Source organism: Canis lupus, chromosome 22 (genome assembly GCF_011100685.1).
Source record: "Canis lupus familiaris isolate Mischka breed German Shepherd chromosome 22, alternate assembly UU_Cfam_GSD_1.0, whole genome shotgun sequence".
Lineage (NCBI taxonomy): Eukaryota > Metazoa > Chordata > Mammalia > Carnivora > Canidae > Canis > Canis lupus.
In genome coordinates, this window is record NC_049243.1 from 53,209,440 (window position 1) to 53,281,528 (window position 72,089).

Below are 72,089 nucleotides of genomic sequence, written 5' to 3' on the forward strand. Positions count from 1 at the left end.
TTGAACCTGAGGGCGCCACACACAGCCTCTTTTCTCTAGCACATCTTGTCCAATTAAAATGAATTTCTGGGTGCTTCTCTCTTCATTTCAACTTTACTCCAAATCTCTTTGTGCATTTATTCCTTGCAGCTCTGAAGATCGTTTCAGTGGTTGCAACCTGGCAATGAAAAGATGAATTAGTCAGGGTTCTGGGTTGCCAGGAACCAAAATTGAATCTGGCCAATTAAGCAGAAATGGTGTTTATCACAAGAATACTGGGTGGCTCACAATTTGTTTGGCATGAAAGGACCAAGCTTCAGGCTAAGCCTCCAGGAATAACACCCAAATGCTTCGTGCAGAGTTTAACTGGTGCTGCATTACTAATGCTGTTGCTACCCCATGGGATGGTGTGGAAGGTGCCATGACCGCCACTCCCTGCCCAAGGATGGGCTTGCACCACAAGGTTTTCATTGCTGATGCTTCATCACCAGATGCCTCTGCCACTGCTATCCTCAAGAACAAAGTAAATTTTTAATGGATCCACATTCAAAAACTACAAACTTGAGTTGTTCCCTTTTGAGTTCAAGTTCTTGAGAAGTTTTCTGGTTTCTGTCCTGCGAAAGCCAACTCATAAATTTGGAAATTAATCCAACATAACAAAGATGTTCGAAAAGTACTAAAGAAGGAAAATACATGATACCCAAAGTCTCGTCTTGTTTTCAGCTATCATACTGAAGGTTTGGTGGATCTCTCCTAATACTGAAAAATTTTCCAAAATCCAGCATGCAGGTTCTGGAATTTCACAAGAAGTCCATTTCTGACTAGCTAACATGCCCCAAATCTTCAAATTAGAGTTATTCCTAATGGGCATCTTACCGAAGTGATGTAGCACATTACTAATAATGACATTTGGATGCAGAAAACTATTTTCATATGCACTTTTTCATTTTATCTTTACTACCACTCTGATATTAGTATTATCACTACTTTTACTTAACAGAACAGAAAATAAATGTAGATAGGCTTTGTAATTTGGCTCAGAGTTCATTTCTACTACACTAAAGCTGAGAACTGAGTACAAACTTTGGATTCTAAAACTTGCGTTCAATTGACTGAATTGCAATTATTCATTGATACTAGAAAAATGAGCTCCGAGGAAATGAGACAGAAGGAGGCAAAGCTTTAGTATGTGCTTTGGTGGATGGGAGGGAGGGTCAAAGTAAATAAAAGTGATGAGGGAACAGAAGGTTAGCTGAGGACAATACACAACCTGACACCCCACAAAGGACTCTTCTCCCAGGTGGGGTATGTGTGACATTCCTTAGGTACTCCTAGGTGCCTAAAGCTAAGGAAAGGAAAAACAAATAGTTAACTTCTAGAAATCACAATCCTGCAAGATATGAGTCTCCTTCAGTTTACAAATATTTTAGTAATTTAAAAGAACAAAGCATTTTTATCAATAACCTAGCTTCCAGGAAGAAATATAGATATAATTAAATGTCCCTTTAACCTGCAGCCCATTGCCAGATACTAGAAACTGGCCCAGTGTACTGTTCTTCCAGGAAGCTTCCAACTACCTTAATGTTAATGCCTTGCTAGAAAGAAAAACAACCTTAACTTGACAATGGCAAGGCCCCCAGTGTCTTGTAGGTCTTGTTTGCGTATGAAAGTTCTTTTGAAAACCTCCCTTTTCCTTATCTCTTCCAACTCCCAAGTCACTCCTCACAATCCTGGGGCAGCAGCTCTTCTGGCCCACAGGTCCTGTGTTCCCTTGCTTTAACAAAACCACCATTTTGCACCGAAGACATCTCAAGAAGTCTTTCTTGGTCATTGGCTCCGAACATCACCTATATTCCAAAACTACATCAGAAGGATATCAGATGTGGATAATCTGGGTCAGTATGAGGTACTGAGAAATCCAATTTATCTATAAATAGTGCAAGTCTACAGAAGGGAAAACATGGAGGTAGAAAGGGAAATAAAATAAATTATCATTATATACCTCATAATTAGCTGAAGCCTTCTGATTACTCTTTTCCAGAGTTTCATGTGTTCCTAGAATTAGATGCCACACAATCTCATTCCTTAAAGATACACTGGCTATTTTCTTCAAATAGAGTTGGTCTTCCCCTACAATGTCAATGAGTTGCCTAAATATTAGTATTGTCTAAGGGTAGCATTTGTTGGCAGTTTCAAGATTCATTTGTACTATTATACAGTTGAAACCACAGTTTTAAAACCCATTTTACTTCATTGTTGACACCTTTTGACCAGCAGCACTCTTATGTTCTAGTTTTGTGGCTCTGTTCAGTAGCTTATAGCATTGTGACATTCCTCAGACAAGTACTTGGCTTTTATAAAAGGTGCATAATGTTTCCAGAAAAAAAAAAATGAAGTACAGGAAGATGACAATAGTGATTGTAATGTTAATTCATGTCTCAGATACAGCGCATGAGCAGAAGTTTGGCTGTTTGGATTTATTTTCTAATTAAAGAAAATGGAGAATTTTCACAGTAGGCCACCTCTGGTCACAGTCAACTTTTCTCCTAATATTGAATCATCTACTGATTCTGACCTGCCTATCCCAGTTTCCAAAGTATACATTGAAGCTTCAACAGTGCCTTTCCATTACGAAGAGTACAAGAGTAGGAGCACAAAGCTACCCTGAAGCTGGATGCCCAGTAAGGCTCATGTGAAAACTCACGAGGGTCGTGCAGTCCTCAGGAGCACCCATGTTTCCTCAGGGTGAGTTGGGAGACATCATCGTTGGTTACTCATGTTTTCAGTAATGCAGCAGCTTCCTTGTCTTCAGATAACTAATCAGGTTTCTGCTCTTTTTCAAACCCACTCCGTTGTTAAACAAAGAGGCTACTATGTATTACAGTTTGATAGCTCCAATTTATGTCTTGTATTATATTTCTTAAATTAGATTTATTTAGACTTTGAGCTCAGAGAGAGTCAATTATGATTTAAAGGCCAAATTTAATTTGGTCCTAAAAAGATTTCTTATCTGAAAAAAGAAGCTTATTATGTTTATTATGCTGACCTTTATACTATATGTCTGTGATTTTTATTTCTGTTTATTCCATAGCAAATTTCAGACTCAGGATGTCTTGACACTTTCAAGGAATGTTTGAAGACCATGATTACATTTGTGTATGTGTAAGCGTGTGCTACTTCCATGATGAAATGTGCATTACTTTATATTCATATGGCTTTTGTCTCTTTAATTTTCCTGAAATCCCTAGTCTTATCATGGAGGAGCCTGCCCAGGAGAGTTTTTCCCCAGTATCTATGCTTCATTTGGTTATCTTATTTACCATGATGATGCATTGTCTTTTTTATGCAGATGATATACTGATTTATCTCTTTCAGTGAACTTTTCTGCAGCAATTTCAAAGCTGTCAGACTGGCAGACTAAGATTAAAGACCAAATGGCCCAGCATTTCCACAACAAAGTGCATATAAACACAGGAGCCAGCTAGAGATCTTCCCTTGATTTAACAATCTTTTGGCTGCAACTTCTTTTTTATGAGAACAGTCTCTTCTGTAGAAGAAGTGCAAAACCAAGGTCATGGAGGAATGGACTCTAGAGGTATTCCAGGGGGATATTATTCACCAGTTGCTTAACTGTTTCATTTAACTTCTAAGGAACATTGATCAACCATGACCATTGTTCTTTGGGACTGATTTATAAGTACAGGAATAGCCTGAGAGCATCACATTACTAGATTAAATATCAAGGAATGAGTGGGAAAAATGTTAAGAGAGAGAAGAAAAACTAGAACACACTGTGGCCAGAAATCCTTCCTTTACCATCTTCTGTACGTTGGAGTTAGTAAGGGCTTAACTTTTTCTGACTTTTAAAAAGTTCTCATTCTACTCTTTCCCTCCAGGCTATTAAATTCATTCTTATTTCTTTAAATGTCATCAATATTTTCTGATGCTGAAACTTACACCTCCAGTCTTGATGTGTTTTCTGAGATGCTCACTTACATAATGTCTTATTTGAATATTACATATAAATGTCATCACTCTCTGTCATATGATGTGCCACAAACTAGCTTGTGTATTGAGGTCTAGCATTTCTCATTTCCAGTAAAAGTCACACATGGTCAACTAATTGCTCAGCGTGATACCTAGGAATTGTCTTCGACACTTCCCATGTAATTCACTAGCAGGCTGGATTGGGTCCACCTACAAAATATCTCCTGGACATCTGTTTCTCAATGATTTCAATGCTGACTCTCTATTTGATCTATTACCATTTCTTAACTGGTTTATTGGCATCCCATTTCATTCTTCTCTGGCTTCAATCTACTTGCTACATAACAATCAGAAATACATTTTGAAAAGCTGAGACATACTTATTACTTCACTAACTAGTGCTCTATCATCCTGCATAATATTACGCTTAGAACAAAAGCTAATCCCCAGCATAGACTCTGTTCCTGCTAGTGCATTTTAACATGTAATCCTTAGTTTACTTATCTTTAAAATGAGGATGTTGGGGTGCCTGGGTGGCTCAGTCAGTTAAGCATCTGACTTTTTTTTTTTAAAGATTTTATTTATTTATTCATGAGAGACACAGAGAAAGAGAGAGGCAGAGACACAGGCACAGGGAGAAGCAGGCTCCATGCAAGGAGTCTGATGTGGGACTTGATCCTGGTACTCCAGGATCACACCCTGGGCCGAAGGCAGATGCTCAACCACTGAGCCACCTAGGCATCCCTGACTCTTGGTTTTGACACAGGTCCTGATCTCAGGGTTGTGAGATGAAGCCCCACACTGGGCTCTGTGCTCAGCACAGAGTCTGTTTGAGATTCTTGACTCATTCCTCTCCCTCTGCTCCTCTCCTTACTTGCAAGCTCTATTGCATTCTCCCACTAAAGAAAGAAAGAATGCAAGAAAAAAAGAAAAAATGCAAGAAAGAAAGAAAGAAAGAAAGAAAGAAAGAAAGAAAGAAAGAAAGAAAGAAGAAAGAAAGAAAGAAAGAAAGAAAGAAAGAAAGAAAGAAAGAAAGAAAGAAAGAAGTCTTTTTTAAAAAATGAGGATGTTAATGGTGAAAATACAATTCATCATAGAGTTTTTAAGAAAATTACACTAGTTTAAAAAATTACATTAGTTAACTATGTAAGCAATTAGAATGATGTCTCATAGTGAGCACCTTATAAGGATTTGCTATTGTCCTTGACCTGACCTGCCAAGCTTGGATTAATTCTGCCTCTGCCTTTCCTTTGAATCTCACTTTGTATCATTCTTTTGCTCACTAAGATCTAGTCATGTCACCTTGTTTAGTAATTTAATTATGTATTCAATTAACCTCATGATCCAGCTTCTTCTCCATTCTCCTGCTAAGATGTCATGGCTTAAATACAGTCGTAAACATCATACCCTAGATACTAAGTTCTTTCATTTGCTTAGGCTGAGGCAACTTGGTAAGTGGAACTGCCTCTGGCCTTGTGCCAGAACCAGGAAAGTATAAAAGGGAGAAAGAGTTGGGAAGGACCCCTCCACACTCTCTTTCTCACAGTAGCCCATATGCCAGGTTCTATGTCCAGAAAGACAAGACCTCTTGAAGAATTTGTGGCCCATGCAATTTTTTTTTAAAAGATTTTACTTATTTATTTGACAGAAAGAGAGAAAGATAGCACAAGCAGGGGGAGCTGCAGGGAGAGGGAGAGGGCTCTCCTTTCTGAGCAGGCAGCTCAACCTGGGGCTTGATCCCAGCACCCTGAATCATGACCTGAGCCAAGGAAGGTCATTAACCGAATGAGCCACCCAGGCATCCCTTGACCATACAAACTTGCCAGGGTCTCATCCCCAGGTCAATGTCAATACAGAAGGTAGAAAAGACAAACAAACATAATAAAACAAAACAAAAAACTACGGGCTCTCATCTCATATAGGTTGTTTCTTCCTTTTGACTTTATGCTGCAGTCAACTTGATTTTCCTTACTCTTTAGAGTAGAAGACTATTCTAGGTAGTTTCTTTTTATATTTACCCAGCATTTTTGAAGTATAGTGAGCTTACTCTATCTTAGCCAACACTGGAAGTTCATGCATCTCATTCTAAAATTCAAGCTCTAAAATTCTAAGATCTATTGACTCTTAGATGCCATGGGGAGGCAATGAGGAAGGCTCTGGTCAAGTGGTGTAGGTTTTCAGTGGTAATTTCTTTTGACTCTCAATAATTCCTGAACTACCTTGATGCTGCACATACTTGGTATTCTCAGATGTGGTCTCTGTAATCCCTGATTCCTGAAAGCAGTGATTGGCCTGCACTCTCTCAACTCCTCCAATTGCCCTGTCTTTGGTTCCCTATATTCTGCCTCTAACTAAAACAACCAGAGTAACTTTGGATTTGCCAGTCTTACCCTGGAGCTTATTCTGATTTAGTTTCCAAATGATCTCTAACAAAGAATGTGAGCACACGCTCAGAATCTCACTCAGAATACATGGGACAGACTGTGCTATAATTTGAAAGGCTATAATGCAAAGAATTTTAATGAGGAAGATGGGTAATGAAAAAAATAAAATTTAATGTAAGAATTAGTTTCTCCAGGGAAAGCAACTCCAAGTACCAGATTAACCTCATGACTTTCATTGCAAGTCAGGGTCACTATTCCTAGAGGAAGCCATAAAGGCAGCCCTAGGCTACAGTGAGACAAGCTATCTGATTCCCAAAGAAGCCAAGACTGGGGCAATGATAATAAAATTTATAATGTTTATTGCCTGGGGAAAGATTTTCAAAGATGGCATGAAGCCAAAAATAAATTACTTTTTAAACAAATCCCTGAACCTTTGCTCTCAGTGGCTTCCCTTTCGTGTCTTGTCAAATGTCTCTAGCCTGATAGCCCACTTCATATTGAGATTGGTGCATCTATAATTTATCTTAGGACTAGCAGGGAAAATCTTTTTTCTTACATCCTATTCAGAAATTTTCCTAAGAAACAACAGCTGTACCATTAGTAATATCTAGGCCAGAAACTAGTAATGGCTATTACTACACACGTTTATTTCTACCTAGAAATGTCTCACTGAGGAAAATAAAAAGGGGACTGGCTAAACTATTTTAAAATACAGCTATAGTTCTTCTTTCTCTTCTTTTCTAACATGTTTAGCCAATCTATAAATTGTATAACACAACATATACTGAATTAAATACTTATACAGACCAATTATTCCAAGGTATATTTGGTAAGTCCTTTAAAGCTAATTAATTTGAGTTTAATTAATGTCTGATGTATTATGAAATTTTGTTTTATAGTTTCAATATGTGTCCTAAGTCAAATGAGATAAACTGGAAATATAATGCATATGAGTTTGTCATGAAATAGAATTTAAATTAATACAGAATCTTTTTGCAGGCACACCCTATAAAAGCCAAATTCACATTATTATCCACAAGGAGGTGAATTACTTATAATTCTTAATGGATATGAAATTAATGACCCAGTACTGTTAAGACTATATCAGTTGCCAAAAAGAAATAAAAAAAGATGCAAAACAAAAACCATGCCAATACCCAATCATCCAGATTAAGTAGAATTTCATTCAGGAAAGACCAAAAAAGATGCAATCCACTGACAAATTAGGTCTGAAAATATAAATAAATTGCACTTTTCATTTGAGCTACACATGGCTATCTCCTATTGCAGGTGTTTTCAGAATCTCCATCGTCTCTGCTATAAATAGAATTTGATTATGTGGGGCAAAAAAGAAACGTATACAATACTTTCCAAGTTTTGAAAAAAAATGTTTCCTACCAACAAGCCTATGTTATTCAATTTATTAATTAAGACTGAAGGGAGAATATAGCCATTTTCAAACCTTCAGAGATGTGTAAAATTTGTGCTCTACTAACCCTTCCTTTGAAAGCCACCTAAAGGTAAAACTCTAGCAAAATGAGAGGACAAAATAGCAAAGAAAGTCTGATGACTCAGGAGATCATTGAAGGTAGGTCTGCAGAAAAAATCTCTCTGCTTAGAGCAGAAAGGCAATAGTCTATGGGATAAAATAATAATGACCAGAAAACTGCATGGTATAGTGGTCTCCCCTTATCAGCAGATTCACTTCTTGCAGTTTCAGTTATTCAAGGTCAGATTGGAAGCAGATGATCTTCCTTTGACGTAACACCAGAAGGTCAGCAGTAGCTTAGTGCTACGTCACAATGCCTACATTATTCACCTCACTTCATCTTAGCACATAGACATTTTATCATCTCACATAATCACTAGAAGGGTGAGTACAGCTCAAGTCATATTTTAAGAAGGAGAGAAATCACATTCACATAACTTTTATTACAGTACATTGTTGTAATTGTTCGATTTTATTAATAGTTATTGTTGTTAATCTCTTTCCATGCCTAATTAATTAATGAAATTTCAGCATATGTATGTATGTATAGGAAAAAGCCCAATGCATATAGAATTCAGTACTATCTGAAGTTTTGGGCATCCACTGGGGGATCTTGGAACATATTCCCCATACATAAGATGAGACTATTGTATCCCATCTAAAATTGATATGGCACAGTCCATAAAAATAAACCAGGAAATTGCTTACTTAAACAAAAATGATACTAAGTAAATAAATAAGCAACTATAAACCTCAAGATAAACTTCAATTCATCAGTTGTGATCAAATAAAAGGCTCTAAGAAGGTTATGATATAACTTTAAAGAAAACTTAAAACTTCATTTTGAGAGTCCCTAGATGGTTCAGTTGGTTAAGCATCAGTCTTTAGCTCAGGTCATGATCCCAGGGTCCTGAGATCAAGACCCACATCAGGCTTCCTGCTCAGTGGGGACTCTGTTTCTCCCTTTACCCCTTTCTCATTGTGCTCTATCTCTCTCTCAACTAAATAAATAAAATCTTAAAAAACAAAAACCGTCATTTTGAGCAACTCATAGACTATCATTATGAGACTCAATTTACCTTGACCATGTAATATTATCTTAAAAAGTAGCCAAAGTGTTTAAGAATGAAATGTATAATACATTTGCTAGCACTAGCCTGTAGTTTCCTTATCATTTGTTAATTCCCAATTAAATTTACCAAAGTATCTTCTCCAAAAAACAATTATTTAATCTCAATTTCCCAAACTTTGATCCCCAACTCCTATAAGAAATTCCTCCTTGGCCTCTATTTAAGTAAGAAGGCAGGTGCTATCCAGAGAAAGGTGTCTGAGTTTCCTTCCACTGTCTCAGAAGTTCTGCTCACCTTGCCACCATTCTTTCTTTTCTTTCTCAGCTGCTCTGTTCCTCTCCAAGACTACTTCATATATGAGTACCATTGTTGGATCTCAACCACCAGCGTCCTTCTAAACGTAATTCCCTCTGTTTGGTCTTCAGTCCTGGTCGGTGCTCTCTCTCTTCCTGCCCAATAACATGCTCCAATACCATTGATCAGATTCACATTTTTCAGATAGCTTACCCTTCTTGCTTTTTCCCTGACCTACCCAATCTTATAATAAGGACAGCACACACTTGCTGTATATATTCTCTTACCTTTTTAACTCATTTGATAACCTTTTAACATTTGACATTGATCACCACTGACCTCAAAAAATTAATTTTTATGTGTTAATAATAGCCTTACAAATACCACATTAAAAGTAATTTCTCTGAGTCTTACTCAGTTACTCCCTTAATTTATCAGTTTTGATTAGTCAATCATGAGTGAAATTCTCTTTTGATGCTGTATCACCAATTTATCCTTGTGACATTCTGAACATGGCTTCTCTATACCAATGTTCACTCTTCTTACTCTTCTTCAACCCTAAATGACATCATATCATAAGTTTCTTTGCCATATTTTGTCCTTGTATCTATGATCTCTCTTTTTCTCTCTACAAAGCTCTATCTTTACTTATGCTTCTGTAGTTCTAGCACTGCACTAGAAAGCAGAAACATATTTTAACTCACCATATCTAGTATTTAACTCATTACATTCCACCACCAGACCAATTTCTCCTGTTGACTCTTTATATCTGGTTACTCTTTCTATCAACTAAGCTTAAGACATCAAGGGGCCTATTGTCTCTTCGCAGTCCTCCTCTTGCAAACATGCACCTATTTGATCAGTTGATTAAAGATCATTATTCATGTCCTCACATGATCCTTAGGCATTGATCTTCTGTTTTTGTTCCCATTGTCTCCATTGTCAGCTCCCACATTGTTTTTCTTTTAATTTTCCACCCATATTCATCATTCAATCCTAGTTCTTAGAGCAATCCAGACTGATATAGGATATGTTTTAAGACCTTTAGCCTCATAATCTGACAAGATTTGAACATCATTCATGAAGCCCATAATTTATGGCAGATACTGGAGCTAGAAGCCACTCTATCTTTCTGGGATCCATTCACAGATTTGCAGATAATATTTTTTCCTCTTTCTAGCTCATGGAAAAGTCTCAGTCACACATGGCAGATTGAGTCAAATCTGGCTCAATCCCCTGGATTTGGTTTCAGATTAGCTAACATCTCCTTACTCTCTTCTTAGATTGTCAAGCATTCCCCTTGGGATCCCACACTAAACCACAGCTCACATCTGAGACACTTTTCTATTCAAAATCCTTAGGTATGTAATCTACTTCTTACCTCTTCATCCTCAGGCAAAAGACCTGCTATAGTTGTAGAGTGTCTTTGAAAGGACTGCTATTCAATAGGTTTCTGATTTTAATCCACAATATGGGTTTTCTAGTGCTGTTCAGATTAGTTGTGTCACTCAGTACTATAGTGCACCCGTCATGTCTGAGATCTCTCTACAAAGCAATAGTTATTTAATTTAATATTTTTATTATTGTTACTTTAACTGTCTTTGCATATCACTATTTTATTAAGTTGGTTTTCCTAAGATTAGGGAGTGTACATTTATATAAATTACATTTCCTTTATTGGTATAGCAATTTAACATATATTTATTAATTTAAAATCCTCAAACTATTCCTAAGTTCTCTTTCTCAAAGGCCTTTAATGGCTCCCCATTTTCTTGAAAAATAAAATTCGAAACCTGTTTGTTTCAAAGTATCTTAACTATGTTACTATCTTTCCATGCAACCCATGTTTTAGACAAAAGTACATTTCTCAACTTTCTGTAGTAATTCTACACATCAATTTATGGCATTTCTTCCACTAGAGTTGCCTTCCTCCATCATCTGTATAAAAACCATATCCTGCATTTTCCAGTTGAAGTCTAATTCCAAGAGGAAACTTTACCAGTTTTTGACTATGGGAATAAAGAAAACCATTCACTTTCTAAAGATTTTATTTCCCTGCTTTCTAATCCTATAATCTTACTATCTCAGAAAATAGTATAATAATTTATATGAAGTTGCTACTTGTTATGCTTCATGAAAGGTAAATTATTGAAGAATATTACTACATTAATTCTGAATGGATGCCAATTTTTGTCATTTAAGTACAATGAACACACATAGAATTTAATTGTACTTGTATCTTTCAGAAAAGTCTCAGTGGTTATTACAGTACTAAACATATCATAGTGATATTGTCTAAGCATTAATAATTTTTTATGATTCATTAAGAACATAGATTTTGATATAATATATCCACTCTCTGATCCTCTCTTTTCCACTATGTTAAATGGAAATATCCAACATAAAGTTAACAAACACACATAAATATGATCACTACAAAAAAGTCCAAGATCTATGTAGGTAATTACCTTGATGCTCTGAATACTACAAAGGCAGGAAATTCAGAAATTATTTCATGCTTTTAATGAAAAAGAATAAAAGATAATGATCCTATTTTAAATTATAGTTAAAGTCACCTCTAAGACATGAGGCAGAATTTTGAATCACACACCAGTTACATACTTGGCTGTATTATGTGCCAAATGAGCTTTCTGAAAATATATGTTAATACTGTATAAAAACAAAGTGATATAAATTTCATATGGGTGGTTTTAAGGTAAAGAAATATAAAATATTTTAAAAGGTAAGAAAATATAAAATATTTAAAAATCACTAATAAAATAAATTCATGGGAATATAAGGAAAAAGAAAAAAAAAGTGGAAAAATAAAGGGAAAAATATTTTCCTTTTATTCAACAAATATAAGTAAATATAAAGGTAGAATGGTTGGCAAGACAGAGACAATTCTTGCTTTTGTAATATTTGCTATTTTAGTAAGAAAAGGCAAATAATAAGATACTAAATAAACATGAAATTTTCCCAGATAGTGATAATTGATCAAAAGAAGACAAAACAGCCTGCCTAGTGAGAGAGTGGACAGGCAAAGGAGAGGGACTCTAACTGAGTGTCATAGTCCTTCCAACAGGACACTGGAGCAGATAATAAAATGCCAAAAGACAATTAAGAGATTTCAGGCTATACCTAATGCAAATGCCTTCAGGTGGAAATGAGAGTTGATTTCTAAAGGAAATAGAAAGAAACTAATGTATTTTTATAAAAATGAAGGAGAGAAAATGGCACGAAATTGAATCGGAAAGGAATGAGCTCATGTAGAGTCTTATAGGCTGTGTTAGGGTGTTTCAGCTTTGTTCTAATGTTTTATTAAGATACTGTTGTCCTTAAGCTAAAAATAATATTTGTCTAGCCTTTGACCACCACAGCCTATTTCCACATAATATAAAACAAATGTATCCTGAGAAACACAGATATCTTCTTACTCTTAACTCATTATAACTTAAAGAGCAAAAATACATATATATACATATATATGTATATATATGAAAAAATATATATAATTTATTTTATTGGGTTTTTTGCATTCTATTGAATCAAACACTGTCTAAAATTTTAATTATACTTACATCTTAACAATATTTACTTTAGAAAACAGGTGGGGATATTTTCATAGATGGCTAATGTTATTGAACAAACCATCGTGTTTGTTAAATTGACTGTGTCATACTCATAACTACTTAGGTAAATCGTGTTTGGGAACCAAATGGAAAGTGTCAGGTAGTGATGCAGAGATTTCCATTTTCCTCCAAGATGTGACCTCTAGTACCATTGATGGAAAGTAAGAATAGGATTGCATCTGCCCATGCCAATCAGTGTGAACATAACTTAATTTGTTGACCTGGACTTTTTCTCCTCAGTTGCTGAAACTTTAAAAACATAAACACTAAGGAGTTAGATTTACAGTGAATAAAAATTCTGGTGCACTACAGCTTTTCCTCATATGAGAGAATAAAATAAAACAGCCACCTTATATACATCTGCCATTCCTTAGCACCTCTCTTTAAGCTATTATGCACATGGCCAAGGGTTGGTCTCCCTTGAGGATTTCCCTGGCAAACAAGAGACAGACTATGTTATCTATACCAAACATGGTGATCACATCTTTTTCATCATTTTATCTTTATGATAAAAAAGACATATTTTTATCATAAAATAATATATACTTGCAAAAAATAACAGTTTTAGTGTTGTTATATCACTCTGAAATATTAGGACTTTTCTAAACTGGACAAAGAAAGATACAGATAAATGATCTTGTTCAACTTTAGTGCTAAAGAAAATGAAATCAAATAACTTCTTAATATGCTATTTGTTTATCTGTGTCATCGCATTTGACATCATGATTTATTAATTCACTCAGACCAAATCCAGCATATTTGATATGTTACCTAGGATTAGGGACTTCAGACCACTAGTGGTCTGGTATATTTCTTCTTTGGCATTTTATTAAAAAATAAGGTTTGCAATGTTAAATAACTGTGTTGTGCAAATTTTAATGTGGGTATTCTAAATCACAAGGTATAAGGACATTGAATGATTGCTTGTGTAGTTATTTTACTTCATTGTTTAAAGACATTCGTATTGGTCAGAAGAGGTAGGTTTGTGGTAAGAAAAGAGAATAGCTCAGACCTAAAACATCCTAAAGACCTAGCACCCCAGTGCTCCCTCCCACGAGATAATTGTAACGGGTTGGGTAGTGTGTTTTGCCTTATAGTCATCCTCACTCAGATACCCACACCAGGGAAGCTCTGTCTCTGTGATTCTATGATCACCCTGGACAGAGAAAGGCATTATGGAATTTGCATCTTGGCCTTGGAAGGTCTTTCCCAGAAATGATGCGTGCCATTTCTGCTCTTATCCTTTGGCCAAAAAAAGGTATATGGCCACACTTAACTTCAAGGAAATGGGGACTTGCAGAGGGTAAAACCAGATATATTTGATGAGCAATGCTGATGACCACCACAATTTCTGCTTTCCCCTTGTTGAATCTCAAGAAAATATACAAAAGCCTATTGTCTAAAAACTTGTTATTAATTTATCTTCAAACCACATTTCTAGCCTCATCTCCATCTTGCTCCCCATACCCTGTGGGCATTATGTCAAAATTCCCATTGTTCTCTCAACATATCATTTTTGCATTTTGTCGTCATGATTTTTCACATGGTTTTTATGTCTGACATTTCCTTCTTTTCCTCTTTTTTCTAATTTTCTTAGAATTATTCTTTAAGACATATGCCAAATTTCAATTCTTCTGAGAATCGTTCTTAACTTCTCCAACTCAACTAATTTGCTTTATTTTGAGTCATTGACTATGTTATAAATATATAGTTGTTTTAGGGTCTTTTATGTAGACTTTAGGTTCTATGACATCAATTAAATTATTAATATTAATCGATAACATTAGAAAATATTTTTAAAGATTTTATTTTTTATTTATTTATTTATTTATTTATTTATTTATTTATTTATTTAATTCTTGAGAGACACGGGAGACAAAAAGAGACATGGGCAGAGGGAGAAGCAGACTCCCCACAGGGATTCTGATGTGGGACTCGATCCCAGGACTCCAGGATCATGACCTGAGCCGAAGGCAGATGTTCAACCATTGAGCAACCCAGGCATCCCTTATAACATGGTTTTACTTGACTTCATCTTTCCATTACCTATGATCAAAGGACACAAAGCTCTACTGGCCTAGGATATTTAACTATAGGTTAGATATTAACAAAATCCTACCCACAGGTCAAATCCACCAAGCTTCCTGTTTAAGATAGTTTTATTAGGATGCAGACATATTTGTTTATGCATTATGTATGGTTGCTTTTGGGCTATCATAGAAGAATTGAGAAATTATAACAGAGATTGTATTTGCAAAGTCTAAAGTATTTACTATCTAACTGCAATGGCCTGAATGTTTATTCTCTACCCCCAAATTCATATATTAAAGTCTTAACATCCAAGATGATGGCTTTAGGAGAAGGGGCATTTGGGAGGTGATTAGGTCACAGAGTTGGAGTACTCATGAATGAGATTCATAACTTATAAAAGGGACCACAGATAGCTCTTGCCCTCTTTCCATCAAGTGAAGACACAATAAGAGGGCAACCTGTAACCAGAAGAAGATCCTCTCCAGAAACCAACTTTGCCAGCACCTTGATCTCAAACTTCCAGTCTCCAGGTCTGAGAGAAGTAGAGTTTTGCTAATTACAAGCCCTATATGGTATTTTATTATAGCGTCCTGAGCAAACTCTTAAGGACAGTTCCCCTTTATAGGAACTTTGCAGATCCCTAATCTAAAGATTTTATTAACTTATTTATTTGAGAGAGAATGAGTGAAAGAGAGAGCATAAGCCAGGAAGAAGGGTAGAGGGAGAAGAAGACTCCTCACTGAGCAGGGAGCCCTCTGTGGGGCTCAATCCCAAGACCATGGAATCATGACCTGAGTTGAAGGCGGATGCTTAACTGACCGAGCCATCCAGGTTGCCCTTGCCAACCCCTAATCTAAATAAAACTGTGACCTTCATTTCCCTCAAAGGAAGGAAGAAATTTGGTATTTTCCAAACAACTTTTTCTATTAGGCATCATGCTATACTCTTTATTATTGTTATTTCCTTTAACTCTCAAAATAGACGTGTATTGGTACATCATCTCCTTTTTTTCTGCATGAAAACATTATAGCTGAATTAGAGTAAACTCTCCCAGTCATGTGGATAGGCTTGGAATTAAAAGTTTTCACTGACGAGACTTCATGTTTGTCCACTATGTTATTTCATTTCTGGAGTTCTACATGGAGGAGTCTGATTATGGTAATTATTTAATTGAATCAATTATACATATTGAGGTGTGTATGAAGAACAAGCAATGTTCTGAATATCATGAGACACAAAGGAGGGAAAGAACTGAATTCTTCAGTGAAAAATTCTCCCTCACAGCTGAATTCCCCATTTTATTATTGTCATAATTCTCCATAACATGGAACATTATACCTGTCACATATCTTGGACCCATACCCATCCATTGCTCCTACTTTCTACAACCAAGCATTTTTGTTTATACCCATTTTACATACTGCCTGAACTATTGCAACCACCTCCTCATTTTTTCTGCCTCAAGTCTCTTTAGTTTCCAATTAAAGATTAACCTTGGCATTCACTCCTTCTCCTTTCTTAAATGATAACTTTACATTGCAATCTCATTTTAAAAAATCAATCTTCTCATGCAAAAATCATTGGAATAATGCCAATCTAATTCATTGGGCAAATTTTTGCTTTTGGTTTTGGTTTTAGTCTGTCTTTTGGATCCTCTTTTGGAGATTTGGGTTCGTTCTTTCGGAGGGCGTGGTCTTGGGTGCTAGCGGAGGGATGGAGGGAGGGGGGTATAGGGTAAGGGCAGGGTGAGGTTCGGTAGTGAGTGCGAGGATGCGTCTTCTATGTAGTCTGTGTTTTGTTCGTCTACGTCTTCTTTTTATTTCTTCTTTCTGTCTTCTCTCCTCCTCCTCTTCATCCTCTCCTCCTCCTCTTCTTCTTTTTTTTTTAACCTGGCATGACATCCTAAACCAAGTGGGTGGTAAGCTATTGGTCAAAAACAATGGGGCAGCCCTGGTGGCCCAGTGGTTTAGTGCCGCCCTCAGCCGGGGTGTGATCCTGGAGACCTGGGATTGAGTCCTGCATCGGGCTCCCTGCATGGAGCCTGCTTCTGCCTCTGCTGTGTCTCTGCCTCTCTCTCTCTCTGTGTCTCTCATGAATAAATAAATAAAATCTAAAAAAAAAAAAAAATGAATGGTCTCTAGGATCACATTTCATCCATTGCTCTATTCATCTGGATTTTGTCTTGCTTCAGTGTTCTTATGTCTACTCCTTACCTTTCCTTCAAGTTTGTAATAAAGCTAATGTTTTCTCCCAAATGTTTCTCTAATGTCCATGGTACAGATACCAACTTCTGTAAAACCATTTATATCTCAAATGACAATGATTACATCTTGCTCATTAATGGAGTGACTTGTATAATTGCCAGATTCCTTTATAGATTAGTTTGGGCTAATGTACCAAATGTAGATTTTTAGGCCACATTCCAACTTTTTCACTTACTTCTCATTACCATATGAACTTGAGCCAATTATCTTACTGCGATCAGTTTCTTCATTTGTATAATTGGAGTTATAATACTTTTTTAAGATTGCAATAAAGATAAAAATGTATATAATAACATAGCTGATACATCTCTCATGTATCTATCTCTATTATCCATCTATCTATTATCTATCATCTATCTATCTATCATCCATCATTCTACCTTAATTTAGAACAAAGCAAAATTACTTGATGCATAAAAAGATAGCCCTGTCTCTGAAATAGCAGTAATGTGAATAGGAGTCATAAACTTTACAAATTAAATGTGCTGCTTCTTGCCCTGAAGCTCACAAATAATGAGAATATTATTAAAAGATGACTATAAAAGAGAACATACATAAGAGTCCATTATTTCTCAAATGGATATTTTTTCCTAGTGGCATTTTGTTTGGAAATTGGTCTTTATTAACCCAACCCATGTGAGTCAGTGTAAATTCCTTCTTGTATTGAAATGAGTGAATGAAAAGATGGAAATACAGGGATATAGAATGATCACGAAGCCAGTTTTGTTTAGTTTTTGAATACAGATTAACCATTTTGGTTACTGGCCAGTGTAGCTTCAATGGTCAGCAAGTTCAAAAACAAAATATGAACACCAGGGTCTTGATCCTTTGCTATGTTAATAATGTTGAGTTTCCTTAGAGGATTGGCCAACAATGTCTTAGCAACTAAAAAGATATTTTAGCTTTGATAAGAAAACTCAAAAGGCAAGAAAGAAATGAGAGCAGTTGTTTATCCCAGAAATTACTAACTAGAAATGAAACTCACACAAGTACTATTTGCTTAGCTGATAATAGCAAAAAAAAAAAAAAAAAAAAAAGGAATAAAAGATAAAGAAGGTCTTCCCAGCAGGAGACCTGCAAAAGTATGGGCAAATAAAAATGTGTAACGAGATCACATGTTGGCAGAAAAAAAAGGAAAAAAGGAGAAAAAACAGAAAAAACAAAAACTTTGATTAGAATATTGTTAGGTGATAGATTGCTGATTGAATCATGAAAGTTACAGTTAACAAATGAAAGTAACAAATTCAACTATCTATGTAATGGGCAGGATACTATAAATGACAAGAATTTTTAGGGAAAGAACTTGAATTATGTTTACATAATAAAAGTTAAATACTTTACAAACGTCCCATTAATAATAGTCATATTAAGTTTGTCTCTATCCACATACAAGTTTCAAAAGTTGAACATGACATGAACTTCTCTTTTGCCACAATACTTGTATGGAATTGCTTTTTAAAATATCAATGTAAAAGCATTGATTTTGTATTCAGTTGGTTTTTTTTTTCCTCTCTTGATAGCTTTCCCTTTGTTAGACTTTAAGTCTACAATTTGCAAAATCAATAAAAACACAGCTTTCCCCAAGAAAGAAAAGTCCTCCCGAGGTTTACCTGAGAGTGTCTCGGGCATGATTTCTGTGACCTTGAACTATTTGTAAAGTACCAGTGGTGACTTTTCAGAGTGTCACATCAAAATTGGTTTTCCGTCTCCAAGGAAGGTTCAGCATGTAATGTCAGTAACAGCTGGGGTAAAAGCAACAATTATATGTCAGCTCTGCTTTCTTTTCAAAGAGAGCATTTTCCCAGGCTGACACATTGCTGGGGAGAAAAAGGACACACACAAAAGTTTGTTTTCATTTTCAATTATTTTTGGAGCTATGAAGCCTATGACGTGCCAATAATAGTAAACAAAAAAATTGACACCAGTGACCATAAGACGTGGAAGCTACTGTGGTTAGTACACATTTGGGTTGGCCTCTTGCAATTTTATGAGTTTGGAGAAGAGGAAGGAAAGAAACCCAGAAAGCCATACCCATTTAATAAGATTTTTCTAGCTATAAAAATACACACTCCCCCATGCCTTTGAAACTCCCACCGCTTAAGGAATATAGAAATAATTGCTCAGCATGAACTCATTGCAAAACAGTTTAAGATTGACTTAAGCAAGTATCCTCACCCTTTATGAAGCCTAAGGCAGCACCATTGTTCACACATTATAGGACCTTATTTGTGCTGTTTGAGAACTAGCCCTAAAAAGATCACTGTAAAAGGAAAATGCTGAAAGTCAGCTACAACTAATTAATGTTTAATCTACACTTTATAAAATGTAAAAAAAGAAAACTGTTTCATTTATTGAAAACAGTTGTGTGGGCTCTCTGGCAGAAGGAACTGCTATGTTATGTTATGAAATAATCAGAGGAAAAACCCTCTAATGCGCTTTTCATAACACTTAAAGGAGGTATTCTAATATCGCAGAAACCTTGGGGGAAGGTTGCAGACAAAAAGCAACATAATTAAATTTCAGTTAAAGGCCTGCCAGAAAGGGATTAAATCAATGGTCCTGTTATTCTTGGTAGACCTCACTGTAGGGTGCTCAACCAATAGGGTAAACACTATGCATGAGACGCTGTCTTGCTTGAGGTTTTGCTTGATCAGGATTTTCAACTATTTATTTTTAAAACTCCATATAGATTTTTAAACATAAGAGTGAAATGCTCTTGTTTTACTGATGAAAATTCAGTGATGTTTTAGCTGACTGCCACTGATTTGCATGTGCCTTGTCTTATACATCAAAAAGTGAAGCTGCTAGGGAGAAGAAAACATTTAAATTCTAATCATCCTTGCTTTAGGACTTATTTCAGGCTGTCATTTATACTGGGCCAAATCCAGGTTGATTTGTTTGTTGGGTTTTAATATTTTCCATTTGAGCACTTTGCCCCCAGCATTAATTCCATCTTTTCAAATAAGGAGGAATAGGTGAGCTTAAAACCCGATGAGGTGCCCAGCAGGAGACCTGCGTAAGTATGGGCAAATAAAAATGTGTAGCAAGATCATATGTTGGCAGACCATTAGGACAGATGGCTACAGATCTTTCCTCTCCTTCTGTACATTGGAAAACAAACAAATAACAAACACCATGAACCTGTAGGGTATTATGCTAAGGGAAATAAACCAGTATAGAAGCACAAATACTGCAAGACTCTAGTAATATGAGGTATCAAAAAAGCCAATCTAGAATAGAAGCATAAAGTAGAATAGTTGTTGCCAGGGGCTGGGGCTGGGGCAGGGGGTGGAGAGAGGAGGGGGAAATGGGGGAGTTGTTCAATGGATATAGAGTTTCTGTTATGCAAGATGAATAAATTTTGGAGATCCGCCATACAATATTGTGATTATAGTGAACAATATTGCATTGTTCACTTAGGATTTTGTTAAGAAGGTAGATCTCATATCAAGTGTTCTTTCCACAATTAAAAAAAAGAAAAGTGGGAAAAGAAAAGAACCACGTTCTTCCTGAGAATTCAGGGATGCAAGAAACAGTGCCCTTGACTGGACAGGCCATGAGTAATTGGACATGAGGCCCTTAAGCTGTGGATGCACTCTGGGTGGGTGGAAGGAGAAGGGTTAATAGGATACAATCATAAAAAGTGCTATGTTTATTTGGATAGAGCATTTGAAGAGAAAACTAGTTGGAAAATTTTTCTTTGCTTGCCCAAAGCCATGGAGCTCTAAAAATTCGGCCATTTCAGCTGCAGACAGGAATTCATGGAAATTTTGAGCCAGACATTTTTCTTGAGGGCATTTACAAAACATCCCCAGCAGTGTACACATTTAAAGATACTCGAGCAAAAGGAAAGAGAAGTAAATGTCACTACACATTGCAAATACTGCTGATGAAGTCTATGTGCATTCAAAATTTAACTTGGGAGCATTTTAGCTATTGGGTCTGAGAATGCTTGCAAATAATGTATTAGCCCTGAGCCAAGAAAATGTCTGGACGTTAAGGGAGGAGATTGAACCAATGAGTGACATAGGAGCAGATGGGAGAGGCCAGAACCAGATGAAAATAGAAGAGGGCCAATCTGGGCCCAAATTCCTCATCACACTTGGCTAAAGATGTTACCAATCCAGTGGTGGACTTGATATTTAATCTCAGGCACATAACTTAGCAATATACATACAATTTGCATTATAAAAATGATATATACGCACACATACACACAAATAAGATATGTGATCTTATATGTTTTGTGTTCCTACATATAAACACATAAAGATATCCTTTAAGGTATCCTTAGTTAATCTGTTGCATGAATTATTTTAGATTATGTAAGTTATCCAGATATTTTTAATGGAGCATCTCCCAAACCTTACCTGTAATCACAGCCCACAGGCCAAAAATATGCAACCTAGGTAAACCTGGCTCTTGGGGAGTGTTAGTCCACAGTGAGTGACCTTGACACTGAAGCCTGGTTTTCCAACTGTCTTTAGACACTGCTACTTGTGTGCCTGCATGACATTGGGAGTCCACACTCATATTCATAGCCCACTCAACTTCTTTGCTCTAAGCTCTGTGCATGTGCCAGTAATAATCCTTAAGGAATAATTCCCTCTACTTTACCTAAATAAGTTAAAATCTACAGCAAAATAGGAAATGTTCGAAAATAACATTAGCTCTAACCTTTCACCTTTCTTTCTTTTCCTTCCTTCATTCTTTCCTTCCTTTCTGTCTCTCTTTCTCTTTCTTTCTGGAGTAGAAAACAAAAGGAATCAGTGCATACTACACAGAAAAGGAGGAAAAGTCTATTCATCTGTACTTAGATGAGTTATTAAAGCCACTAACCTAACACCCTGAAAAGTGACACCACAGCTCATGTAAGATCCGAGAGGTTTGGCATAGGTTAATTTGCATGCATGAAACAGTCAAATCTCAGACATCTTTGTCACAATAACATTGCCACAGAAATAAGGCGTGGGTTTGTATCTCATTGCCCACCTGCTCAGGTCTGCAGATAATTTATGATAGCATCTGATTTTCACATATTCATGGAACCTGATATTAATACAATAAATAATCCACTAAATGATTTGTGCACTTGAGGTGTGGCAACCATCACCCCCAAGTGTTTCACATATCTTGTCTCTTATTTTCACAATGATCCTATGAGGTCAGAAGTATTTGTTTCTTCATTTTGAAGATGAAGGAGCTGAAGCTTCAAGAGATTGAGTACATTGTCACAAAGCTACTAACAGTAGTGCCAGAACAAAGCATGCTTGTCTGACTCCAGAGTCTGGACTGTTAAATGCTATATTATTTGCTTCATTTTTGTGCAACAATGTTATGAGATTTAAATAAGGGATACAAAGTGAGTTTTATAAATGTTGGATGTGATTCTGTGTACCCTCCAAGATAATGGATAAAGATAAAAACATTTCTCTGGAATTTCTCATTAAATTTGGGTGAAAATAAAGGTATTTTAGTTCTAGGTTTGATTCGGCAAACAGATCAATAGGATTATTTCATAATGAGGCACATTAAACAACTTTGACATAAATACAACAATATCCTCATAAAATTTTTGGTCAAGTGTGTTGGGACTACTTTGGTGTTAGATTCTTTCAGATTCAAGTTCCTTCAGAATCATATTTTTTTTTGAGAGAGAGAGAGAGGGAGAGAGAGAGAGAGAGAGAGAGAGAGAGAGAGAGAGCATGTGCCCAAGTGGTAGGGAGAGGCAGAAAGAGAGAGAAGCATATTTCATGCTAAGCGGGAGCTGGACTCGGGGCTCAATTCCAGGACCCTGAAATCATGACCTGAGCTGAAGGCAGATGCTCAACTGACTGAGCCACCCTGGTGCCCCCAAATCAGATCATCTTGATATTTATTGAATATCTACAATGCACAGGCATATGCTAGATTCTTTTTTTTTTTTAATTTTTATTTATTTATGATAGTCACACAGAGAGAGAGAGAGGCAGAGACACAGGCAGAGGGAGAAGCAGGCTCCATGCACCGAGAGCCCGATGTGGGATTCGATCCCGGGTCTCCAGGATCGCGCCCTGGGCCAAAGGCAGGCGCCAAACCGCTGCGCCACCCAGGGATCCCCATATGCTAGATTCTTAAAGATTAAAAAGAATCATAAAAAAATGTACATCTGATGAAAGACGTGTTTTGACTATATGAGGAACATTTCATCTTAATAATAAGGCAAACTATCTGATAAATGTTCGGGTTAAACACTTTGCCAAAGAAATTACACAAATGGCACATACACATATGAAAAGATCTTCAATATCTCTAGTGATATGAAAGATTAAAAACACGATTAGATATCACTTCACACCAAAAGTTGCTTTTTTAAACCAAATGTTGAGAATGTAGCACTTAAAAAGTTCTTACATTGCTAGTGGCTATTCCAAATGGCAGATCCACTTTGGAAAACAACTCCTCTGTTACAAACGTTTTTTTTTTTTTTTAATGAATTTTTTTTTTTTTACATTTTTATTTATTAGTGATAGTCACAGAGAGAGAGAGAGAGGCAGAGACACAGGCAGAGGGAGAAGCAGGCTCCATGCACCTGGGAGCCCGACGTGGGATTCGATCCCGGGTCTCCAGGATCGCGCCCTGGGCCAAAGGCAGGCGCCAAATCGCTGCGCCATCCAGGGATCCCTCCTCTGTTACAAATGTAAACATGCTTATCATGAAACCCAAGATAAGTATCCTTACTTATAATCATTTAACCAAGGGAAATGAAAACATGTCTATAAGAAGATATAACATAATGCTCTTCATGATATCTTTGTATTAGAAACAACCTTCAGCTATCAAGAATTAACAGGTAAACAAACTGCGGTATATCTATACGGTAGGATAGTTAAACATAGATAACACCAAACAGACAGATAATTAGAGAAAGCACTGATATACACAAACAGAATCATAATAACATTATGGCAAATGACAGAATCCAGATACCATAAATTCTATTGTAAATTATTCCATTTAAATGAAATTCTAGATCAGACATAAGTCCAAGTGATGAAAAAGTAGATCAGCAATCACCTAGGGCTGAGTGTAGGGTGAAGGGATCCATTGTACAGGAGCAAGAAGGAAATTTTGGAATAATTGAAATAATCTATACTATAATTGTAGTCGTGTTATGTGACACTGTATATTAATTAAGACTCATCAGTCGTACATGAAAAATTGGTAAATCTTATTGTATTTTACTTCAGTAAAGCTGCCTTAGGAAAAACCTCATTATATTAACACAATATCCCAATAATAAAGCCAGCGTTAATTCAATTTTACAGAAGAATAAATGAAATTGCCCAAACTCATGCAATTAACAAATGATAGAATAAGCGTACGAACTAGGTATTTGGAAGAACAAATTGAAAGCTCTTTCATTTGTCCCATTCATAAACACCCTTATGTCTTTATCTTCAGCCATATTTGGCATGAAATCTGACTCTTGGGACCCCTGCTCATTTCTGCTGTAGACTCACAATTACCTGATCTGAAGCAGGATAATAGAGTTTATTACAATAATTATGTTAATATCAATACAATTAAAAGAAAATGCCAATTCTTTTCTGCAGTGTTATTATCAATTAATGTCTTTAACTGTACTTTTCCCTAATCATAATGAATGAAGACATGATAAAACTTTTTATTTTATTTTTAACATGGGATAATCTGTTTTTAAATAATATGCTATTAAAAATAATAAAATAAAATAATATGCTATTAAATAATTACAATTTTTAACAAGTGATCAGTGGTAAACTGGGGAAGAGAGCAGACTCCCACGACAATGCTATATCATATTTAAGGAAGACACCAGCTTAATTGTGCATCCAGTGACCGAGGCTTTAGATTAAAAAAAATTATTTTGGGGGATCCCTGGGTGGCTCAGCGGTTTGGCGCCTGCCTTTGGCCCAGGGTGCAATCCTGGAGTCCCAGGATCGAGTCCCACGTCGGGCTCCTGGCATGGAGCCTGCTTCTCCCTCCTCCTTTGTCTCTGCCTCTCTCTCTGTCTATCATAAATAAATAAATAAATCTTTTTAAAAAATTATTTTCATGCTGTTTGTAGATAGCAATAGGAAGTCATTGGTATTTCTTTGAAGCATTTATTGAGGGTGAGGCATGCAAAAAAAAAAAAAGGAAAGAAAAACTCTGAAGTTATGGGGGACCTGAAAAACATGATTAAAACAGTTTTTTCTCTCTCAGTTTCTACAGTCACTTGTAGAAAGATACACAACCCACATGTGTATAGACAGTTCCATGACTGAATGATGGGACTGCTCTAGCAATAAATCAAGGCAGAATGATACAGATTGAGAAAGAATTCAGAAATATATATATACTTTTTAATGTGTCAAAAAAAGAGAGGATAGCTAGGGCCTGACTTGACTTGGGATAGTTCAAGCTAAAAGAAATGTAGATATCTGCCTTCACAATTTTTTCTGTGCAGAAATCTGTGATATAAAATGTATCTGGACTCCAAGGATGAATCAAATAAATAGCTTCTACTAGAAAACATATTAGTTTATGAAATTAATTATGTAATTGTTGGCTACTTATTCCCCTAGAGCTTATTAATCAAATGTATCCATACTTCATCTGTAGTGTGGAAGGATTATCACATGGAGAGAACTATACCATCTATTGTGATCTTGGTTAATTTCTCTTTAAATTTTTTCATGTTCAAGTAAAATCTTTACTAAGGGTAATTTTTTTCTTTGCAAGTTGATTTGACAGACAACAAATCATGTAATGAGTGACTAGACGCATATATGTATCAAAGCAAAACTAAATTATGTACCTTACAGAATTTCTATCAAAACCTGTGTTTGAGGATAGCCTGGGTGGCTCAGGCTTCAGCCCAAGGCATGATCCTGGAGACTGGGGATTGAGCCCCTTGTCGCTCCCTGCATAGAGCCTGCTTCTCCCTCTGCCTGTGTCTCTGCCTCTCTCTCTCTCTCTCTCTGTATCTCTCATGAATACATCAATAAAATTAAAAAAAAAACCTGTGATTGAAAATTTTATGAAATCATTATCCTTCTGCATTTATGGTTTGATTTTTTTATATGGCAAAGAGTGGCCACGACTTACATGATACAGGTCTAACTTATTCAACCATTAAGATTATCTTAACATTAAAAATAATAACAATAGGGACTATTCAATGAAAATTTAGTATGTACTAGGGAGTGTTTTCAGTGCTTTATCTGTATTAACTTAATCTCACAACAGACCTATAATGTAGGCTGGTATAATTATCTCCACCTTAAAAATGAGAAAACTGAAGCACAGAGAGTTTAAGGAACTTGCCAATGGTACAGAAGTAATGGAAGAACTGGGCATGACCTCAGGCAACAGACGGTTAGAAACCTTGGTCCTTTTGCTTTTTCTTTCTTTCTTTTTTTTTTTTTTAAGATTTATTTATTTATTCCAGAGAAAGAGAGAGAGAGAGAGAGCACACTTGAGGGGATGGGGAGAGGGAGAAGGACAGAGAGTCAAGCAGACTCTGAGCTGAGTGTGGAACCTGACACGGGGCTCAATCTCACACCCCTGAGATTGTGACCTGAGCTGAAACCAAGAGTTCGATGCTTCACAGACTGCACCACCAAGGTGCCTCAGAGTTCTTGATATTAAGCAATACTTTCTATTGCCTTCAAAGAAATAGAGCTAAAGTCATTCTTTCTTATGTAAAGATATTTTATAAGTTCAAAAAGTATTAACTAAAAATCAATATAGTATTCTTATTTTCCATCATGCCTCAAAAGAAACATAATTGGCTGCTGAGGTTCTCACTAAGCAAAAGTGTGGTATTGTAGAAAATTGCAGGTGTCTGTGCAGAGCCTTTGGAATATTAGTATTTTGACCCAGTTCAAAAGTTCATGTTTCTATCTAGTAAGGACATGCATAAGGCTCACCTCCTGACTGGCCTTCTGGCTCCATTTCAAACCCCCTTGACAAAGTAACTCCATGTTATTTTACCTTTCACAGTGGCAAGACTATGGGTTGCAAACAGTCTGTCATTTTTTGTTCCTTTACCTTTTCTCCTCCTCCACCCATGAAATATAGTTGCATACACTCCATGTTGATTCTTTTTATTATTATGCATCATGGCAAGAAGAGATTTCATTACCCCTGTATCCCCAGCAGCTACTTGCAAGTGATTTGTTTTGGGAATTGCCTGGACATGCTCTAAGCTGATTGGACTTTTGATTGTTATTGTTTGTTTCTTTTCTTAGTTCTAGTTTTTTTGTCTGAATTTGATCATGCTTTTCTTATACCTACTTAAATGAGATAAATAGCTCACTGTGAAAAACTATAACCCAAAACCTTGCTTTTCATCTACTGAGACAGAGATCACACAAATTCTGTGAAGATAGCTTTTATCCCCCCACAAGAATCCTCATTTACTTCCACCTCCTTTGTTGCTTTGAACTAGCCCCCTCAATGATAACCTAGCATTTTTGCAAATAAGTGTGTGCTTCACTTCTTTGCTTCTTAGCATTGTACTTCCTCTTTCTTTGCTTGGATCCATCAGAATGGAGTCTTCTCTATTGGTGTATTAGCTCCACTGTTTGCTGGGTGTCAGCTTCATCCGTTTCTTTCCTGGTAGCCACTCCATCTGTTTTGGTGTCTGGCTTCCCAGCTGTCTCCTTGTTTCACTGAAAATGAGTTTTTCTTTTGTATTTGCTATTTTCTCAATGACCTCTAAGATGAGATAACAAAAACTAAATTTTTATGGTCATGTTCAAACTGAAAACAACTCTTTCTAATTCCTTAATTAAATGTACCAAGTAACTTATTATGCTCCCGTGTTTTAGAATATCATAAAAGTAAGCTTTAGCAATATACCTTAAAATTAATGGCATAGAATATTTTGTATAAGAAATCTGTCTGGATGGATGCATCTATGTGAATATCATTTTAATATCCTCATATGTTTATTCCATATGTTATCACAAAGTAACATAATGATATGAATGTTCCTGCAACCTTCAAGGATGACATCTTTGCAGTTCCATATGATAATGGGTCAGGTATTTTGATAGGTTCATTAAAATATTCAAACTTAAAACCTACTCCTTAAGGTATTCTTCAACATATGATAAACTGGAAAAAACCTCACAATGTTTCAATGAGCCACCTTTTACACTATCTTTCAAAAAGAGAAGGATGGAATTTACTGAAAAAATCAAAACCCATCACCAGTATTCATCACTGTCAAATTTCTGGTCAACTTGCCCTTCACAGAAGTAGCTCACCATGCATTTCTAGATCTGTGATAGGCTTAATTCCTCCTTCAGAGCAAGTAGCATGCCTTTTCAACAAGTATGATTTAGAATGACTTGTATGATGAGAATCATTTTTGAGACATACATTGTTACTGCTATTATAAAAATGAACAAATGGATGGATGAATAATATGAAAGTAGAAAAAAGAGAAAAGTTTTTGAAGATGAGCACAATTTGGGTATAGAATCTAGAGGTAATAATAAATAGAACGAGGTACATAGTAGACATGAAATTGAATTGGGATCAAGATAAAAAGGCATGAGTCTAATCTTTGCAATGCTCACAGACTGAACTCAGAGTGCATACATCTTCAGTAGAATCCATAGATCAGGGATTTTTAAACTCTTGACTAGGCATAACTCGAGGGTGGCCCAACAAGATACCTCAGGGATAATGAAGGAGACAGAGGGGTCAGGTGGGCAGATCTTTTCACCAAGAAAGGCTTCTAGAACAAAGCCATTTAAAAGAATATCACCAGGCAGCCCCAGTGCCTTAGCAGTTTAATGCTGCCTTCAGCCCAGGGCATGATCCTGGAGACCCCAGAATCGAGTCCCACATCAGGCTCCCTGCATGGAGTCTGCTTCTCCCTCTGCCTGTGTCTCTGCCTCTCTCTCTTTCAATCTCTCTCTCTCCCTCTCTCTCTCTGTCTCTAAAAAATAAATAAAATATTTAAAAAAATAAAAAATCAAAGAATATCATCTATACTGTGCAAATCTGTAAAACTGCTTAAAAAAAGGGAGCTGAGGCTTAAAAATGTTTGGATAGCACTTTTTGATATAGCCTTAATGAAATTGCTAGAATATGCAATGTGGTCAGCAGTATCCCCCTTGAGCTATGTTGGGTAGATATGGAATTCAAAGAACTACGTGAACATCTTGGCTTTGCTCTTCATTGCTAGCACAGCCTTCCATGTAGGAGAGTAATGGGCTGGTCACAGTGAGGATATATGACTCCTCTTCAGTGCCTGACAACTTTTGCTACATAACTGTGACCCTCATGTCTTAAGACATGACTTCAGAGTAATAGTGGGCTCAAGTGAAAAGTTCATGGTAATAAATGCTTTGTGGAAATCAAATGTGAGTCCACATTCCCATTTGCTATTTTTTAAAAAAAAATGTTTCTACCTCTTTCTTCTATGGCCAGTCTTAAGTTTAAAGATAATTTATCTCCAAAAGAATCTAAGCATGGAAACAAATTGTGCCTTTTGACACTGAATGATGATCATGATAACATTGAATCAATTACTAAGAATGGTTCATGTAGTGCAAAGAATTGTGCTTATTTCTAGAAGATCTAGAAAATAGGTATTTAATTAAATTAAGTTTTAATTTTATTTAGTGAGTGTAGTAGTCAGGGTTCTCCAGAGAAAACATAATGAATAGGATAGATAGATGATAGATAGATAGATAGATGATAGATAGATAGATAGATAGATAGATAGATAATTGATAGATGATAGATAATTGATAGATAGATAGATAGATAAATAGATAGATAGATAGATAGATAGATAGATAGATAGATAGATAGATAGATAAATTGGTATAGAAGGTCACCTAGAGGAGAGTTAGAGTTTGAGTCTGAGGGCAATCTTTTGGCAGAATTCCTTCCTTTCCTGGGAAGTCAGTGTTTTTCTATTAAGGTCTTCAATTGATTGAATGAGGCCCACCCACATTCTGGAGGACAATCAGCTTTACTCAAAGTCTACTAATTTTACTGTTAATCTTATCTAAAATAATACCTTCATAGAAGCATTTTGAATAATCTTGGACCAAATACCTAGGTATTATGGACAAGCCAAGTTGATATGTAAAATTAACTATCACAGATGGACAAAGACTATTATAACAGCTACATGCTATCATCAGGGACCTAAAGTTTTTCAGTATTTCAGCTTCATTGTATAAATGACTTTCATCTTCTAGTTTGCCTCATGGTCACAAGATGGCTGCTAATATTCAGGCAACATATTGGTGGTTCATTGAAGGAAGGAGTAAAAGCAAAATGGTTTTGTTGTTGCCCATATCTATTTTATATGCTCATCTTTATCTACAGAACAGATTGGAAAACAGCTTTTAGTGGGCAAAATACAATTCCCAACAAAAAACCCACAAAAAAGCAAAAGATAAAAAAATAAAAAAATAAAGAAGGGAGGCATGTATGGTGGATAAGCAACTAGTAGCCTTTGCAATAGCAGCTCTTTTCAGGAATACTTGTGTGCCAGGTCCTGTGCCAAGTACTTGGTACACATGATCTCATCTACTCTCACAAAAGCCCTATAAAATAGAAATAATTATAATCATCTTCACCGAAAGGGAGAGAAGCCTACGCTTAAAGGCTTTAAGCAACTGGATCCAGGTCAAACACTTAGGAAGAGGTACCTGAAAATGGGCTGTGGGACCTTCTGACAGCTCTGCTTGTTTTATGGCTGCCATTTCTCCTCAGTTGATGACTGCTCTTCACCCCCTGTGGTTTTGAGTGCTCAGCATCATGTGCCTTTTGTTCTTAAACTCGAAACCACAAGGTCGCAAGAGTTCTTCTACAACTTCTAATTGCATATAAAATATTAACTTGAGCAAGTGTGCTCCCAGTATTCACTTGCATTAAGCATGTTAAATTAAACCTCTTCTGTTCGTTATCTCAGATTATTTAAATCGAATAAAATAGTTCAAAGATGCCATTTGTGTAATATATTAAAATATCAAATATATAGATGTTTGAAATATGGTTTTTAAGCAGGAAATCCACCCACTTGTGCTTCCATTTCCAAACTACAAGCAAGCAAGTGCTCCTTTTGTGTGTATAAGTCATACTTCCCATGTGATTCAAGATGCTGAGAAAATCAATGACTCTGCTTCCAATCACAAAGTTGTTACCCTGAAGCCATTCTTAGTTTTCTTCTTTGTTCCTATCTTCAGCCCAACCAATTGTCTCTACCCCTTCCCAGTATCCTCTATGTCCAAACCTGGGCTGCTTCCATCGTGTGATAATGGGTGAGTGAAAATGGTCCCCATTGTGTACCTTAGCTCATTGGTCCCGGAAGGCCCACAACAAAGTTCCTATATCCATCCCAGAAGACCAATTAGCTGCTGCAATGTCTTTTGAAATGGATAGCATATTTTATTATTTTAAACTTATGGCAGCCTTTGTTTTTCTACTTGACTGACATTGTGACCTTGATTCTTCTTCCACTAATGCTACTGATCTTAATTTGATTTTGTTGCTTTGCTGCTACCAGAGTCTAACAGCTAATGCTATCTATGGAAAAAGAATTCTGGCCATGCTGTTCTAACAGTTAGGCATCAATTTTGTGGCCTCCTGAAAATCAATTGTGTCCAAGGACATAAAATTAATTCCCCATTGGTTTGTCTCAGAGGCTTACGAGGCTTTCTTAATTAACCTCTAAATGGATGCTAGAAAGTGGTTGTGTCCTAGACTAGTCCTTTTCTCATATTGAGTTCCTGTCTTCCTGGGTGACCCTCCCTGCCTTTAACACAGAACAAACCTTCCTCCCAGATGGTCGATGTAAGCTCCACACTTGTCATACCACACCACCGGCTACTCAACCCTCCCCACACATAAGCAGTTTAATAGCTATCATTGATCTTCCTGTCTCAATGGTGGAAAGATGGTGGAGGTGACAGGAATCTGAGATCATGAATTCTTTTCCAGGTGTTCAAGCTGTCACAGTTTCAAAGGCATGTATGCAGAGGAGATATTTCCAATTAAATTCCCATTTTCCCTAAATTTTGGAGAACTTGTCTTCAAATTTCTCTATTGGACTTTTGACCTTAGCAAATGCAATTAAAACAAGTATAGGAAACAAGGACTTTATTTACCTCTAACTTGACCTCTTTTTCTTAGTTTTACATCTTAATTTTAGCAATTAATATCTTACGTAAGAGAGAAAGAAAGAGAGGCGAATCTAAAGACAACCTGATCAAAATACAGGAGAATTTCCATTTGTCCAAAGCAGAATTTTCCCAGGTAGGCCACCTCAGAATTTTTCCGTAGCAGATAGGTTCTTTCAAAGGGTAGATTGAAATGGGCCAAATTTTCAACACAAGCTGCACAAGGAGAAACAAAAAGAAAGAAGGAAAAATTTAATAGGAAAGGAAAATAGTACTGGAATCATGAGGAATGGGCATATTCTCTGTCTTTCACAGGGATCCTTTCCCTTAGTATCTTGGTCTGATAATAACTGTGTGCCCTCGCACTTGGCATGGGTATGCCATTCTAATACTTGGGACCAGAATAGATGTGGTAGGTGAAGAAAGGAATGGCTAGTGTGGCTTCTTTATCAGAGGAGCCCTTTAAACATTGACTATACCTTTGGCTTTGGTCCCCAGAAAACATTGCCTTTTATTTGAGAAGGCCAGTAAATCCAAAAAGTTCACTCACAGACTTCTGAGAGTTTTTGCTCCGATGGTTAGAATGTGCCGTGAACAACGAGATCTATCTTCTGTCTGCTCCCAGTTCTCTGGTTTGCTTAAACCAACACAGCAGTTTGCCCCCAAAATCTGTCTAGTTAGATGGAATAGATAGCATCCCACCAAATCCATCATTTCAATGGAAGATATATTTAGAGCTGCAGGATGGAGTCAGGTATGATCTCTTTTAGCCAGCAATGTTTTAGTAAACTATAAAGGACATATGGAATTTCTATGACAGGGGCATCCAGGACGCAGAAGCTCAGGTCTGTCTGGAGAGCGAAAGAATCGCAAAGACAAAAACAAACAAACAAACAAAACACATGCTTCTGACAGAGATCTTTGCTGTAGGGCTCTAACTGATCTTTTGTTGTAGGGCTGGGTGCGGAAGACCAAGCAGTGAATCTGGCTGTTATTTATGATTTGGGTTCTTCTGACATTTCTTTTTGGGCCTCTTTCTTTTTATATATAACATGGACATGCTAATTCTTAGCCTACAAAATTGGTGTAATGACTCAACAAAATAATATAGCTGGGAAAAAAGGAGCACTTTGTAACTGGAAAAACTAGTGTATGCATTCAGTAAATGTTTAGAATACAGTCACTTCAAAGTATATGAGAGATATCCTCATAATATTTAAAGGTCTTCACCTTATAATTATAATAATGCATGGTGTTATGCAGGAAGGAGGGTCAGAGACACAAGTTAATTACTTGTGTGTGTGTGTATGTGTGTGTGTTGGGGGGGACACTTTGTTGCAAGACTCCCTACATTTTGGGGGGACAAGTGGAGTGGGTAAAAGGAACATGGCCCATACAGGGTATTTCAAGACAGACTTCTCCCTACTTTGCAAATTCTCAACAGCATGAAAGTCATCAGAAACCTGCTAGTATCCAGTTAAGTAAGTTACTATATAGACCAATTATTTCATCTCCACTCCCAGAAAGACCTGAGTCTCCTTTTACACATAAAACAGATCTGTCTTATTTCTACGTGAATGAGACATTGGATAAAATTCAATCTTTCCTTCTCAGAATATTTTTATAAAAGAAAAGAGTCCACATGTTCCAAAGAGTATCTGAATTAGCATTTCCTGAACTCAGTTCCTTAGAAGACAATTCATCATGAGAGCTTACTAAATATCAAAGTATGGTTAGTTTGGGAAAGGCTGGGCTTTAAAATTAGATGGGTCATCTTGGAATCACTAATATGTTAATTTGTATTGTGATAGATGCACTATAAGTTCACAAAACTTACATGAGTGGGAGGAGATTTCAACAATGGTAGGGTCCCATCTTATTTTTCACCAAGCATTTTAAATAAATGTACAATGCCTTATGTTTGAAACTAGAGACAGCACAGCAGAGTAATTAAGAGCCCAGGCCAATCTCATGGGGTAGCAATGAAAACCAAATGAGATAAAGTTTACAAAGCACTTAGAATAATGCCTGGCACACAATAAGTGCTACATAAGCCATTGTCTTTTATATAAGGAGAAATTGCATGAAGAAAATCTTTGTGTAAAATAGAAGTTATTTAAGCACGATTTCCCCCTTTCTTTGGGCTTGTTTGGCACACTTAAATCTTTATTGAGGGCTTTAGAATTACCCTAGAAGAAGAAATATAAAAAACAAAAGCAGAATAAATTCTGGTTACATCTAGAGAAATGATGGATTTATGGCATATTTGGAATAAGCAAGAGTGAATATAAACTCATGGATGGGTTTTGAGCAGCTGTGTTTCCATGGGCAAATATTGCATGGAGACACAAGTTAGGCATTATTATCATAACTATTTTAACTATTTTAAAGATGAATAATTTCAAAAAGAAAGAAGTTATGTATCTGCTTAAGCAGAATTTCAAATATTTGGCACAGCTAAGACTTGAACACTGGTATCCTTGCTCTAATCATTATATTTTTAGCCTAACCTTGTAGCAACCTCTCAAGTAACTTGTTCAACTCTACAGGTTGGCGATGAAACTCACTGGCACAGAGGGAAGAATGTGCTGAAGACTCTGGAATCTGGAAATCTTTTTGTTTTATTCTCCTTATATATTCTTTTCCCCCTAAATTGCAATAATTTTCTGCAGCTGTTCATGAAAATTCAAGTCTAGACTTTACAATGTATATTTGATTTTGACACACATGTTTTGTAGCAAATTTTGTAATAGAGTAATTGGAACTTAGATTATAAACTGCTGTTTGTCACATTTAATTGATATTTTGGTTGTTTCCACACAGTTTGAGTGTGAGAGTGATGCTATGGTATTCTTGGGTGTCTTGAGTGTTTCCTAAAACTATAGAAAGATGTGGCTAGTGAGAGCTATTTTGGGAGGTGCTGAAATGATTTCAATGGGAAGATATCCCAGGCTTCAGATATTGAAGAAATGCCTGAAATTCCATTCATTCATTTGACTGCTATTCCTCAAACTGAATGTGAGCTGAAAGAAGCCATGTGGCACATACATTATTGTGTGTGTGTGTGTGTGTGTGTGTGCAGGCAAGTACTTGAAATTGCTCTAAGTTGATATGTGGGAACATGGAAGTAGACTTTCATTCCCTTAGCACTCCAGATTTCACAATGAGAACAGGAACAGATTTGGTTGGGGAGAGGGAAGTTATAGTGGTACATTCTATTTTTTCACATGCTTTCCTATACGCATCTCCACCTGATGACCTTAGGTTCAGTCTCCTTTCTGGTGATCCTTAATGTTATATCTCCATCCTTTGTCTATACACTGAGTTCATGCGTCAACTGCCTACCCAATATCTGAACATGGATGCTGTGTAAATGTCTTAGACTTAACATCTCTAAAGCAAAATAATTTATTTCTTTCCATATTCCCAAAGACTTTCCCTTTCCTAATCTCATTTCAGCAAGTGATGACACCATCCGTTGAGTTGTTTAGGTTAGAACAGTAGGAAGTTCCTGTGTCCAATTCTTAAAGTGAACATCTCATTGATTGGCAGATACTATCAATGGCACCTCCACAATAGAGCAAGAATCCACTGATCTGTTTGTCATTTCTACTACTACTACATTAATCCAAGCCATCACCATCCAGCTATAGATTCTCACTTAGATTTTTGCACCACACTGTACCAAGCCTCCCTACTTCTACTTTACTACCTGACAGTTCTGCACATAGTAACCAGGATGATATGTGGCTTCTAGAGATAATAAGTCAGAATAAATAAAAGTCCATAGGAGCTGATCCACCTACTATTTTGGCCATAGATATATAGGAGTAACAAATTATCAGTTCCCAAAAGGACAAGCAAAATTTTCCCTCAGTGCTCCTTCTGCTATGTGGGGAAGTACAATAAGCCTAGTTAATTGGGTCCAAGACTAACAATTATTGTAAGAAAAGGAGAAAACCTGTATGAGTGTGTTGATCGCACATCTCACCCTAACTGCAGGATAGTGGCCTTGTATCTATTTAATATAGTCAACATAAGCCCGGTGGAAGGCCCATAGCTCACCTACCCTATCTACTCTCACTGTATAGTGGGAAAATAAATGAATGGGAACCACAACCTGGATCCACTACCCTCTGGGGGACTATGGGTCATACTTGAGAACCTCTGGTATTTATAAGTTGCTGAAATGCTATGCCATCCAGATTGTCCACTCCACCTCAAGTAAGAGATGCTCTGCCAGATGTCAAGGGCAAAGTGGAGTTCCCTAGTCCACAGAGAGGCAACACATGGAAAGGTGATCTTTTTATGAATGAGATAGATTATTATATATTGAACTGAACAGGTGCAATATTGTTTTCTTTATGTAACATTTTTCTTCCAACTCATGTAGCTGATGTGGAAAAATGAAAACTGGAATTTATTCCAGATTGTAAGGTGCTTTATAAAATGCAGAGTATGAACAGGGAAGATCCCTGATAGTAAAAAGAAATGACAGCCCAAGACTCTTTCTGCTCCTACTGGAAAAGAGAAGCACTAAAGGTTATATGTGATCTGGATTTATGAAACAGGATATGAGACCAGATAGGCCTTACAGAAAATATAGCTTCTTTTAGTAATTATAATGTCTTGTTTAAATTGTTAGCCCCTTACTTGAGAACTTAGCAGGGTAATGATGGCTATAGTATTCAGATTAGGGATTCTAGATTCTAGGTTTTACTTAGATCCACAACTAATGGGTATTTATTTTCATTTTCCTTTTTTAAAACTTGGAGTATATTTTCTCAATACCAGTATTGAATGCAGAGGTTTTGGAAGGAGGTGAAGGGCTAACCACAAGCATTAACATTACTTTTTTGGTGTCATATCAGCTGAATCAGATACACACCTGAGCAATCGCTACTCTCTCTGTCAATAATAAATGAGAAAAGGCCAGGAACAGAGTGAGCAAAATTACACAAAAGGGGAAAAATGGATTTCATTGCCACATGTTCCAAAAATATTGGTTAAGTTATGGTGTTTATCACTCAAGGTATATGCTTTAAAAAGCACACGAATATGTTATGTCAGTTAAGTGTGCTGATCCATTCTTCATCAGATTAAAAATGAAGGGATAAAAAAAAGCAGGCTGACACCATGTTATATAGGATTATAGTTTTTTATTAAAGATTAGCAGACTTTCCACTATCTAACACGCCTGACTTCTCCCAGTCCATTGCCTTTGGAAGGCAGGATGACAAAATTCAAATTTCAAATGCAGCTAGAGAATGAATAAAGTGTGCAGATGACTCAGCCCAGAGAAAATATGACTGTCGGAGTATTACCGTAAAACAAGCCTCACTGTTCTGGCTGTCAACACAAATAATCGGAGTGAGCAGGAAGGACCCAGTAGAGAAGGGGGATCTAAATGAATATGGAGTCCTCAATCTTTCAACTTGTTAGAAAGAAAGGAAAAAGAATGCCTTTGTGAAGAAGAAAGAGAATCCTTATATATTTAAATTTATAGGACTGATTTAATTTTCATCTGTAAATTGAAATAGGAGATTGCCTGAGTAACTGGCAGCCTTTGGAAAACACCTGGTCAGCATGCAGCAGAATAGTTATAGATTAGAACTCTGCATGGTCAAGTCTCAGATGGGTAGTCTATTCTCTCAAAAAAAAAATCATTTTACCTGATATATAGCTTATTTATTCATGAACTGTTTTTAAAGGTTTGGGTTTCCTAAATACGAAAATGAAACACCACAATGATTCTGGAATTAAATACATAGCCTACCTCTTTGTATGCTTCCAAGCAGACTATAGGATGAAATGAGGAATGGTGACTAGGGATTGCCCCCTATTGATTGTGAACAATCAGGTTTGTGGTCTCTGTATTTGATGAACAAAGACTGGGGTCTTGAAAGATCTAACAGAGGATAAGCTTAGAGATGTGTTCATTGTCGTAAAGATGGGTGTTTACAAGAAATCTCTCTAAAACAGAAATTTTAATTTAAGGGACCAATACATTGATTAGGGAGTAAGCAGAAAGGACAAGCACAGATCGGTCAGTTTGACATTTAAAGCAACATGCTCCATGTTATGAATTCGGCCCTGCATTTCAGGGAATATAATAAATTTGAAAGGCAGAATTTGGATCAGTTATTTCTTATACTATGTCAACTATTTCTTTATAGACCCAGCTACCTTCAAAAGAGCTTGAAGTGACAAGGGCAATAAAGCTGGCATCAGTCTCCAAGCTCTTACAGTGGTGGCCCTGTGAATCCAGTTTCCCCCACCAGGGCCCCTGAGAACTTGCACATGGAGTTTGTCCCATGTTATAGTTCTCCTATATTACAATACCTACAACTTGTCTCTATTCATATTAGTAATGTGTCCTCATACGGAACTAAAAACTGCACTTAGGAGATGAGAGCTCTTCCACAGGATACATGATTTTGGGGGCCCCCACCTGAGGGTAGGTCAGTGGCAATGAGTTTCACTCCAATATTGCTTGGTATAGATTTCGCGGTTCCTCCATCCTCACGTTACCCTTTCCCTTTGATGGAAAAAGAGAGGACAGTTTTACCAACTTTACTTGTTTAATTCAAAGTCAGGTCATAAACATTCACATCGTAGCTATAAGCACACCCCTAGAACCACCAGAATGAACTTCTTTGTCACTATTTCTTGTGGGAAATTTGCATCTGATATAGACATCTGAGGTTATGCATATTTTGTATAAAAAGTTATCTCTCATATCCTTCAGAGTTTATCTGTATTTGCATTTATCATTTGAATGTCCTTCAGTTAAATTTTGTGAATTTTTACCAAAGGTATTATACATTTGAATAGATGTATTTTCTAGGTAATTTTATAGTTTCTTTTTTTCACTTTTGAGTGGATTTTCTTTTTCTGTTTCATTCTTTACTTAGTTATGTTTGCTAAAAGTTTCTAAAATTTCAAATTGTAGTCTGGTTTCATAAACCTGATTTTATTTGACTCATTTTCTTTAGTTTTTAATGTTGACAATGATATCACTAGTGACCTGTCATTTTATGTTTGTATTTCTTTTTACTGTATTATTTATTGGTTAGGTTATCCAGTATAATGTTGTGTAATTATGATATTATCAGATTTTTTTTCTTTTTTCCCCCCTGTATGGAATGCATAAAGTTCCAAAAAAGATTTTTTTCACTAATACCACTTACCAGGTTAATGATTATCGTGTCTAATTCCACTCTGCTAAGTTTTTATTGTGAAAGTTTTAATTTTATAAAACATATTTTGGATATATTAAGATGACCACATTTTTTCTTTTATCTATTAATTGCACACTGTGTTACTCAATTTTCTAAAATAATCTTGCCGCTATTTGGTTAGGATACATTTTTAAAAAAACATACTGCTGACTTATAAATAGCTATATTTTTAGTTAAAATTTTTATTCTCTTTGGTATTGGAAGCTTTGTGAATCTTCCCGCTTTTTTCATTTTCAAGGAGAAAGTACATAAGATTGAAGAAGAGTTTGCATAAATTCATTATTCCCGTTCCTTGAAAGTTAGAAAGCATATGTTTAACAGCCTATGCTTCTACTTTCTGTATTTTGGGGATAGTGTAGAATATTCACAAGGGAGTTTTTTTATTTTTTATTTTTTTTTACTATGTACTGGACTAGTCAGGGGTGTGTGCATGTGTGAGTGTGTGCTCATAAATGTGTGTGTGTGGTTAGATTAACTTTTCTATTGGACGTGCACTTTTCAAATCACTTACTTATTAAAGTTAGATTTTTAAATCTATACTTGTTACTACAATAAAAATATTCTTCACATGATATTTTTTTCCTCAGGAGATAATATCCTTTTTTATTTTTACTATTTTTTCTTTCTTTGTCTATTTTATTGAGCTTATTTCAAAAAGACTATTTCGTTTTGTTGATGGTTTCTGGAGTTTTTGTTTGTTTGCTTACATTCTGTTTCAGTTTTATGTATTTTTTTCATGTATTATTCATATTTTTCTTCATTTATCTGAATTTACTAAAATCTTTTCTTGTGCTTCAAGCTAAATTATTTTCCTTAGTCAACACTTATTTTCAATGTGTCTTGTTTTATAATAAAAACATTTAAGGCTATAATTTTTATATAAGTACGGATAAAGCTGTATTTGACCACATTTTCTATAAACTGTTTTTGTTATCATTTGATTCTAGGTATTTTGTAGTTTTTATTATGTTATTCTCTGACCTATGCATTACGAAGGATGAGTTTAGTGTTGTTTCCAAGTACTTGGGGAATTACAATTTTTTTAAAATTTATGTATTACCAAAGAATTTTTATATTCACTAAGTTTTAAGACATACAAAAAAAAATACTGTGAAAATTTGTCACACTTCTTCTTGCGCAACTAGCTACAACTCCTCGCTGGATGCAATCATGATTCTTGATACTGCCCTGCCAGATGTTTCTCTGAATTTTCAAGCACCATATACGGATTCTTTTTCCCACAGGAAGAAATGACATGTGATTCAGTTTTAATTTTAACAGTGCACCTAGAGATGTTGCATTCTATATGAAACAGTAAGATATCCTATCATTTGAATGTAGCATACTTAACTTGTCCCATTCTGTAGGCATAGAAGTAGTTTTACATAACACACGGTGGCTGCAAAGAATGCTCTTGTTCATACAATACTTTATAAAAGTGTAGTATCAATTCCAGAAAATGAATCGCTGAGTCACAGAGCATGTGCATAGCATTTTGATAGTTGTTGTCTAATCATCTTTCATGGAACTTATAAAAATGTATATTCCCATCAATGTACATATTTTTCAGAACACTTTGTGTGTTTTTATTTGTTTGTTTGTTTTTGTTTTACTACAAACTACCCTTTGTTTATCTTGATGCTTTTTTTGGTCTTTTTCCTCTTGATTTATAAAACTATTTTTTTAAGATTTTATTTATTTAGAGTGTAAGGTAAGGAGGGGCAGATGGAGAGGGAGAGAGAGAATCTCAAGTAGACTCTGGGCTCAGCATGGAGCCTGATGGGGCAGCTCAGTTTCATGACAATCAGATTGTCAGATTGAGATAACAATCTGAACTGAAATCAAGAGTAAGATGATGAACAAACAGAGCCACCCACATGCCCCAAGAGTAGTTATATATCAAGAAAATTTTCTTGCTGTTTAAGATGTGAAATGAAAATATTTACCCAAATTAACATTAGTCTTTAGTTTTATGAAGTTTTCTGGGAAGAATCTTAAATTTTCATTTATTAAAATTCATCAGTGCTTTATTTGCTGTCTTTTGTCTTTTGTTTTATATTTAGAGATGCCATGCCCCCTATGAAATTTTAAAAACAAATCTACCTATCATGCTTTATTTTTGTGCATTTCTATTTTTTTAACCAGTTGTTTCAATCCTTGATCCATCTGGATTTATTTTAATGGAAGATATGAAATAAATTTCCAAATTTTTATTTTTCCTTTAGATAACTACCCAGTTCCCCATTTGTTGAAAATGCATCTTTCCCATTGATTTGAACTGTCAACCTATGTTATGTTTTGAACATTCCTTCCCTTTCAACACTTCAAACTTTGCACTTTTTGGACCAGCCTGTCTTTTGTTTCCATGATCATTCTATGTAGTCTTTCAAAACAGTATCTTCAAGTAAAAAAAATAAATAAATAAAAATAAATAAATAAATAAATACAAAAACAAACCCCACTCTCGGCCTCTAGACATAAATCTCTGCTTATCTCCCCTGTTAGGGGCAAAATACCTTTCATTTTTCCTCACTAACCTGGAGAAAAACAGGTATGATTAATTGCTTTATCTAATTATTCTGTCACAGATGGAATAGATAACAGCAGTAAACACAAGTGGAGTAATTGTACTTAAAAACACTCTTCAAAAAATGTTATCTTATAAATTTTTGGTATTATAATTTGTTGTAAAGTAAGATTGTTTAAATTGTAGTATGATGTTTAGTCAAAAATAATTAGATGAAGATCTCTCCCTATACACATTTTCTCTGAGGAAGTCAAGCCAGGATTTTTAAACTGTGAATTACTATGTGAGACTGAGGGGTCTGTGAAGAAGATTCTGGAGAGTTTGCAGATAAGACTGGATGCCCAGCAGCATTTCTGTATCTAGTAGAGCACCTGTAGTTGCACCTGTTTTATTCAATGGACATTTTTATAAAATGTTACTTGAAAGACATTTCTGGTGTTAAAAAGATTTGAAGACACTAAAGTGTACTGATAAGACTACAATTTGCACACAGTTCTAAGATATTTAAAAATTCATAGTACACTTTAATTCATTGAGAAGCCATTTATAATTATTCTATGATTCATTCAGTGATCTTTTCTCCACAATCTCATGACATCTTCTGTAAATCTTTTTATTTGTCAGGGTTCTCCAGAGAAACAGAACCAATAGGATATAATATATATTTATTATAAGGAATTAGCTCATGTGATTATGAAGTCTGACAAGTACCAAGGCCTACAACCAGCAAGTTGAATACCCAGCAGAGCTGATGGTATAGTTCCAGTCCAAAGGCTGGGTATCAACACCAAAGAACCAGTGTCTCGGTTCAAGTCCAAAGTCAAGAAAGAGGCTAACATCCCTTTGGAGGCATTTGGGTATAAGGAGTTCCTCTTATTTGAGGGATGGTCAGCTTTTGTTCTAGACAGGCCTTCAACTGATTAGATGGGGCCCATACTAGGGAGAATAATCTGCTTCACTCAGTCAACGGACTTAAATGTTAATTTAACCCAAAAACACCCTGACAGAAATACCCAGCATAATGTTTGACTAAATATCTGGGCACCACATGGCCCAGTTAAGTTAATACATAAAATTATGTGTTAAGCCATAAGTGAACTTCTCACATTTGGTATCTAAAACATCTATTATTCCATAAATACAGAGACAGTCTTTAGACCTATGTATTTTTTGGTAGTAAAAACTGTTTGATCTAGAATAAGCTTCAACAAATCTTGAATAAACTAATGAATTAATTGACCTTGATAAAATTCTACATGTTGAGTTAAGGATAATTAACATTTTGGCAAGAATTTGGATTCCTTTTTAATGGAAAATTCAAATGAACTCTCCTAGCTGGAGATTAGTAGACCATGTTCTTAATTAATTGAACAGTTTTTTGTTTCTGTTTTTTTTTTTTTAAGAATAAATAAGGCTAATTGTCTTACTAAGGCTAGTCCTTGAATCCCTAAAATAATGAGTTACTCCACCGTAACTCAAATTAAAGTGTCCAGACAGACATAAATTTTCACTAAAAAAATGAAAGCTATATATATATTATATATATTCACTTAGTTCAAATTAGATGTTAAAATGTGTTTAGTTCAAATGTAAAAAAATATCTGAATTTATGATAATTTTAGTGACTTTAAATAATATCTACTGATCTTTCTTTTAGTAACTTCCACAATTAATTTTGTGTAAATCTTTTTCCAGACAGGCTCCACAGGGGAAATGGCACACGGTTCAAGAGGATACATCTTTTTGAATGTCTGACTAACAAATCCTTGGATCTCAAAAGATAACGGTAGAATCAGAAGGACCCCAGACAGTCTGCTTCCTGCTCAATGTGGTCTCATCATCCAGATCATTCTGTGCAAGGAGACAGTAATGATAGGAATGAAAAAAATTGTGTCTACATATAATCTACTGGTTCCCTAAAGCTGAGAAAAGCAATGCCAAGTTGATTAATATGGATCCCTTAATTTCTGTAATCGTTTGCAACCTAGTCTTTATGGGGGAATTTTTCTTAGACTTAACATAATGCTACCTCCTTGGCTATAAACTTCTGTTGTTGTGTTGGGAAATTAGTTTGGTCTTAAATTTTCTTTGGTGAATAATACAACTGGCTTTGGGGACTTGATTCATGGATACATTCTCCTTAGGAAACTATTGCTCTGTGGTACTACTGGCTTTTGACTTCTGAATCGCCATATTTATCCCTGAGGGCACTAATGCTCCCAACCAGTCAGTGGCTGCCTTCATTCCTGAATCAGTCTTCTTGAAGAACATATACTTCTTGTATCCTGGGTTTAGGCCTCTGGGGTTAGGGTCTTCCCACTTTGTTATTTCAATCTGCAGCTGCTCCTAATCTGGATCCCCAACAACTACTCTCAAAGTTCTTTTTCTATGGGAGACTTGTGCCTGAGCTCAACTTAAGCACCACATCCAAGTTTTTTTTTTTTTTTTTAAGATTTATTTATTTATTTATTTATTTATTTATTTATTTATTTATTTATGATAGACATAGAAAGAAAGAGAGGCAGAGATACAGGAGGAGAGAGAAGCAGGCTCCATGCCGGGAGCATGACGCGAGACTCGATCCCAGGACTCCAGGATCACGACCTGGGCCAAAGGCAGGTGCCAAACTGCTGAGCCACCCAGGGATTCCCCCCCCCCCCACATCCAAGTATTGACACAATGTATGTCCCTTGCATCCTTTGCTTTTCATAGAAAGAGGAATAGGGTGGTGAAATAAATGATGTTGCTTGGATTGAATGCAGGTCTGTCACAGCCACCTAAGAAAGGGGACTTATGTGTCCATGCAGTGCAGGAGAAAACTAACACGTCAAAGAAAACAGCTTAAACAATGTCTCTAATATTGATTTTAAAGGACATATAGGGGAAATATGAGAAGAGTTTACAGAAAAATACTATCTTATGTGTTGACCTAGAATTCTATTTTAATTAAATTATTTTGGTGCACCTTGTTCACTGTCCTTTCCCCAAACAATTGAAGAAAAACCTGTTGGTTAGACTTTTGAGGTAGGAAGAAAATCACATTGAGTCTTAGGAGGGTCTCTCAGTGAGGAAATTATGCAAACTCCAATAGACTTTTACACCAGTCAATGATTTAAGAACCCAGGATAGGCAGTTTTAAGGTGGATAATTCAAGGTATGGGAGCAGTTGGGAATGGACATAGTTTACAGTTTTGGTTTTGCTGGGGCATCAAAGAGGTGAAAATCTTGAAGCAAGTCTCACACAAACTTAGTTTTAATAAGTTAGTAGTTGCTTTGGTCTTGTCTTCCAGAGCAGGTAATTCCAGGAGCAAAAAGATAAGCTATTTTTGCTTGATGTTGGTATAGGAAAACATTAGAAAGTATGCCAGTATTGTTTAATTTGGGGATAGGAATTACGCTGACTTATGTCCTTGGTCTTCAGTTGACCTAGGCTAGCATCCTATATGTTTTTAGAGAGAAGTGTAAAAAAAATTAAGGAAAATTCTTCTCAGCTATCTACCAGTATACTTATACAAACCCGAACACATATTCATAGATACAAGAAACTACTATAGTCAATATTTACTATGGAGTTTCTACTTTGAGAGGAACTACAAACAGACCAGTTGTATCATGTTTATTTTAAAGCCTTTCTGAGAAAAAAAATAATCACATTCAATTTCTCTTTAGTTTTAATAAGGTAAAAGGTTCAGAATATCGAAGTATTTGAGTGTTTTTACAGTTCATCTTTGATGAGTGGTAGAAGAATATGTCTAAGTCCATCCTGAAGTCAGGCTGTTGAAAATCTGAAAACAGTTACCTCGTAAAGATTCTCCATTATGTCTTAGCCAAAAAAATCCTTATAGAAAGACTCAAGAAAAGTTCATGTCTTTGGTTTTCCCTAAGATTTCACTTAAACAATAGTTTTCTTACTGGCATATCCCTGGAGAATCAACACCATTACTGGCCATAAAATCATAACTCATTCCATACATAAAGAACTCAGACTACTGCAGAAAATGTTTATATGCCAAATCTTTTCTTTCTGTGGCAAAAATATTCTGGCAGATGCAGAGCAATTTCTAGAGAGTGGAGTGCAGAAGAGTTCAAGGGCATTCCTCCTGGAAGTGGGAGAGTTGAATGTGGAAAGCAGTGTTTTGGCAATTAGCTCAGTGTTCCTTCAGCCATGTCATCGCTGCTGTGAAACTGGGCATTGTGAGAACAGAATCAGTCTTTAAAAAGGCAATTACCTTTATACCTGGGATACCTTTCTAGATAATCTAGGCCAGTCTGAATCCAAACAAAGAGTATTAAATTTCTTACTAGTCACCTGAACTCTGCAGCAAGGTGTCTGTGGGATGAGTGGGTGACAAGGAGCCTTGGCCCAAGGCCTCCCTGTGCTGGGCATTTCAAAATCACCCTGCTCCGGGAGAGAGCCCTCACTTCAGAGAATTTCAAGTATGAGAGGAGAAGAATTAGTTTAATTTTTAAAATTTCAATACATCATGGCTCTACACTTTTACAAAATCCAATTAAACTAAATTACTAGAATAAGAAAAGGGGAGAAAAAGCATACAAAACACAAACACACTTATTATTATTATTATTATTATTATTATTCTGTTATTGCATTCACCAAACATAAAGTTACTTTAAGTTTACTTAAAGTTTAAAGTTACTTTAGAACTGTCACAATGCTTACTCACATTTCCTTTTTTTTAAAAAAAATTAATTAGTTAATTAATTCATGACAGACACAGAGAGGCAGAGACATAGGCTGAGGGAGAAGCAGGCTCTCTGCGGGGATCCCAGTGCAGGACTCAATCCCAGGCTCCAGGATCATGCTCTGAGCCAAAGGCAGACACTCAACCACTGAGCCACCCAGGTTTCCTGCTTACTCACATTTTCTATAATGTGTGTCACCATGGAACCAAAACAGAAATATCAGTGATCCAGGTCACACCTTGATGAGGATTGCTTTAAGTCAGGGCATATCCAGGCCACCAATGTTGAGGAGTTTGTGATGCACGCAGAGATGATGCTTAGAAGCTCAGAGTTGTGTATTTGCCTGCCTGCTTGCATTTATCCCTGTCTCTTAGAGCACTATTATTTTCTATCTTGAATTTGTAGTATTGTATGCTTGTTTTCCTCTCCCTGTTTCTAAAATGTAAGCTTTTTTTTAAAGATCTGTGTCTGAATTACATGTATAACCTTCACTACCCAACTCAGCACCTTGCCTATAAGAGATCAATAAAATAATATCATTTAATGAATGTACCCATCTTCATAAATATAACAAAACCATACAAAACAAATTATCATTGAAATCAGATTACTGGTAAACAAGTACAGCTACCCTTTTCTTATGTTGTAGAAGTTTCAAATCCTGCTAGAGATAAAATAATCAATTGGTATCCTGGTACTAAATATGTTGAAAAGATGTTGAGATCCTAACCCATAGACCTATGGCTATAACCTTATTGGGAAGTAGAGTCTTTGCAGATGTAATTGGTAACTAATAAGATTAAGTCATTAAGGTGGACTCTAATGCAATATGCTGGGTATAGGAACAGATGAGAGGAAGACAGGGAAGGCAGACTGATGAATGATGACAGAGGCAGAGGTTGGACTCATGTAGCCACAGCCCCCAAAACACGGGAGCCTACCAGAAGCTGCATAGGACAAGGGAAGATCCTCAGCAGAGGGTTTTAAGGGACTTCGGCCATGCCAACACTTTCATTTTGGGCTTCTGGCCTCCAGAACTGTGAGAGAAAAAGTCTCCTGTTTTAAAGCCACTCATCTGTGGTGCTTTGTTCCAGCAGCCTAGGAAATAAATACATCAGGGAAATATGGGGGAAAAAAAAAAAAAAAAGGAAGAGTGGATTCCCCATGGAACTCCTTCAAACCTGGACAACAGACAAAGAACTTTAGCAATTCAGATTCTGGGCTGAAGCCGAGGACCAGGGCTTTACCGATTCTGTGCCTACAAAGAAAGTGATGAGTGCAATATATCTGGTAAGCATCCAGTTTTAAAATCCAAACACACTGGCTTAGACCTAGAGAAGAAAACACCAGGTAAAGAAGTGGCTTTGCTCCCAGTGTCTGGTGCAACACAAGGACCCTTCCACACCCCTGAAGGAGAGGTGTGAGGTCTAATAATAACACTTTAAAGGGACTCCTGGGTGGCTGCGTCAGTTACGTGTCTGCCTTTGGCTCCAGTCATGATCTCAGGATCCTGGGATGGAGTTCTGCATTGGGCTTCCTGCTCAGTGGAGAGCCTGTTTCTCCCTCTCCTTTCTTCATCTCCCCTGCTCGTTCTCTCTCTCTCTCTCTCTGTCTCTCTCTCTCTCAAATAACTAAATAAAATCTTTTAAAAAGTAACACCTTATATGTGCCAGTGTGTCCCTAATTCTTTTTCCTGAACATCACTCATTATTTCCTGGAGGAGTGATAGCAGGCTTATAAAAAAATACTGGGGCAGCCCCGGTGGCTCAGCAGTTTAGCTCTGCCTTCACCCCGGGGTGTGATCCTGGAGACCCGGGATCGAGTCCCACATCAGGCTCCCTGCATGGAGCCTGCTTCTCCCTCTGCCTGTGTCTCTGCCTCTCTCTCTCTCTGTGTGTCTCTAATGAATAATTAAATAAAATCTTAAAAAAAAAAAGAAATACTGATCATAAGCCCTCCTATTCCTGTAATTTCTCTCTACTGATTTGTTGTTTATGGTATTCTAAAGAAAATAATGGAAAATAGTTATTTTACAGGATTTTAAATGCTTATCAAAATAACACTCAGATATGAAATAGCATTGAAAGCATATATGAAACTTGAATTCTGAAGACCTACAGATCAATCCTGTATTGATTCAAACCGTTTAAAAGCTTGTTAGGTGTGTATTGGCAGTAATGCATTAAGCCCAGGATACTGCATTAAAATGTGTAGAATCAGGTATATGAAGCCATTAGTATACGTCCATTAAGTACAATATAACACTCATAAAATTTATGGAATCAAGTATATGAGGCCAGTACCACATGGATATTAATTCTCAATTCTAGATTTATTTAACCATAACTTGTTAAAGAAAAAGGTCTTCAATTCATAATAAAAATTGGAGGAAATATGCAGAAAAACTCAAGTAGAAACAAGAACAGGTAGAGACGGACGAGCAGATTTAAAGCAAAGTAATAAAACAAAAGCAATCTATTAAAATATCAACTGCCCTTAAAAGTGAGAAGGGAATCTTAAAATTGAACACAAGGGCATAACTTTTAGATGCTATTATACATGTAAAAGGAAAAGCAGTTATCTGCAATATTTTTAAAGGTCAAGGATATATTTGGAAATAGGTCAGTGAGAAGGAGAGTGGCCAGGTGCCAGGTGTGCCTTGGAAAAGGCGGCTCCCATCTTGGCTCTGCTGACTGATAAAGAGCTCAGGGGTACCGGCTGTGAGCAGTCGGGAATGTGATCACTGAAGGTGTCATCAACATCAGCCAACATTTGCTGTGTGTCTGAGGCAGCAAAGTAGAAGACGAGCAATTCTAGGGAAATGCTGCTGGTCTGCAAAACTCAGGTGAATCTAATAACAAATCGGACTGCTAACTATGGATCCTCTGCTGCCATGAAACTCAAAAGTCCATCAGAAGCATTGAAATCATGTGATTTCTTACCCCTCATTAGGAAGCATTCTAATTAGAAAAATCAATGACTCCAGCATATCCTGAAAATAGGAGGACAAAGTTGAGCCAATGAAGACATGGCAGCTCAACACAGCAAAGGAAGCAAGGGAGACTCTAACCTATTTAATACTTTCCACGTGGTAGACAGTCCTCTAAATGTGCTGCTATGTGTATCATTATTAATTCACTTAATCTTCGAAATACCTCAGAGGGAAGGCACCCCTTACCAACTAAGAAACTAAGGTATCAATGGATTAATTTACTTACCCAAAGTCCCACAGCTGGCAAGAGTTGGAGACTGGGTACAAATCCAGGTAGTCTTTCTCAAGGTCAGTGGCCACTCCTTGTCATTAAATAATAGGGACATCTAATACTTGCCTAGTTTTTGCTTGTGGACTTTCTGAAGCTATGGTATGTTTACATAAAGTGTTTCAACTTGCTTCTTTTTTTTTAAGATTTTATTTATTTACTCAGGAGAGACACACACATGCACACACACAGGCAGACACAGGCAGAGGGAGAAACAGACTCCAAGTAGGGAGCCCGATGTGGGATTCGATCCCAGGACTGGAGGACCATGCCCCGGGCCAAAGGCAGGCGCCAAGATCCAGGGATCCCCAAGATCCCTTCTGTTTTTATAAAAAGTATTAAATTTGCTTCTCAATCTGTTTTGTTTTTATATACAGCTTTTCAGCTTGCTACTCATAGTTTTTAAAGATTCCTTTGCAATTTCTTTTAAACAGAAGCTGGAAATACGTGCCTTTATATAACATGAAATAAGTCAAGAAGTAGGTAAGCCTATCAGCAGATGGAATATTAAGGTCCTTTATCTCTTTATGATTTATGGAAGGTTTTTTTTTTTCTTTTCTTATTTCAAAGCAAAACAATAGGATATCTCTGGGTAACAAGATGATATGTGTATATACAATGGAGTAATAACAATTTCTATGACTCATAAACTAGCTTCAAAATCAACTCCATAGCGGAATTGCAAAAATGTCCTATTCAACAACAGTATGCTAGAATAAGGATATAGCTTCCTGTGTGACAATGCTTATTTTAAAAGCGAATTGGGATTAGGCTTGTGTCAGTATTAGATTCATTGTTTAGAGCACAGACTAAGTTCTCACTTCCTTCATTAGCTTGTATTTATTAAAACTAAAAAACAAGACAAAAGAAAACATGGATAAGTCCTGTAAATGTACAAACATTAATCTTGTAGGTAATTGCTATTAGCAGACACTTCAGCTGGAATTCATTGATAAAACAGAAACAAATGCGAGTTAAAAAATGAGATCCAAAGCAGCAATATATGTCTCGTGTGCTTTTCTTTTTAGTCTTTGCTCGTTCATTGTATCTAAAACACTGAAGATCATGCACTTTGACACTAGGAAACTTGCCTATTGATCTCCTTGATATTGATTAGTAAACATTTGTACAAATATGATTTGAAAATTGTTCAAATTCATAATGAGATATGCAGAATACATTAAGTTCTGAATGAATCTACATAAAGTTAACTCATCATTATTGATTTTAAGATGGAAATATAACATTGAGATTTTAAGTTAGCTCAGCTGGCTGAAGTTAAATATCGTGGGATTGATCTCATATACTTACCTATGTTCTCTACTTATAACTCATTAGGATTGCTATTGCTTTTGGTCTGGTCATTGTTTGTAGTCTTTTCCTTAGGCAGAGCTAGGAAATACTGTTTATGGGACACCTGGGTGGCTGTTGAGCGTTGGCCTTTGGCTCAGGACGTGATCCTGTGGTTCTGTATCGGGTCCTGCATCGGGCTCCTTGAGGGGAGCCTGCTTCTCCCTCTGCCTATATCGCTCTCTGCCTTTCCTTCTCTGTGTCTCTCATGAATAAATAAATAAAATCTAAAAAAAAAAAGGAAATATTGTTTATATTTGGGCAATTCTTTCTTATACTTAAAGAATACTTTAACTACACACTTATTTGCTCTATCATATATGTATCCATCCTCTTCTATCATTTATGTATCACCTGGACTGCATTATAAGATATCAATGATGAAAAAGCTTAAGATTTCTTTGGATTCACTTGTGCTTGGGACACATATCACCAGATATATATATATATATATATATATATATATATATATATATATATATATATAGCTGAAATACTGTGTTTTGAAATCATTTAGTTTGATTAGGACACCAACATCCCAAGAAAGGACAAAATTGTTTTATTTTGCTTTTGATATATAAGGTTTTTTTGGGGGGTTTTTTTGTTTTTTTTTTTGTTTTTGTTTTTGTTTTTGTTTTTTTTATTTTTTTTAAAAGAGGAGTTAGGGGGAAGGGCAAGTAGAGAAGGAAAGAGAGAATCTTAAGAAGGATCCATGCTGGGTGCCATTCCCAGGGCTCTGAGATCCTAACCTGAGTGAAAATCCACTGAGCCATCCAGGCGCCCCCTGCCCCTTACAGATTATTTTTTGAAACTGATTTAATTTTGTCTTATATAAAACATGTTCATGGTTCTAAAGGCAAAACTACAAATACATGACCTTCAGAGAAGTCAAACTTCCATCCTTGTGCCCTCCCTGACTTTTTTTTTATTGGCTTTTATTTTATTTTATTTTTTACCTTGGAGGCTGGTAGGCATGAAGGCAAGGTTGTGCGTCCTTTAATTTTTTTTCTATTTTCTTTTGTGTTCCAGAATTTTAAATTTCTCCTTCTGGCTCAGAGTTTCTCCCTTTCCTTACTTCACCTTCCCTCCAGGAGTTCTGTATTTTGGAGACCACTTCCTTGTCCGTGTGGTATCCCTCCCTTTCTACAGTTGGTGCTGTGGTCACCTGAGGAGCCTTTCCAATATTTTTATGCTTAGGGTAGACTTTCTGGGGATGATTTAGCATAATCCTTTTTTCTCTTTTCCATGCAATTTTTCTGAAATATTCCATGTTCTGCAAAATGTTACAGTAGAAGCATGAGAGACAGTTTTCTGGAAATTTAAATTTGTAGTGTTTCACCGTCTTCTTGCTACAGAATTTGTGTGGTTTTTACTGGTTCTTTTTCTTGTTCTTTATAGTGAATTGAAGAGTGTATAGAGAAATGTACATTTAAGCAACTTCTATTAATTTAATTATCTAGAAATTGTTTTTAAAAATGTAAGTACTTTCTTGGATAAAATCATCCTATGCATAATTTTGCACTTTGCTTTTTTTTCATTTAAAATTCGATAATTATCTTGAAGAAAATTTAATAGGAATAAAAGGAGATTTTTCTCATTGTCTTTACAGCTACATTGCATTCTATTTTATGTATGTGCCACAGTTTATTCAACATGTCAAGGACAGTTGGGTAGTTTCCAATTTTTTACTATTACAAAGAATTGTCTCAAGCATTGGACATTTTACATTTTGGACAAAATATCGTTGAGCTATGACTTCAAAGTGGTGTTACTATGCCAAGGAATAAATTCATTCTGCTAGATATTGTGAAATACCCCTCCAATGGTGGGCCACTACTGTGCATTCCTTCAGGAGCATATCATGTGGTAGGGTTTCCTCACAGTTGGGCCAAGAAAATGTGTTATCTCCATGAAACAGCTCCTTTTGTGTTTCCTCCATTCATTTAAATGGCACAATAATCACTATTTTATAATTGCATAAATACACATATGTCACAGACCTTTATAGTTTAAGAGATGTCTGCTTTAATTTTATTCCTATCAAACACAAGGGAAATTCCGTTTCATGGATCTTTTCAATGACTATTATGAATTGTGTTACTAATAGTTTGTCATTTTGGGGGTTTGATTCATATAATGAATTTTCAACAATAATTTGCAGTTGTTTTGAGGACACTGGAAACTTTCCCTGATTTTACTATCAATTGCTATTCATACTTCCCTAAGGCATAACCAGAACATCCAAAATGGTAACACATGTATCACCAAGAGGATTAAAGGGGAAGATGCTTATTCATTTATTTCTTCCTTCCTACCTAATACATTCTAATTGTATGCCTCCAGCAATGAGCAAGATGCTTACAGTTTAGGGGAAAGGACATAGGGGCAAACAGGGAATTGACTATAGGATGAATACACTGGAAGGCCATTATAAATTCAAGGAGCAGGAGCCTCTACAGATATCCATATGGCTACTGGGAGAGGGAGTATTCCAGGCAGAGGGTAGAGTAAGTTTATGCAGCCTGGCTCTCATATACTAGGTATAGCAAGAAGGCAATGTGCTTGAGAGTGGTTTGAAAAAGAGGAAGAGAAGAGAAGTGATCAAAGGTAATAAGGACCCAATTGTGTACAATTGCTCTCTGCATTCCTTTCAAGGTCTGTAAAAAGATTTAGTAGCAGAGAATTGTATAAAATTTGAAATTGCTAATAAATCATGTACGATTAAGAGAAGACATAGCATCAGAATATCTGAGTTCAGAGAGGAAATTTACCTCTCTCCTTAGTATCCGCACATGACTACCTCTGCCCACCAGAAGCACTTTTGCTTTCTTCTTTTTCTTTTTTTCTGCTTTTTCTTTCTATTTTGACATACTATTGTGCCCTCCTGTCCTGTCACCTTTCAAATTGTACTCCCTGTTTCTATTTCTCTTACTAAAATGCTTTTCCTTTTTTTAAAAAAAAGATTCTATTTATTGATTCGTGAGAGACAGAGAGAGAGAGAGAGAGAAAGAGAAAGAGAGAGAGAGAGAGAGAGAGGCAGAGACATGAGGGAGAGGCAGGCTCCTCGCAGGGAGCCTGATGTCGGACTTGATCCCAGGACCGGGATCATGCCCTGAGCCAAAGGCAGATGCTCAACTGCTTGCCACCCAGGCATCCCTAAAATGCTTTTCCAAATTCTTATTGTTAGCATACATATTAAGCGATATATACTTTTTATCATGATTTCCTAAAGCTTGTGAACCTGGTAGAGCAAGAGCAAGAGAGACTTAGTGAACTTTTCTTTACTTAAGTGTTACAGAGTAGTAAATATACATCACATAGCAGAATACCAATAAATTTGTTTTAGGGGAGCCTTCAAATAGATACATCTATGTTCACAGAAAGAACCATAAAGCCACATTATCGTAAGAAGGGTTTCTGCTTTAGAGTCTCTGAAGTATTTTAGAGAATAAACTCAGTGAAATTTTATATGCTTGTAAAAATACAGTGCATAAAATTATTTAGTAATCATTCATCGTTTCAGAATCTTTTCCTAAGAGATGATAGAGCATCTGTTACATATTTATGCATAAAAATAAAGTCTTTCAATACCCTTAGTCTTTAGTCTTTGAGTGGCTGCCTAACAAATAAGATGGACTTTGGATATAGATTTAAACCCCTGAAAAAGAAACAAGGAAATTGGTTGGTACAGCTAACAAAGGATATGTCCAATGAATGTTGAAGAAGTGAATGAGAGGATTCACTACCAATTCTTGCTATATTTGCTCCCCTAAGCTTTTACTCTTGTCCACCTTTCCTGTTGGGTACATCTTTATCACCTTATTGTTTTCTTCACAGAAGCTACTCTTAAATATTTTGCCCTTTCTAAGCAACAGTCTCTAACCTATTTCCTTTGCTTCAGTTGACTGTTCTTTACCCTTTTACAGATTAAAACTATTGGCACTGAAATTGGCCCTGAAATTTTGACCACTGGCACAGCTCCATTCCTTCCACTAAAATTGTAAGATGCTGCTACTTTCTTTGTAGTACCTAATACAAAAGCTCTTATATTGTGGCAGTGTGTGATCATATCTTATATTTTAAGTAGATCCATTAAATTAGTAAATATGTGTTTATGTTGAATGAGTTTCAAGAAGAGTTATTGGTGTTAAATATATACAAATAAGAGAAATAAGATCATCTCCCATACAGAGTTTATATTCCAAAGGGGATCAGAGAGAAAACACAGAAGTAAGTGAAGAAAAACACAAGATTATTTGAGATAATGGGAAGTGCTAAGACCAAGTATTTGAAGAATTGAAAGTGGGAGTGCATGGATGGGGCTTATATTTTAATAAGGCAGGAGGAAAAAAGTATAAAAGTAAGGGAAAAAAGGACAAATGAAATCTTAAGGGACACCTGACTGGTTCAGTCAGTAGAGCATGCAACTATTGATCTTTGGGTTGTAAGTTTGAGCCCCATGTTGGGTATAGAGATTACTTAAAAATGACATCTCTAAAACAAAACAAAACAAAACAAAACAAAGCAAAACAAAGCAAGCAAAACAAAAAAACCTATCTCTCTTTAGAAAAAGAAATTATTCTCGAAACCTTGAGATCAAAGACCCTTTCTTTTTTCTTAGTATTTTCCGTGGAATTTTAGCATAGGTATACATGTCATAACTTCTAGAATAAATTTAGAAGACAGCGTCCAGAATCAGAAGAATATTTGAAGGAAGCAGAAATGGTTAGATGCATATAGAGAACAGGAAGGAAAAGAGAAGGTTTACATAACTGACTTTAAGTATTTTATTTTATTTTATTTTATTTTTTATTTATTTATGATAGTCACACACAGAGAGAGAGAGAGAGGCAGAGAGACAGGCAGAGGGAGATGCAGGCTCCATGCACCAGGAGCCCGACATGGGATTCGATCCCGGGTCTCCAGGATCACGCCCTGGGCCAAAGGCAGGCGCCAAACCGCTGCGCCACCCAGGGATCCCGACTTTAAGTATTTTAAAGGATTATTTTAGAAATTGTATGTCTTTCATATGTGGTTGGGGAGGAAAAAATTCTCTGTCCGTGATTCTCTGGCTGATCTAGTAATCAAATTAACACAGAACAGATTAACAGGAGAAAAACAAATTTAATTACATATGTATGGTGTATAAGAATGTGAGACCCCAAAACAAGTTGAGCGATTGACGCTTGTATGCCATCATGAGCTGAGGAATGGAATTGAGGCCTGGGGCTTCAAAGAGACAGAGTGTAACTCGCAATAAGAACAGCAGATGTTTGGTATTAGATGTTTGCTCTGCCATACAGATAGATCATCAAGATAAAAGTTATCTCTGGTAATAGCCTTTTTTTTTTTTTTTTTTTTTTTTTTTTCTGAGACAGGCCCCCTATCTAAATTCTTTTAGGTAGTTAAGGGAGAGATAAAAGTTATTCTTGAGTCTGTCTGTTGACTCTTGATTGCTTTTGGCTCAAAATAACCCACACGCAAAAGTGGCATATTTTGACATACTTTATGTTCTCCTTCAGCATAAAACTACTAGAAAATGGGCAGAAATGATAAATGAAAAAGAATGTTCATGTAAAATCAATTCATATAAAATCAATGTTAGGTGTCGAGTGATAGAACTGACTTACCACGTTCAAAGAAAGATTGGGACTACCCGTCAGAGAGTCTATAAGGGGTTTCAACCCAGGATGAGAGCCCCAGCACCAGTGACTGAATTTCTTTGCAAAGTAAATGCTAAACATACATCTTATGCTACGAGTGAATGAATGGAGTTCTTGGTAAGCACACCAGCATAATATAGTCAATAGCAAAAAGCACTCCCCAAAAAAATGTTTTAGAAGTAAAATTCTAGATAACTGAATATAAACTTTGATTCTGTTTCACTGAAGTAAAGTAACTGCACCAAATGAGAATTCATGCACCTCATACTCAGCAAGCCAATAAAAACAAAATAGACATTCAGCTTTTACAAAGAAGAAAGAAAGACTATTAACTGGTGTGGTGCCACCAGGAGAATGGAGGAGGATAATGCTCTAAAGTCCTGAATTCCCCAATGGCTTGCAAGTGAGAGTTTTTAAGGATAAATTTAGGAACAAGGGTCCCCTGAGGAGATGAATGTCATTGATTAGAGGCCTATAAGGTCATGTTAACAGCTGTTACTTAATAACTTCTGGTGCCACTTTGCCTGGTCCCCTGGAGGTCTATTCTATCTTGAGAGACTGGGAATCTGAGAAATATCCTTGTTCTATACCAGAGATTTTAGTAGTGCTGATTAACTACTCATGCTATAGATTCCTTTGAATGATAAGCAAGCATTCTTATCCCTTAAGACTAGGCCAACGTGTTGGCCAGTCAGCTATACCTGGGGGTGATATGATCTCTAGTGTTCATTCTTCCATCTGAACTACAAGATGGAGTCCAGCTTCAGTGAATTCTTCATTTGATAGACACACATGTGGGAGCATATTTCTAAACCTCTTTTTTCTGTTTTACATACTCCATTGTATATTATCTAACAAGTAGTACTTTGACACATTGAAATAGTATTTCATTGTTTTCCTTTAGTTCTGATAAGTCTCACTCACATTGAATTGTGTAAAATATAGTAGATCCAGAATAGAAGACTCAGTGTGAATTAACCATTTATCAACTCAATCTTCCTTAATTACATTGAAGTTTGACCTGTTATATACTCATTTTATTTCCTTCATTCCTAACATGGGAATTCCTTTAACTTACACTTTCTCATCATGTGTAATACTGAAGAGGAGAATATGACACCCTACAATATATCTCTTTAGCATAAGGATTATCTTGAGTTGATTATTTTTAAGAAACTACAGGCACAAAAGAAGGTCAGAAAACCACATGAATGTAACCATTTTATAAGAGATGTTTGCATTTGTAAGGGGACTCTCCATTTGGAAGGGTGTCCTCCTCTCTGTACCAGAAAGAGAAGGATGACTGAATCTTTAGAAACTCTTTGTCAATGGAGATGGCAAAGACTTTTTTTTTAAGATTTTATTTATTTATTCGTGCGTGACACAGAGAGAAAGGCAGAGACATAGGCAGACAGAGAAGCAGGCTCCATGCAGGGAGCCTGATGTCAGATTTGATCCCTGACCGAGGGTCACACCCTGAGCAGAAGGCAGACACTCAACTGTTGAGCCACCCAGGCATCCCAGATATGGCAAAGACTTAAATCTGCAGAACAACCTTACCCTCAATTTACTCTCCCTTTCCTGGTCACCTCTCACAACTTGCTTCCTGATCCCTCCAACACTTTTGTCTCTAGCTGGACATGGGATTTAAGGTGGTGGCTTGAGCCATTGCAGGGAGTTACTCAGTTTTCCAGGTCTCTCTCATGCACACAGGAGGTATACACATTATTGAACTTTTGATTCTTTTTCTCCTTGTAATCTGTCTTTCATTATAGGGGGATCTCATCTAAAAACTTCTTAAAGGTAGAGAAAAAGTATTTTTTTTTTCTGTTACTGTATCCATCTCATTGAAGTGGAAAGAATATGAGCTTTTCTTGTAAGACTGTGTTGTCCTTCTTAATAAAGTATGAGACATTTGAATATTGGTTAATCACTAACTAGATGACACTGGGAAATTCCCTTAATGTAGCTGGGCTCATAAAATGATATAATGAGGGCAATAATTTTTATCTTAGATTGTTGCAAGTTTCTCATTTAAAGGAGGGCAGCTGAAACACTCACTAGCACATAATGGCTGTCTCATAAATATTTTGTTTATTTTATGTGAATACAATAGAACTGTCATAGAGAAGAAAACCTGTGTACTTATAATACATTCAATATTTTATTTGGGGGAAGTTATCTTACTTCCCAAACTGTAGATCCTTTCCCTCTACATATAGTGTAGATAAAAACTGCTCTACTTAAGAAATTCAGTTTAAGTTAATCAACATGAAATAATTTACAATCTATAAAAATTATAAAAATTATCTTTGGGTAGTAAGCAGAAAGAAAGGATATACAGAAAGGTAGATTTTTCTTTACTAAAAAGGTAATTTGGTGAGAATTATGTACTTCTTGTCTTTATTTATTGATTTATCCGTTCATTCATTTTTAATTTATTGATTCATTCTTTCAGGAGCATTTGTTAACATTTACTATGGGCCAGGGTTTACACATATGCCCTATTCATAATCAAATATTTTGCTATTATACTACTAATATAAATACTGCATGCTTTTGTTGATGGTGCAGAATTTTAATTGGCTGTTTCTTCCAACTGTCATAATTTTTTTATGGCATGTTTTTGAAAATGCTCCAACAATGGAATTCAAATAGACTATCATAATTTCTAATATTATTAAGGGAACTCAATTCAATATTTAACCTCAGAATGTTGTTTTTGGAACATAATTCTAAATGAGATATGATTTAAAGAACACTTTACAGGATGTCTATGAAGAGACATGAAAGACTAAATTGGTTTCTTACGCTATTTCTTAATGCTAGATACTGCTTCACTGATGTATAGCAGAGATGTAGCAGTAAAATTTTAAAATGATAAGAAGGAGAAGTAAACCTCTGAGATGATTCATATAGAAAATTGCTTTGGAGTTTATTTTAAAATGCTTTATGTAAACTAGACCTTTATTGAAAGTTTACTTATGGTTTAAATGAGTTGCACAGGATTCTCTGTACCACTTTTTATAAATGAATAGTCATTACCACTAGGAGCAGCTTGTTCAGAATGCATTACTTAGTTCTTCTATTTCCAGAAGTCATGCAATCACAGGCACCTATAATGCTTCTCTCCATTATTTGCCAATCTATTGAAGAAACTGTTTTCAATATTTGATAATAGAATTAATGGACTTTTAAAATTATGCCATGAAGCAAAGATACTGCTATTTATTGCTAAGAATGAAGAGAAGATAATGCTAAGGATGGCTGGTATAAAAGAGCAATGACAAGTTGAAATTTATCACACAAGTCCTCTGACTTCCGGCATTTGTTATGTTTTGAAGCTAAGAGTTTGGAGACAAAATAAATAACTGCTGTTTTAAAGAACAATTGGACTGAAGTGTCATTTCAAAAGGAAATTTTTCTTCCATAAATTCCCTGGTACTTGTAGTTCCACAATCATAAACCTCTCTCCCTATCTCAAATGGTTAGAGTGGGCAGTTGGTTAGGTTCTAACAAGATGCCTGAAAGCTAGCAAAGAGGAAGTCATGGCTTGCTATGACCTGGCAGTGCTCCAAAGTGAAGGCACCAGAAGCAGGGTCAAACCAAATGGACCCAAGGTGGCAGGTGCCATGACAGGAAATAAGGAAGAAAAAATGCAAAACTCTGCTTCCTAGAAGTCCCCACCCCCAAGTAATGAATATTCCACCTCCATGTTAACAATTATCAATAAAAGATAGGAGCCTAAATGCAGGTGTTCATGCTCTCTCTCTTGAGCTCACTCGCTCTCACATCTGGAGAGTGTACTTTAATAAAATTTACTGCTTGTACTACTCATCTGCTATGCTGAGTCTGTCCTTGAATTCTTTCTCCTGAGGAGACCAAGAGCCTTTTAGACATCTTTGGGATGGACTGAGTGAAGGCCTCAGGGCCCAGTGTCTCCCTAGTTCATTCAGCAATAAAATATTTCATTATTATGAACTACATATCCTAAAAGAGTGTTTAATACTTAATGTTGAATAGATATATAATCACCCATATAAATATACTCAATTATATATACACACATCTTAAATATGTTATATATATCTATATATCTATATAATTGTACATGTGTACAGTGTCTTATTGTTCCTGCAAGAGTGATGGCAATAAAAATGAGGTAGTAAGCAGTCCCCAAACCCATCCTTCTACAGGAATTTTAAAAATCAAGCAAAAACTGTCAGAATCAACTTGTCAAGAAAGCAGTCAAACCTATTCAAGAACCAAGAAAATCAATGAATCAAGGAAAAGCAACTCAGAAATGGTAGGAAGGCTTTGTGGCCTAATGACTTCACTGTTGCACCTGCTCCTGAGCCAGCAGTTGTCTTAAAGGCAATAGGCACATTTCCAGTATGGGGCCCTGATTCCTGGGTCTGGGAGAGCAGAACAGCCCCTTCCTCTCTAATGTGCTTCTCTGGCATTCCAGCCTGTCTGGGTGCTATTTGAAGGCCTGACGCAAGGAGCTTGCCTTTTTTTGCTTAATTTGGAACTCAATCAGGGCAGAAAAGCTGCAGACATCCTCAAAAATGTTGCAAGGTACAGGCTCACCCCACTGATGCCTGAGGTGAAGGATTTTAGGTAAAATAATAACAGAAAGCACCATGTAGGCAGGAACAATGGGAGAGGGTGTTTTTGGGAAATGAAAGCTTTCCTGAACACCTGCATTTAGCGAAGGCACAGGCATGCCCAGGCAAGGGCCCAGGCCAGAGAAGACCCAAGGAACCCTACACTTTCACCACTGGATGGTTTTTATGTTCAGTGCAAACAGGAGGTAAGGGATGAGACATAATCCTCAATGGCCTGGCTACTGTTGAAGGGGTGCCCAGCACAGTCAAAGTGTCCAGACCAGACAGGGGATTCTTTCTGTTTTCTCTCTTTTTTCCATTCCGTCCCTCTGTCTCTGTCATTCTCTCCCTCTTTCTTCCTTTATTTTATTTCTCTCTTCCTTTTATCTATTTTTTTTTTTTTGCTTTTTCTTTTTTCTTTTGTTCCTAACCCTCTCTCTCTTTTTATTCTTTTGCGGGCACTTTTGCTTCCCAATAAGTACAGCAATGCAAATAATTTTATGTTTTGCACTAAACTCATTTCATGTATTTGCTGCTATTTTATTCCTGAATGTTTTATGTTGTAATACATGCTTCGAAGTAGGTGAAGAGTGAGTCATATATATGAGCATGAAAATATATAAAAATGAGGACGAGGGAAAGCTGGCTACAGTTGTGGAGTAACTGGAGGAGGAGATAGGAGGAGAATAAATCCAAGGCAAACCATGAGTGCTCAGCAGCAGATGGCTCCCCTCCAGGCCCACCACCCGGGGTTTGCAGGCTTGCAGTAACATGTATAAACTTGAACAAACACAATGCCACCATCAGTGCATTACCAGAGGAGAAACTTCTGCAAAAATTCAGAGATATTTTCTTCCCTTATGAAATTCCATATATATATATATGTATATATATATAGAAGGAATTAATGTCATTCTAACTTCATTAAATAGTCCTATTTAAAGTTTTCCTTTGCCTGTAGAATTTTGCAAACAGTTTGCAATGTATCATTAATAGAACTAAATCTTAATCTCATAATTATTATCATTTTAATTAATAATTACTAAGCATAAAAGGCATAGGTGCCATTTAACTATATTGAAAATTAAAAAAAAATATGCTAGGCATGTACTAATGCTCTAATAGTCCTAAACAGACAATATTGAATACAATTTTTACCAAAATACTTTCATTAAATAAGTTTTAACCATTAATGAAAGCTTTTATTAATTATGCAGAAATTGAACAAAACAACCAAGTAAACATTGAATTTTGTTATTTTATGTGATGTTGAGAAAAACCAGAATTGCCAGATACACTGAGGTGTTTATTTTTCTTCTTAATGCATCTTTAGAAATTTTTTAATCAAAATAAATTAATTTAGTTTGGGGTAACATGGTAAAGTACTTAAATACTCTTATCAAATAACCAGAGTTAACCTACTGGAAAAAAGGAAGTAGTCATTCATTCACTAAGTCCCTTTTTATTGTGTACATTATCATTTTGATAATATAACCAACAAGTTATTGAGAACTATTAGTATGTGCATTCTTGGCTTACAGGAGGTATTACACAGGAAATGCAAGGCTGCAATTTTCATAGCTTGTAAAATCAACAATATTTTTTCATCTGGGGTCATAGTGGTTCAATCTGGTGAAGGAAAAGAACATGCCAAGGTCAGAGGAAATTCTCAGAGCAGAACATTGATGGAAATTAATTTGCGAGGAAGATAAATGGGATAATACAGAAAAGAAATGACCACGAAAGATAAAGATCTATGTTTTAGAAATAGTCATCTAAGCTAAAGGGCACTTTTTACCATGCTCTCTTATTCAAACTGATTGGTTTAATTATTATTAGGTGTTAATAGTTCAGCAATTATATTTGGATTTGACTTTAATATTAATTAAGGGACCCTAATACTAATACATAGCAGTAAAATAAGCAAGAGACATTAGGACCAAATTGGATCTTTCAGTGTACCATTGAAATTGCATACCAGTGGCAATTAATAATAATTAAGGCTACATTGTAGCATGACAGTAAGAGTGTTGTGATACTATTATTATTCTAAAATTTATTGTGTGTATGGTGCCAGCTGGATAGAGAGCCTTGCTGGGGGTTATTCTGTCTCAGATCATTCATCTTGGTCTAGAGGTTTGTAAAACAAAGGTGTCAAGTTGAGCTCAGTCCAGGAAAGTGAAGCAGGGTAGAGGCTAAAAGATGATGTAAAGAAGAATCTGGAAACACTGTCTCCAAAGATGTTAAACCCGTGGTTGACATCCATGACCCTGGGCTCACTGTAGGAGTCTAGAATTATTGCAATGTGACAAATCCAGACGTCCACATATCATTGCGTGCAGATCGAATAAATAGTACATCTGTTCAATCAATCAATGGATATCTATTGATTTCTGATTATGCTCTAGCCTCTGTTCTAAGTGCTGGAGTTATAGAATAGACAAGAGTATGTTGTGCATCTCTGATCTGTCTAGAAAGGCATGAAGACTCTCCATTCACAAAATAAAAAAAGTTCATTATTTACTAGAAGTGAATCATAAACACATTTGATGTACAGAGTTTATTTGCCCATCAGGTCACATTTCAGACTTGGTGAGTTCCATGGGCATCTGGCTGTACAACATTCTCATGTCTCTTCCTCTTTCTGTATCTAGACATTTCTCCTCCCCACCATGTCTTGCCCCATTTGCCACTTCATGCATGGTTACCACTATTCTTGACTAAAGGAGGTCACAGGCAGTCCTCAAACACAATGGTACCTTACAGTGTTTCCAGGAGGAAGGTCAGTTCTCAGAATCTTGAGTGTAGCATATGTAATACAAGCACCTTTCTCTTGTCAGTAATAACTTCTTTACATAGCAAAACTTTAGCAAGTTATTATTAAAAATAACAACAAACTCTTCACATGAGGATGAAGACAGAAAAGAAGGCAGGTGATCTATCATGGGTGTTTGCGTATGTCCAAACTCATTAAAGTGTACACACTGGAATATGGGAAACTCATTGTATATCAATCACACTTCAGTAAAGCTGTTAAAATTAATTCATAAAAAAGAACGTGGGAAATAAAGGTCATAATTTTCATATATATATATATATATATATATATGCTGCTTTAATGTCAAAATATTTTAAGGGTTAATTCATCCACGTAGCAAATGCTTATTGAGCTCCTTTTATGTACCAGACTATCCTATATTTTCAGGCTGTTTTCTTAATCAGTGAACGCCAAAACTACAATAATCATGTGAGATTCATGTTGTTGTGATTGTTGTCTTAAATCATCTAAAATGCATGTCCATATGAAATAATATGGTAAGTGGATAAGGATACATCTACCAAATGTTTATCAGTGTGGCTTTTAAGAATGAAAACTAGGAAAGTAACCCAATATTTCAATAATAAAATGATTAAATTTATTATGGAATACAATGACATACTATGGGGCTATCACAGTTTTGATGTAGATATATAATTATTGAAGTGGGGGGAAACTAGAATGCTAAGTGAAAAAAAACACATTGAAAACATTATGTTGTCAAACATTTTTCGTTAGAAAATGAATGAACTTTTAAATAATTTTTTTTATTATTTACTACCAGTAATTTTCTTTTATTAGGTATTCTACCTTCTAACAACTCTTACATGGCACTCATGCTTTCCTTGACTTTGTTCATTACATAGCAACATGTAAGAAACTATTATTGTAAAAATGACTTTTTAGTAAATGGAATCTGATTTAATAACCAGTGTATATACGAAAAAGATGTAATTTAGATGAGTGACAGACACACAGTTAGTACTCAAATCCACATTCACAAATTAAAAACATCAAATGGTGGTGTTTTTGAATTTTCTGTTTTTATCCTCTGGTCATTTCATTTCCTATGTGATACCGTTAGATCATTTTTTTTTTTTGTCGTAATTTACCTGATTCTTCTTTGTTGTCCCAGGTTGCTTAAGTAAATCAGTGATCTTAAATTGCCAAATTCCAGTCTAATTCTAAACTCCTGCTTAAAAACTAAAGTTTCAAACTCAACCAAAGCTCTCTCTGCCTTCTTCCAAAGAAATTTATTTAGGTCTTACCCTTTTTTGTGTGTCTTGAGTTCCCATTCTGAGGGGCAGATCCTGGTTTCCAACAACTTGCTCTCTCCTGGTCAATTTTCTTTGATCATTTGGAGATGCTTGTCCTGCTATTCTTGATTCATAAAACCTGGGTTTTTCTCTTCTTCCAAATAAAAGTATGATTTCAAGGTTATTTGAAAGGTTATTTCCTAAGGTTATTTTATATTCAGTCGTCCCAAACAACCAGTGGGCAACTTACTGTCCAAATCTTACATCACTTCAAAACCTAATTTAATCAATACATATGCATTGAAAGAAGACCTGACTTGTACTTTTATGAACCACCTTGGTTTTCTCTGCATGGTTCTCATTACAACTTGTTAACCAATTTTCTGAGGGACTCACGAAATTTGAGGACAGGAAATTCTACTAAATATTACAAAATACCTAATGATATTAGTGTTTCTGTACAACATTAAGTAAAAATAATGGGAAAAAATAACATCAAGTAGGCTATGGCATAATAATAGTTGATGCTGAGAACATCTTGTACACAGAAGAGAATGGTATAGAGAACATGGAATGATATTTGCATATTTCTACAGAAATTGGCCTTACATTCCTCACATTTCAACAGAAACAGTAACATCATCAACAGTGTTATCAGCAGCTGTATATCTTGATTTCAATATCAACTCGCAAATTCACAGCTGCCAGATTAGTCTTTAAGGATAATGGAGGGTCTTACCATTAAAAGTTTGTAGTTTTTATCTTAAAGTGAGATAGTCTGGTAATAGTTGGGATGAAATAAATCACAACCATATCAAAAATTTTCTGTATGGCCCAAGAGCGAACTGTCCTTCTGGATCTTATCCTCCAGACATGCCTCTGTTAGGACAATGAATTTCAGGATACAGTGCTCTAACTAAATCATGCAAGGCATAGCAGGCATCCTAGTTATTCCTAATGGTGTGTAAATATATCAATAAGTTTATATTAAAGACACCAGTTAGGAATAGAATTTAGAAGTTGTGGTATGGGATTGGCTACTGATGTAATCTATCAGATGGCAGAAGGATTTGTCAGATTACAGAGTGAACACTATAATTGAGAAGTGCCATCATCTAATGGAAAGGCTTTAGCCTGGGATTCTTCAGCAAAAAACATTGATTCAGCACCTAATTGCAGGTGCCATTATGTAGCAAGCCTAAAACCCAGCCTTTGCTTCCTCCTTATACCAAACTATGACTTTATGTGGGAGCTATTTAAACCTTCCATATTATAGTTAGCTGATAAAATGAGAAGGATGCTACTTGATACATCTTACTTAATTTATGCTCCTGAAGATAAAATAACTTGATCTTGCAAAAGAGATAAAAATTAACCTTACAAAAGTGTACCCATTATACTTGTCATCTCATATGTAGTTCTTTATAATTAAATGGCACATATAGAGAAGACACTTCATCAGTGATTTTTTCCAAATAACCTATTACTTACAAATTTCTTTATTCACCTTTGAAGAAATTTTGCTTTCGGATAGTACATTGACAAAATCAAGAGTTTTCATAGATCAATAGCAACATATTCTCAATCTGTAAGTTATGAAGACAGATTCCAAATTCATTTCTGAAAGAGCATGCTTTATAGTTGTGACATTAAGTAGGAAAAAAATCTTTAGAGTATTTTAGGGTGTATTAACTCTTGAGGTTAGGGCAGCTCCAAAAAGTTTTAAACAATATGAATCAGGTGAATTTATTTTGTAAAATAACCTCAAAAATCAAGTGAAACTTGTTAGGTTAATACCATTAACCCATGGCAAAGTGGTTCAAATGAATCCAATTTTAGTAAGAAAAGTAAAATTCTTTTTCTTTTGACGCTAGTGTCTTTGTGACCATGGTATTGAGGTCATTTAAACTAACAGGAACTAAAAGAGAAAAGTAAGAGGGTACAATTCTTTAAAATAATGGAAAAAGCTGTGGTTTTACATTGGATTTTATATTAGGGATACTTTAGTCAAAGTTCACTTTGAAGGTAATGGAGGATAAACTAATTTTCCATAGAGGACTGACCATGTGAAATCATAACATATGAAAGCCGCAATTTTAAATCCACTGAAGCACAACCACTGAGTGTAATTTCAAATCTAAACCCTTGCAGAGATCAGGAAAAAGAGAGAGAGTGAGCAATAGTAGGATGATAGAAGACTCTACAGATAGATAGGGAGGTGAGAGAATATCACCCTGCTTGACATTGAATTGATACTCTTTTATATTAATTTTCAGCTCCATGATTTTGGTAAATGTTCTCAAAAACTATTGAGTAGCAAGAACCCAATAGAAGTCAAGTTGTTTCTGTTAGCTTCACTCAAAATAACAGAACATATTCCTTTGCTTTTTACAGGGCATTTTCACTTCTAAAATGTACACCTCTTCAAGGCTGGAACTAAATATTTTCCTTTTTTTAATTTGCCACCATGCCAATAAGAGTGCTTTGCAAAAAATGGGTCCCAGTAATTAGAATTGAATCAAATTTCCTACTCATTTAGATTAAATTAAATTAATCCAATTTTATGTTTCAGAACAATGGAGCATAACTATTTCCATATTTGCTATTTAAGTTGCAAGAGAAAATTAAGAGTTTTTGGGGGAAAAGATAATTGTGTGCTTCTCTTAAAATTATTATTTAGAAAATTGGAAGAGTGGCTATACATCTGCCATTATATTCTCTTGCTAATTTTTTTACATTCTCTTACTAACTTTTACACTCTTTCACTAACTAATTTTTAACACAAAGGAACAATTTCACTATAATATTTTGCTGAATTGGTTTAGGTAATCAATAATGGTGATATGTATGAGCTAAACAAAGCTTTAGAAATATAGTATCTCATTTAACCTTCATTTTCACACTATGAGAAAAGAATCATTGCCACCATTTTAGTATGAAGTTTTGAGAGTGAGATAGATTTGTCCAGTCTTGAAAATTGAAGGAAATGGTCAACTGGACCTGTTTTCAGTCGATTTACTACCAACCAAATAAATGGTAGTGTAACATATATATTCATAATTAAGAATATACTCACAAGACTCCCTGATGTTTGCCCCTCCCAGATGCCTGTCCTAAGTTTGGCAGTCTATATGGATGACGATAATCTTCCAGTAGAGTGAACTTTTAGGGCTGCTGGAGAGCCCACATCCAGACTCAAGTATCAATCCTATTATCCTATGAGGGTATCTCTTTTGGGTCAGAGTTTAACTCTTCTCTTTTCAATTGTTTGCTACCACATTGAGTATACAGCAGTCTTGGCCATGTCCTACCACAGACAAACTAAGAAATTTATTATGTTGGAGGTGTCTGGCTAGCTTAGTTGGTAGAGTATCTCAGGGTTGTGAGTTCAAGCCCCTCGCTGGCTGTAGAATTATTTTTTAAAAATTGTTAAATAATTTGGCATCAGCCAACATTTGAAGGATGCTTTGAATCAAATCTGTCTGGCTCCTAATCCCTCAATTCTGCCTGTATTGATTCCAAGTGTTTATCTTTTCCTTTGTTTTCTGCATTGATTTAAAGTTTTAGTAAAAAAAAAAAAAAAAAATCTCATGACAACAAATGTGACCAAAATAATTCCAAATTATTATTCATTATATACATGAAGCATAAAATATTGAAAATATATATTTTAATCAATTCTTTAATCTTAATAGTGGTGCCATGTTAAGAATTGTGTTTTGTTTTTTTACCATTGAAAGCTATATATTACAGTTGTTGGAACTGGACGCTATTTTTTTTAGAGGAAAGGAGAAATCTCACAGAGGACTAAAGCTAAAAAGCATTGTGAAATGAATTAAACATCTCATAATTAGTCATTTTTTCTGGAGTTATTTTCTTATAAAAAAATTTTTAAAAATGTTTTCTCAATATTATTGTCACAGGTCTTATCTCTTTTTCCCTGATTTTGGTTTGTTTGTTTGTTTGTTTGTTTGTTTGTTTTTGAGTACCACTACACATATATTAAGTTTCTAGACTAAGGAATTATTTTTATCTTTTATGTTCTTTTGCAAAGTGTATATTTTGGTACAGAAAGAGAAATTATTAGGACATTTTAAGATGTACAAATTTCAAAACCTCAGAGTTGCTCTGATTTTATGAACTTCATACAGAAATAATGCAAACAAGAAAATAACTCAAATAATATTGTATGATACACATGAATAACAGTTGACAGAATATACATAAGTGTGTAGACATAGGTGCCTGGAAATGTGAACTTCATCAAGGCTTACCAGTGATTTTATTTTATTTTTTATTTTTATTTTTTAGCTTACCAGTGGTTTTAAATATACTATAGATGAAATAATTAAAATCACTTATTGGGTTGGTTTTGTATGTAAAACAGTTAATCAGGTATCAAGTTATTCCTTTTTGAGGACATTCTAGTTTATCTACAAAAGACAAAATCTTCAGGAAATATGAGACTAAAACAAAATAAAATAGCTGACATAAGAGATTTGATAGAGTTTTGATCACTGGAATCCAAAGGCAAGTTCATGTCTGTCTGGGTAACATTCCAGACACATTGGTCAATGTATGTAATTGTCTGCTTGGCAAGCTCAGGATGAAATATGAAAGTATTTGAAGATTAGCATTAAAATTCTCCTAATACTTCTTTCAAAATGATATTCAAAATTCATCTCACACAGGATGCCTTCCTGACAGTTTTGGCAGGGGGAAACATCTTTCCTTCTTTAAATGTGGCTTCTGAGAAATGTATTTTCTTTTCAAATTTACATGAAATCTTTATTAAAAAAAGAAATAAAAACAACGAGTGAATCAATATACGTAAGAAAACAACATCTTTGAAGTTATTTGTGAGACTTTCTATTGGGCTCTTTTCTGGTGATATATATGTGTATATCCATTCACATACATATATGTGATACATATATACATACAACATAAACTTGGCTTACTTCTTTCATTCACACTATGAACATTGAAAGACTGGTGATGAGTAGAAGAATGTGTCCACAGAGCATGTTGGCATAACAGAAGTATTATTTGTATCAAGTCAAAGAGAGACTAGAACCTCATTTTTTTTTTCCCATCCAATAAACGTACAAAGTACATGTAACTTGGCTACACATCCATGGTAAATGAAACATTAGAGCTTTCCTGATGAGTAGCAGCTGACATCTCCCATCCACTCATGGCTTATCCTCCATATGGGGCAAACTCCAAAGAGGTGGTGAACACCATTAATACCAATTTGGAAAAAGACTCTAAGGAGGAAGCTTTTGTTTGATGAAGGGCTTGTGTCTCAATGGAGTATGGAGTTTATTTGGGAATCATAACTTTTGACCAACAAAACCACAGAAAAAAAGACATTTTTCAGAACATTTCATTATAGAAGTTAGTCATTTTAAGTTGAGCGATCAGGAAATGTGTCAATGACAAAATTACATTTGAGAAGTCCTGAGGAGGTAAGGAAACAGCCATTGAAATAACTGATTAGTACAAGAGAAGGCTTTCAGGCAGAGAAAAATAAAAAAACATTTATCAGTAATTACAATACCCTGTGATTTCCAATATTCTTCAGTAAAATAAATGCATGCTCAACTGATAGTAGTATACATAGAAACCTAATAAGTAGAGAGATTGAGGAAAAATTCTTATATCTTATAAATGAAATATCCCAAGTGTTAGTGTTTACAAGTGGAAGGTAGGGGGAAATACATTAAATTACCTTATATTCTTTCAGGGCAACAAACACAGTACTACCTCCGTGGAGAATAAACAGATAACTTTCTTTTTAAAAGCAGTGAAGTCACAATTAAAATGAGCAATCTGTTTGAAAAGACCCTTTTAAAGAGTTATCATTGATCATTCTCTTGACCTTTGCTTCATATAACTGCATCTGCCTGATAGAAGTTAAGATACGACAGACATAAGATCATCACCTAAGACATTCAGTAATAGTCCTGTGAACTGAGTAGGTGAAATTTGAAGACTCAAGTGGTATACATGTGCAAAAACATACATAAAAAGGTTTAAATAGGTATAGTTCACAGAAGTTTCAACAAAAAGGGGAGAATTGGTGTGCCTGGGTGGCTCAGTCGGTTAAGCATCTGCCTTTGGCTCAGGGGTCCTGAGATCTAGCCAGGCTTCATGTTCCCTGTTCAGTGGGAGTCTGCTTTTCCCTTCACCCCTCTCCCACATTCATGCTCTCTCTCACTCTCTCACATGCTCTCTCTCAAATAAATAAAATATTTTTTAAAAAGGGAAGAATTATATATAAAGCATTGTACAGAATTACTTCATAATAAAACCTTAGTTCTCCAGTTCCTCTTTTTTGCAGAACATGATAACTTTAAAACAATATTT

The 72,089-nt window shown here is 35.8% G+C and overlaps 1 long non-coding RNA gene across 1 annotated transcript; it reads left to right on the forward strand.

Annotated features, from left to right (window-relative positions):
* The first annotated feature begins 8,202 nt into the window (after positions 1-8,202).
* LOC111091808 lies at positions 8,203-44,116 on the forward strand. The gene is made up of 4 exons (XR_005376082.1): positions 8,203-8,223; positions 9,234-9,309; positions 10,487-10,564; positions 43,755-44,116. It is a non-coding gene; the product is annotated as an uncharacterized LOC111091808 (long non-coding RNA).
* The last annotated feature ends 27,973 nt before the right edge of the window (positions 44,117-72,089 follow it).